The sequence below is a fragment of the Triticum aestivum genome, chromosome 7D, assembly GCF_018294505.1.
Source record: "Triticum aestivum cultivar Chinese Spring chromosome 7D, IWGSC CS RefSeq v2.1, whole genome shotgun sequence".
NCBI classification, from domain to species: domain Eukaryota; kingdom Viridiplantae; phylum Streptophyta; class Magnoliopsida; order Poales; family Poaceae; genus Triticum; species Triticum aestivum.
The window spans coordinates 186,866,278-186,938,366 of NC_057814.1; the positions used below are offsets into that span (position 1 = coordinate 186,866,278).

At 47.1% G+C, this 72,089-nt stretch overlaps 2 protein-coding genes and 1 long non-coding RNA gene across 3 annotated transcripts; all 3 read right to left on the reverse strand.

Moving 5' to 3' along the window:
* Positions 1-16,780: 16,780 nt before the first annotated feature.
* On the reverse strand, positions 16,781-17,973 carry LOC123170270 (uncharacterized). Its single transcript, XR_006485119.1, has 3 exons — positions 17,766-17,973; positions 17,074-17,675; positions 16,781-16,921 (listed from the first exon to the last, which is right to left on the reverse strand). It is a non-coding gene; the product is annotated as an uncharacterized lncRNA (long non-coding RNA).
* A 1,830-nt stretch (positions 17,974-19,803) lies between these two features.
* LOC123164991 (protein-tyrosine-phosphatase IBR5) lies at positions 19,804-25,662 on the reverse strand. The gene is made up of 5 exons (XM_044582613.1): positions 25,216-25,662; positions 21,407-21,506; positions 21,100-21,157; positions 20,899-21,005; positions 19,804-20,382 (listed from the first exon to the last, which is right to left on the reverse strand). Exons 1-5 carry the CDS (start codon positions 25,462-25,464, stop codon positions 20,099-20,101), a joined length of 798 nt encoding a protein of 265 aa, XP_044438548.1. The 5' UTR covers positions 25,465-25,662; the 3' UTR covers positions 19,804-20,098.
* A 2,592-nt stretch (positions 25,663-28,254) lies between these two features.
* LOC123164756 (65-kDa microtubule-associated protein 1) lies at positions 28,255-32,584 on the reverse strand. Its single transcript, XM_044582310.1, has 10 exons — positions 32,309-32,584; positions 31,482-31,537; positions 31,171-31,374; positions 30,635-30,892; positions 30,284-30,499; positions 30,036-30,191; positions 29,636-29,947; positions 29,464-29,551; positions 29,212-29,360; positions 28,255-28,875 (listed from the first exon to the last, which is right to left on the reverse strand). The coding sequence occupies exons 2-10, from the start codon at positions 31,524-31,526 to the stop codon at positions 28,555-28,557; spliced, it is 1,749 nt and encodes a 582-aa protein (XP_044438245.1). The 5' UTR covers positions 31,527-31,537; positions 32,309-32,584; the 3' UTR covers positions 28,255-28,554.
* Between the last annotated feature and the right edge of the window lie 39,505 nt (positions 32,585-72,089).

A 72,089-nucleotide genomic window follows, 5' to 3' on the forward strand; every position in this document is an offset into this window, starting at 1 on the left:
TATTTTCTACCTGGTTGTCGCAACCAGATGCTGGAGCCCAGGAGCCAGACGCCACCGTCGACGACGACTCCTACTACACCGGAGGTGCCTACTACTACGTGCAGCCCGCTGACGACGACCAGGAGTAGTTAGGAGGATCCCAGGCAGGAGGCCTGCGCCTCTTTCGATATGTACCCCCTTTTGTGCTAGCCTTCTTAAGGCAAACTTGTTTAACTTATGTCTGTACTCAGATATTGTTGCTTCCGTTGACTCGTCTATGATCGAGCACTTGTATTTGAGCCCTCGAGGCCCCTGGCTTGTATTATGATGCTTGTATGACTTTATTTATGTTTTAGAGTTGTGTTGTGAAATCTTCCCGTGAGTCCCTGATCTTGATCATACACGTTTGCATGCATGATTAGTGTACGATTGAATCGGGGGCGTCACAAGTTGGTATCAGAGCCGACTGCCTGTAGGAATCCCCCTTTCCAACTCCTTGGCCGAAGTCAAGTCTAGTCATTGAAAAACTTTTACTAACATGGTTGTGTGGCTTACGGGCCCACGTCGCCATTGGGTGGTATTAGGATCTTTTACTCCTCGACCCTTACTCTGGGACTCTGATCTCTCTTCTATTCGGGTTAAATGATTTTACTAAATCTGACTCTAGGTTCTCGTAACTACTTCTCCCGGAGAGCCCCTTATCACAGATGATCGCCTACTGCACCAGAAGATTTCGAAGTTACTCCCCGATACTCTTTCGAGACTTTGTGCTCATTGCTTTTGCAATTCCCTACCACTGATCTATCCCTATGGATAAATACTTACACCCGTCGTTCTTAATTCTATTCCAAGTTGATCTTGTTAACACAAGATGCCCCGAACCGCTCTCCGTTGTTCCAAGAATCCTTTGAGCTTACTGCTATACAGTTCTTGCCTCATGAATACCCTTACGGATAATTCCTCGCGCTTATCGAGTATCCGCTCTTTCCCAGTTGTTCATGTGTTTCACAAAAGTTTTCGAAATACCATTCGATCTTCAAAAAATCCTGAGCATCCTCTTGCTCTTGAAATTCTTGCTTGCTTGCATTATGGTTAATCCCTTAAGTCTGGTAATCTTATTGGCATCCTTTGTCAAATATCATTTTGAGTCCATTGATTCAATATGTTGCGAATGCTCGCAATCCTCAATCATATCCTAGAATTCATCCTTCCGGCTCAGACGTCATTTTTAACATGAGCTGGTTCTCGACTAATGAAATTACTGTCGATTGTATCCCTAAGACTAAGCTTATCCATCCCTAATCAGAACATTGCTTCTGATCCCTTGATTTGAAAATCATAATTCCTTTGCATTTGAGCTCTGGATTAGTCAGTTGTTTCTATAATCCAATGCCTTTGCATTGTTACTTCCTCTGGTTGTGTGCCGATGCTCACATCAGCTCTGTTATGGATCGACAGATCCTTTAATGGATTTTATCCGAAAGCGTCCTTCATATTTAATAACCTTGTGAGCCTTCCCTCGGATACATAATGCCTTTGGTAAATTGTATCCTCTACTTTCTCAACCTTGCTCTGCTTTCGAGCTGGTGATATTTACTCTTGAAGCTTGTGGTATATGTTTCTAAGATGCCCCGATGGGTTGAACCTATACCTTCTCTAAAACCGTGTGAACCCGGAAGTTTTCACGAGTCATACTCTTCTGGTGCTTCGCCAGATAACTTTTCAACACTACAACTTCGATAACGAGAAGTGGATAAAAGGTTATGCATTGGAGAAGTGGGAGTCGACCTTGAACTTTGTGTTCATGCCCATGGACATGATGTAGATCTTATCATTAAAGCTTCTCTTAAGTTAATTATTCCCTCAGTATAAGTTCATCTTATATCTGGGATCCGGCCTTTTGCAATCGTGGTTCCGACCATGTTCTCCTTTAAATACCATTTCTCGTACAAGTTTAAGCACTTGTCTTCTATAGAGCAATACCCCAGTCCAACCTCTACTTTGGTTTGTCGTCGAGTATTACCCCCCTGGTATCTCGAGATTATCACGGAACTGCATAACTTCTTATGAGTTCTCCATCAAGTATTACATTCTCATTGATTCCAATTTTTCAAGGGCTCCGAGTTATTAAACACTCAAGGACATCGATAACTGAATCGAGTCCGCATCACGATTAAACAACTCTTAGTAATCTCCTTTGCTTACGAGTTCGTACTCGATCACGTCATCCCTAGCCTGCTCGGCTATGTCATTATCGTGCCGATTTTAACTGTGCTACCTGGTCCTTCCCAGCGCACAAATTTCGACAGTGAGCTAATCTTGCGTCGATCTTCCTCGTCATATCACTTCTCCTTGAACAGCAAACTTGATTTCGAGTTTGTGTCCTACCCGTGGTTCCAATAACCTTTTGCTTTCATCATTCCTTTGACTTGATGTCATCGTCGATCAATTAAATCTTCTTGAAAACCTCTCGACAAATTTGTCATGATCATTGTCAATAGTTTGACTTCTTCCAAGTTGTGTGTCGAAATTCAGGATGAGTAATACCATCCTTGCCCCTCGATGAATTGTGTTATCATTGACAACATTCTTGCCTCCCCCCAACACAAACTTGTTCATGTTCTGTGTTATACCTTGAGATCCTTGCTATCCAGCATTTGTTCTTCTTTACTTTGGAGTATTACCATCTTTTATATCAAGAATGTCGTGAGAATTTCACCACCTCTTAAGAATTCTTGATATAGTAATACATCTTGCCGTCTACATTCAGTTCTTGGTCCCCATGTTGATTTTAACCGAAGTACCCACAAATGAACTGTCATGTGTAAAATAAAAAATTTCCAGCAACCCTATTGCTTGTAAGTTAATGAACGATAGTTTCATTCCTTGTGTATAGGTTATCGAATCACCATTCTAACATTGATCATGCTACCTAAGCCCATATTCGGGTGCACCTTTCAACCAATGTTTAATTGTGTATGTTTTCCTCGAGCATACATCATTAAGTCATTCGATCTAGCTAATGTTATCTCCTTGTTCACATAGTTGTGGAAATCCATCTTTTGGAAATCTCAATGGATTGTCGCTGAGTCAATCAGTCACCTCCTCACCTCTCCTTGATTTAATGATGAACCCTTGTTCGGAACTCGCTTCCATAGTTCATCTCCCGAGAATCTTCGATGTCGTTTCGACAATTTGTGTTGCACCTTTCTTCTCAGGCATCCTGAGTCTGAGTTATCCTGACACCAATCAGATCTGAATCTCGGTCAGATATGATGGTTGGAACATATTTCCAAGAGTTATAACATTGGTCTATTTATGACCCGGTAAGGTGATGTCATGCCTAACACACCTGGCCGGAGGACCTATTGTTATAGTTTCCTTTTTGGCAAGGTTAGTCATTCTTCCGTGAGGAAATTGTAAGACTTATTCTATAAGTTGTTCCTGATGGATCCTTTTTGTTTCCAAAGTCTGATTTTCACCTGTTGACCATGTCAATGCTATCTCGAAGCATGTCTATGGTACTCCGATTTTTAACAAGAACATTTGAAGCCCAATGCTAAATGTTTGCTGCTCAATTATCCAAACACCGTTGTATGGGTAATGTCATGAAATTTCTCTTCCCTTACCTAAAGAGTTTTCTACATTATATCCTGTTATGGATATCATGCTCTGCTTGTCCTTGGGAAGGATATACCCTTGAAATATGTGTTTTAAACACATTTTCCTTTCCATTGTTCTGTTTAATCTGATAATCATATTTTCCTTTCCATTGTTTGGTTTAACCTTTCTTGTGATATGTATGATCTAAGCAGTAATATTCTCCTGCCTATGTAAACACCTCGGTGTACAATTCTGTCAGCAAGACCCTGTTACTATTGTTGATGACACTCCGGTAGCCACCGATGGACGAGAACTTTGCCTATTGGTCCGCCTCGTTCAACGAGCAGGAAAATGGTTCTCTTCGTCCCTCGCCCTTGGTACCGATGTTGTTGCCGACATAACTGATAGGCTATCCTCTGACATGCCTTGCTTACATGATCGTGCAAGACGTCATCACCCTTCCTACTTTTAACCCACATAGTGGGCCCATAACCCACAGTTCCACATGATCGAAACCTGACTCTCCTGTACACCTTGTTGCCAAAGTTATTCCTCGCGCTTGATTTCGTATGTAATTCATGGGTCATCTTCCTAGTGATCCATTCTGGTTTCAGACGCAATACTTATTCTCGTTGCTCTAGACTCCTATCACACTTTGGTTCAGGCATCGAACGATTGTCTATCCGTTTGAAACTTCTTATTGTACCTTCTTACTTTGCTCTCGATATGTTTCATTTAACCAACTCGAGAGATACCCATGTGTTCATTCATGGGATAACCCCCAATGATTACCCCTTATAGCCTTCTATCGTTGCCGAGCTGCCCCTTTCCTATTCGTAAGTACGATGGAGTTCCCGAAGAAAGGATGCCGACTTCATCACGATGACCTGAGGAAGAGAAATGAAGACATCAACGTAATGGATTGACCTCTTCGAGAAGAGCAACCAAGACCGAGGACACTCATTAGAATTTCGTAACCAGAACTCCCCCCTTACTTCCCCTCTTAAATCTCGGGATGAGATTTCTTGTAGTGGAGGAGAATTGTGATGCCCGGATAATTAAGCTACAGTAACACTCTACTAATGATGCCATGTCACCTCGATTACTGTTGCTAATCTCGCGTTAGTTCAAAACCGATTCAAATTCAAATTCAAGATCAAGCAAACAATAAAAGTTTTTAAATATTAAAACTAAAATGTTCGGAGGGAGCCAAATAAATCCTAAGTAATAATGGTGGAGAAACCAACATTTTTAAAAGTGTTTGAATGCGCTAAAATAAATAAAACAATGACTGAAACAATAACTTAAATACTTTTTAATTAATAAAGAATACAAGGTACTTTACTTTTGTCCCAAACTTTTTGTGAGAACAGTTGATTTTTACAAATCTAATTTAGGAGATAAAATAAAACAGAAGCCCCCTGCCCCAGTGGGCCTTAGCCCAGCAGGCCCAGCCACCCGGGCAGCGCCTCGGGGTCGTTCCCCCTTTCACTGCTGTAGTGACCGAGCGCCCGAGCGCGCTCCCGCCAGACCACCTCACCGGCGGCGCTGAAGAGGATAAGGGCAAAGCCACGGGCTCCCCTCGTCTCCCCACCCCACATGCCCCCTCGCCCTCCCCCGAAACCCTAGCGCGCCCACAATCCCCCTCTCGTCCCCTTCCTCGCCTCTGTTCGAGATGCCCGAGCGCCCCCGTCGCCGTCGATCGCCGTAGCCATGGCCACCGTCGTCCGTTCGTCGCCCCGGCAAGTCCTACAGCTCCGCCCTGGTCCTCTGCTTCCACTACACCGCTGGATCGAGCCCCGGAGCCCCTCGCGTCGCTGCACTCTTCTTCTTCTCTGGCTCGGCCACCGCATCGTCCTCGTCCTTGATCTACGCCACCGGTCTTCTCCGAGCCCTCTGCCCAGACGCCACACTCCCCCGGTGAGCCTCTACGCCGGATGCGCCCTCCCCTGCCTCCTCTGATCGTCTGTAGCGCCCGTTCCACGCTCACCCGAACGCGCTGCCACCTAGCCTCGTCGTCGGCGTGGCCACGGTGACCATTTGGTCCCGTGCGTGCCAACGTTCCGCTTCTCGCGTCGAGTAGGCACCGTAGGCACCTCACGTAGCTCGCCTTGCGCCCCGTAACCCCGTTCCCGTACCTCGCCCGAAGAACCTCGCCGCCGATGAGCTCAATGCGCTCAACTCCGGCCACCGCAGCCTCCGCCATCGTCACAGATCGCTCCGCCGTCGTCTTGCCGTTCGAACGAGCCCGGCCGCGTCCAAAATAGTGCGGTGTGGACGAATCCCGCCCGGCTCCGGCGTAGTTCCACCACGGAAGAGGCTCGCCGGAGCTCTCTCCGGCGCCACACCGACGTGGCCACCTGGGGCCACCACCTGGGTCGCTGACCCGTGGGCCCCAGGGGCCCGGCCTTCCTATTGACCCGGTCCACCATGCTGACTGGACCGGCCCATGCAACTGACAGATGGGGCCCACACCCCCTTATTAACGAAGTTAATTAAGCTAATTTAATTAAGCTAATTAGACAGTGACAGGTGGGCCCCTTCTAATTAATTAACTTAGTTAGTTTAAGTTAACCTTTGTTAGCCCTACTGTCTATGACAGATGGGACCCACTGGTCAGTTTCACCAGTCAGCGGGTGTGTTGACCTGCTGATGTCATGCTGACACTCTCCTGACGTCATATTTTCCTTTTCTGTTATTTTAAATAATTTCAGAATATGCTTTAATCTTTGAAAATTCATAGAAAATAAACCGTACCTCGGATGAAAATGTTTTCTATATGAAAGTTGCTCAGAAAAATCCAACGAATCTGAATACGCGGTCCGTTCATCTGTCACATGCCCCTAGCATGCTAAACATGGAACATTCCCGCTCCGGTCATCTGTCTGACACAGGTCCGGAACCGGGAACACCTTCCCGGTTGAATTCCCCCTTCACCTATATCATGTAGCCATACGTTAGGTCACACCCGGCACAGCATATTGCCACGTTATGCTTTGTGATGCTATGTTTGCTTTATATTTACTGTTCCTTCCCCCTCTTCTCTCCGGTAGACCCCGAGACCGATGCTCCCCCTGTGATCGACTACGTCGACGACGACCCCTCCTTGCCAGAGCAACCAGGCAAGCCCCCCCCCCTTGATCACCAGATATCGCCTATTCTTCTCTATACTGCTTGCATTAGAGTAGTGTAGCATGTTATTGCTTTCCGTTAATCCTATCCTAATGCATAGCCTGTCATTGTTGCTACAGTTGTTACCCTTACCTGCTATCCTACTGCTTAGTATAGGATGCTAGTGTTCCATCAGTGGCCCTACACTCTTGTCCGTGCCATGCTATACTACTGGGCCGTGATCACTTCGGGAGGTGATCACGGGTATATACTATATACTTTATATACATGACACATGTGGTGACTAAAGTCGGGTCGGCTCATTGAGTACCCGCAAGTGATTCTGATGAGGGGGCTGAAAGGACAGGTGGCTTCATCCCGGTAGAGGTGGGCCTGGGTTCCTGACGGCCCCCGACTGTTACTTTGTGGCGGAGCGACAGGGCAGGTTGAGACCACCTAGGAGAGAGGTGGGCCTGGCCCTGGTCGGGGTTCGCGGATACTTAACACGCTTAACGCGATCTTGGTATTTGATCTGAGTCTAGCCATTTGGTCTATACGCACTAACCAACTACGCGGGAACAGTTATGGGTACTCGGCGTCGTGGTATCAGCCGAAGCTCTTTTTGACGTCAGCGACTGAGTGGCGCGCGCCGCATTGGACCGTAAGCTCGCGCTTGTATTAAGGGGGCTAGGTCTGCTTCCGGCCGCGTACGCAACGTGCAGCTGTGCAATGGGCGATGGGCCCAGACCCCTGCGCGCATAGGATTTAGACCGGCGTGCTGACCTCTCTGTTGAGCCTAGGTAGGGCTGCGACGTGTTGATCTTCCGAGGCCGGGCATGACCCAGGAAAGTGTGTCCGGCCAAATGGGATCGAGCGTGTTGGGTTATGTGGTGCACCCCTGCAGGGAAGTTTATCTATTCGAATAGCCGTGTCCCTCGGTAAAAGGACGACCCGGAGTTGTATCTTAACCTTATGACAACTAGAATCGGATACTTAATAAAACACACCCTTTGAAGTGCCAGATACAACCCGGTGATCGCTCTCTAACAGGGCGACGAGGAGGGGATCGCCGGGTAGGATTATGCTATGCGATGCTATTTGGAGGACTTCAATCTACTCTCTTCTACATGCTGCAAGATGGAGGCTGCCAGAAGCGTAGTCTTCGACAGGACTAGCTATCCCCCCTTATTCTGGCATTCTGCAGTTCAGTCCACTGATATGGCCCTTTATACATATACCCATGCATATGTAGTGTAGCTCCTTGCTTGCGAGTACTTTGGATGAGTACTCACGGTTGCTTTTCTCCCTCTTTTCCCCCTTTATTTTCTACCTGGTTGTCGTAACCAGATGCTGGAGCCCAGGAGCCAGACGCCACCGTCGACGACGACTCCTACTACACCGGAGGTGCCTACTACTACGTGCAGCCCGCTGACGACGGCCAGGAGTAGTTAGGAGGATCCCAGGCAGGAGGCCTGCGCCTCTTTCGATCTGTACCCCCTTTTGTGCTAGCCTTCTTAAGGCAAACTTGTTTAACTTATGTCTGTACTGAGATATTGTTGCTTCCGCTGACTCGTCTATGATCGAGCACTTGTATTCGAGCCCTCGAGGCCCCTGGCTTGTATTATGATGCTTGTATGAATTTATTTATGTTTTAGAGTTGTGTTGTGATATCTTCCCGTGAGTCCCTGATCTTGATCGTACACGTTTGCGTGCATGATTAGTGTACGATTGAATCGGGGGCGTCACAATGCGGCACACGAGGAAGATTCCACAATACTTGGTGATCAAGACAAGGACTCCTCTCCACCAACGTATTTGACTAGGACTCTTGTTATCCTAGGTCTCTGGTACATTATATAAGCCAGGGCCAGGCTAGTCGATAGAGGATTATGACATTATTCATCATACCCTTAGGTTTTAGACCACAACATATGATCTCGAGGTAGATCAACTCTATAATCATACACATCAAATATAATCAAGCAGGAGTAGGGTTTTACCTTTTAGAGAGGACCTGAACCTGGGTAAACACCGTGTCCCTCATTTCCTGTTACCCATCGATCCTAAGACACACCGCTCGGGACCCCCTACCCGAGATCTATCGGTTTTGACACCGACACCCGTCGGCCGCGGATGGTGGAGGCCGACGGTTAGGGCGGGGTAGGTTGGGGGCGTCGCGACGAGGAAGAAGGAAGGGGGTGGGACAAGATGAACAGTGCGAGATCTGTTTTGGGCGGTTGCATGAAGATCTGACGGTCTATATAAAAAAGTGACTAATGCAATCGGTTTTTTGCAGGTACATGACAAATTGAGGCTCCCCATAAAGAATCTCAAGAGACTAATTTGGCATGTCGGATCCCCTCCCATGGGGTTCGGTGGGGAGGTGGTTTTAGGTGCTCAGGGTGAAAGCTTTCTCCGATGGGGCCAGTGACGATTGACCTCATGGGCCATTTTTTCCTTGGAGATGTTGAAGAGCCTCTCCTCACCGCCCTGATTCTCTTGGACTCTCGAGCTTTAGTTTGGGTTTGGTGGTGGTGCTTTGTTTGGATAGAGTTTGCTCTTGTTTCTAATTGGGTTTTTTGCATGACGTATCAATCATGTCGTTGTGTGATTTTAAGCCTGGTATTCCATATAAGTCGGGTCAAAAAAATTCTATTCCCAATCAATGAAATCGGTAAAGCTCGTGCCTTCTCATCAATCTTTTTTATAAAAGAACTAAAGATGATTGGATCATACGTGTACTAATATCAAACAATATAGACAATTGCTTCCGAGTTGTAAAGGATACACAAATATTTTATATGTAATTAACGTGGTTACATAAAAATTGGATGTTGCCTACCAATTGAATCAACACGTCCTTAGAAAATCTAATGCTTTTTTGAATTATCAAGGAAGACATCGTTCCATTTGGTAATAAGACATGTGCGGTTTTCAACGAAAACCAATGGGAAAAAACCAGAGGAGTAAGGGGGGGAATCAAAAATGGAGGGGGGGTAGGAAGTGAAGCGAAACACGAGTGGGTTAAATAGGAAATCAAAATCTTTTTTAGATAGTAGAGATAGATACTCTAACCATCCCTTCCATTTTTTTTCTTGTGTTTTTGTAAGGACCTATCTATTATAAAGGTTCATGATAAGCATACAACATCCTAAATATAATAAAAATTACATTGCGGTTATGGACCAACGAACTACCACTGTCAGTACAAAAAACGAATCGTCAACGCTAGTTATCACCCTCCCATACAAGAGCCGGTCTGAACTTATCGATGACAGCCGGGAAGTCTTTGTGAGCGTGCCCCTAAGGAACAGCACCCTTGAGCAACAGTCGTTGTCGTTGAATCGATACGAAGAACCCGACACCAAATCTCGTCATCGCCTACGCACGACGAGAAACCCTAACATCGCCGCCCCAAGGAGCTAGAAGGAATCTATGTTAAGCTCCATCTAATCCACCCCGACAGACAAACTTAAGAAGGATCGAAGCTCGAAAGACCAACTCGGAGAAGAAGCTTCGCCACCTGTCCAAACGTCTCTCTCTCTGCAAAAAACGTCTTACCTTTTGAAACAAAGTGAGTACTTTTTTTTCTTCTGTTTTCTCATCTAAAAAAACAGAGCTCGCCTACAGGAGCAATGAACGGTGGGAAAGGTCAGCGATTGTTTTTTCACAGGCAGGGTAAAATGAGGCGAGATGGGGATAGGGTTAGAGTATCTCCAACAGCCGGTCTAAATAAGCACCGCGCCGCAAATTTGTCCTTTTTAACGCGCGCGCAATCAATATAGGGGCTCCAGCGGACGCGCAATAAGCGCACGCGCGGCATATAGAGTTGGGCGCACTGTCCGAATCGCCATCGCGCGCTGTGTATTTGGTGCGCCCGCTTCCGCGCACCGCACACTCGAGCGCTCACGGCGCACTCTCTCCGCCGTGCCACCTTCGCCCCGCCCGCGCCGCCGCCGGCGAATTGACCCGATGGACGCCCGTGCCGGCACCCCCATCACCCCTTCCTACACCCGCGACCCCTCCGCCGACACCGCCGACACCGCCGCCACAAACCCTAGCGCGGGAAGGTTTGGCTTCGCCTCCGCCGGAGCTCCTCCAAGCACCGGCATCACGCGTGGCCTTTTCATGTCTCCACGGATGACCTCGGCGGTGGGTGGCGTCGCGCCGGCGCCCACCGTGAAGCCACGTGCCCCCCTCTCGAAGCTCCCAAATGCGGCACGTCCGAAGAAGGGCAAGGTATCCGCAAAGAAGAACAAGGCGGCGGACGGCTCCGGCTCCTCGAAGCCGTCGAGGAAGAAGCTTGCAGGGCGTGCGACGGGCTCGGCGGCTACCGAAGCACCGGCGAGCTCACTTGTTGAGCCGGCGGCCGACGCGCACCAGGTGTTCGAGGAAATGCCCCAAAGGTATAAAATTTTGCCAACTTTTTTGTTGTTGTTATTTTTTAAATGCATACATATAAATAGCTTATTTGCTTCGTTGTATATACTTTGTAGTTTCAACGATGAGGCATATATGTCAACTATGGGTGTTGGCTCCAACAATTCGCATTGGTCTCAAACCAATGACATGCATTTCGATGACCATGAGTTCGAGGTGGACGGGGATGGTGAGGGCATTGTCGACGCACTAAAAGGAAGAGGAGGCAACTACACCAATGAAGAAGACGTCTTGCTATGCAGTACTTGGTTGCAAGTGTCGAGGGATCCATCCATTGGAGGTGATCAAATTAGAGATGCTTATTGGAACCGGATGATGGAACACTTTGATCTACACAACAAGAGTGGAATTGACCGCTCCAACCGATCTCTTCGCTCCCGGTGGTCGACAATCAACCGAGATTGTCAAAAGTGGGCGGCCGCACAAAAGGCGGTTGACAAGTTGAACCCAAGTGGCACTAATGATGAAGATAGGGTAAGTGCCATTTCATCCATGTTCATCATGCTTGTTGTTGGTGTTTGTAGTGCTAACTTGTTTTGTTTTTATGTAGTTCAATATTGCACAAAACTTTTTCAAAGGAGAGGAGAAGAAGAGCAAGAAAGGGAAGATCAAGAAAGGAAGACCATTTACCTTGCCTCATTGCTATGAAGCATTGAAGGATGATGAGAAATGGAAGAAGCGTGATGATATGGATGATTTGGATATGAGCAACAAACGCAAGCGAACAATTGATTTGGACGATGATGAGGAGGAGGCATCAAGTGATGACGGCAAGAGAAGCCCCACACCAAACTCGGTTTCATACTCGAAGCCAAAATGACCGGATGGGTGCAAGAAAGACGCAAAAGAAAAGAAGAAGAGGAAAGGAGATGATGAGCTCAAAAATGCTATGAAAACTATTGTGAAGGCAAGAAAAGAAACGAACGAGGTGAGGAGAGTGAATAACATAAAACTACCACTTTTCGCGTTAGGGTTTCAAAAAACTACCACAAATTTGTTTCTCTCTGACAACTACTGGAATCGGCGTCGGCTGTCTCAAAAAACCCAAATGACCGGGTGGTTAAGTTTTAAACTGTTTTATGACAACCAGGGCCCACAAGTCAGGGCTGACGTGGCATACAAATTAACACTGTTAAATTTTACCGTTATGACAGGTGGGGCCATTTACATTATACGTATTACAGAAAAAGGAAAGAGAGAGAAAGAACAATCCTCTTTGCCGCACGAACTGCAGCTCCGCCGCATGAACTGCAGCGCCTCCGCCGAAACTCGCGCGACCATCCCGCCTCAGTTACCGCCAATCCACCAGATCCGCACCCTGCTCCTCTTCGCGCCCCTCACGCCTCCTCCGCGTCGTCGCACTTCGCCGGCAGCCGCTTCGCATCGCCGCGTTGACCCCTGCTCCACATCGAGCCGCCTACCGCCGGCGCCCTCATCCACACGCCTGGGAGGAGCACCGCTCCCGCCCTCGTCCACACGCCTGGGAGGAGCACCGCTCCCGCCCTCGTCCACGTACCTGGGAGGAGCTTGGGCACCAGGAGATGGCGGCGGAGCTCCCTCGCCAGCCCCTCCGCCGGCTCACAAAGGAGGGCTTCGCCCGATGCCAGAGCGCCTCCACCCTCCACCTAGCCCACTCCTCCAGTTTGCGACGGGGCAGAATGGAGGGGAGAGGCCAGCGGCCGCCGACCTGTTTCCGGCCAGCTCCGATGCAGGGGCGCAGCGGTTGATGCCGCTCTATCCCGCCGGGTCGAGGCAGGCGACCGACGGCGCTGGGATCCCGGCGAGGCGAGGGACGGAAGGGAGGCGCAGGGCGAAGGGGTCGGAGCAGATCCGGTGACTTCCAGGCGCGACGGCGCGCCGCAAGCTCGCGACGGTCGAGTGCATTGGGATTCTCTCTATGCCCCGATCGGATCGAAGGAAGAAGACATGAACGAGCAGAGAAGATTTGTTCATTGGGGATTATTGTGAGGCTGACATATGGGTCCCATTTGTCATAACGTGCAATTTAACAGTCCACTCTAACTGTGTTGACTTTTATGCTATGCGGACCTGACTTGTGGGCCCTGGTTGTCATAAAACGGTTTAAAACCTAACCACCCGGTCATTTTTGAGACAGCCGACACCGATTTCGGTAGTTATCAAAGAGAAACAAATTTGTGGTAGTTTTTTGGAACCCTAACACGAAAAGTGGTAGTTTTATGCTATTCACTCAGGTGAGGAAGATGGCAAGGAACCAAGATGCCGCGGCCGAGGAGAGGAGGTTGGTGGCCGAGGAGAGGAGGGTGGCGGCCGAGGAGAGGAAGGTGGCATTGGAGGAGCGATCTAGGTTGTTGGATTGGGAGAAGTATTTGTTCTTCATGGACACATCTATCCTCAATGAGGCGCAAAAGGAGTATGCTAATCTTGCCCGTGAAGAAGTCTTGATCCAAAAAAGAGCCATGATTCGCGGCATGGGTGGCGGTGGCCTTGGCGGCATGGGTGGCGGCGGCCTTTGCGGCATGGGAGGCATCGGTGGCTTCGGAGCTACCATGGGCGGCATGGGTGCCATGGGTGGCTTTGGAGCTACCATGGAGACCATGGGAGGCATGGGTGGCTTCGGAGCACCTCCGGGCGGCATGGGCGGCATGGGAGGCATGAGTTTTGCGTCTCTCATGGGAGGCATGGGAGCACCTCCGGGGGGCATGGGCGGAATGTCTTCCAGTGTGCCTCACACACCTTCGCATGAAGATGCCGTTAAAGATCTTGCCAACACCTTCCGAGCTTCACATGATGATGCGGCGCGTAACAATGAAGAGGAGGAGGAAAAATCGTCTTCGGAGGAGGAGGATGAACCGGAGGAAGATGAGGATGAAGACGAGGACGAGGCTTGATTGTTGATGTGCCTCACGTTGGTGTGAACTTTTGTGTCATGAACTTGGTTCGGATTTTGAACTTGGTTGGATGATGTTGTGGGCATGAATTTAAACTTGTGGGCATGAACTTTTATGTCATCATGAACTTGTTTGTGTGATTTAAATTATGCGATGCCTTTGTTTTGATGTTTGAATTTGTGTCCAAAATGCAACATATGGCAAGCGCCGGCTACTCGCGCGCGCTGCATTTTAGCGCGCCTGGTGGAGCTACGCGCGCGCTAAAGTTTACCGTGGCCGCTGGAGCCAGCGCTCCCCGTCGCGCCAAAGCAGGCGATCAGCACGCGGCAAATGCATTTTTAGCGCCGCGCGTTGGGCGGCTGTTGGAGCCTGTTACTCAAAAGCCCAAAATAGAGATGCAGGCAAACAGGAACATGGTTGAAGTTGCTCTTACAGATTTTCATACTTCTTTTACCAAACTCAAGATGCATGTGTTAGTTTTTTTTTTTGAGGTTCTGTATATGTGTTAGTTAATAGTACGAAGTACTATGTCTTACATGCATGATTTTAGTTAGATACATGCGACTTTGATGATTTTTATAAAAAATCTTGAACTTATATATACATATGACCTTTCACTGAGTCACTATGTCATACTAGTACAATGCCCGTGCGTTGCCACGGGCTCTTGAAATAGTTTGCAAGAGTTATATAAAGATAATGCATGTTAAATTTCACATACGGACAATATAACACAGACATAATTATTTAATAATTAAAGTACATTTTTGCAATGTAAATTGCCAAAAAGAAAAATTAACGGCATGTCCATGTAACAAACTTAATGGAGTTCCAACTAAACATCTATTATAAAATTATTAATATCTAGGTTATACGCTTAAGAAATTCTTTCACAATATACGGAAAGTTGTCTTTAGCTTCATTCCCACGATGTTTTAGCAAGTATAATAAAAACTGCTTTCTCAACTCATATCCATCCTGCACAAACAATATATGTAGTTAGTATGAAAATAAGTAACGGACAATACTCACCGCGCAAACCGGCTTGACCCGTTCCACCAGAGCATAAAATGAATCATCGCTAATCATAATTCCCATTAACATCAACCAGTATTCTTAGTGTTTATTACTGTTAGTCAACTGGCATTTTAAGTTTCATTACTGCCTGAAATGAAGGTTATCACTCTAAAATAGCATGGTCATATTAGTGACCGTGCAAACTTCAAGATTTAAAACCGATAAGCAGCCCTTCAAATTGGAAAGGGTGCACGTGCAGCGCACGTAAGTTTAGGAATTTCTTCATCATTTTGATTATCTAAATCAATTTTTTTCATAATAGTTGTCACAATAACATGTTATGTTTAACAAGAATTGGTCTAAACTGAAATTTTATAACAATCTAAAGTCCAATTTCGGCAAACAGCCTCCTCGCTAGCAAGATGTGTCAGCACCATCCAATCGCCATCTCGCAACTGTCATCCTGGTGGTTTGGATTTCTGAATATGTTTGTCTCTTTCCTGCCGCACGCAACACTTTATCTCCATGTCACGCCGAATCTTCTTTTTGGGCTATCATCAGGGGATTTTGTCTACCTAAATATAATTACACACCATGAAGACAAGCTCGAATTGCTGGTGGCTTGGATCGTCTCAACAACACCCAACCAAGAACCAACCGACCAGGCTCGATCCTCTGCAAGGAGGGCATACCAAATCATCTCCTTTTTATCAACACAGATAGAATGTTCAAAACAATGCCATCGTAATCAACATGGGCAAAACATAGCAAAAAATAAGGACATGCTATTGTTCTACGCGAGACAATAAGCAACTTCAGCATCCAGTGTCCCATCATCTACCATGAAGATTGGGAACTCCGTCGTTCCAAGATATGCTTCAATATTTCAATATTTCAAGATTGGGAACTCATTGCATATAACCTTTTTCTTGCTTGTTAGCATAAACCCAGACATTGTCACCCCACAACAGAAAACATTAAGGTTTCAAAACAAAAGAAAACATTTGAACAAAAGAAAGTTAACGTATAGCAGATCTCAACCCATCTTACATCGCAAACTGTTAACCCCAATATTTCATGATCTGAATGGGGGAATTAAGGTTGGATTTTGTCTCTGACGAATCAGATTTCTGGACATTGTCAACATCAAGATTCCATCGCATGGTTTCATAACAATCAACCTGTACATGGATCTCTGATTAAATTCTAGCCACTACCATGAAGCTCCCGGTCAGCAAGAGTTGTATTTTTTCTGTTTAAGCGGGCACCTAGTTTTTCTAATACATGGATGTAATTCTCCCCATGTGGCTCAAAAGAAGCATGATGCCCCTGGGTTCCAGAACCTTGACCCAACGCCACCCATTTATTTGTGACAATTTATGCCCAAATTTATCTCAAACAAAAGGTATGCCCAGATCTGTAACACAAGCAGCTGAACAATTAAAAAATATAAATATCCTAGCCTTCTTTTCCATACGACTCATGAGATTCTACAGCAACAAAAATGATTTTACATTGTTTTTCACACACGCATGAACCAGAGCTGCTAGGCAGCAATATTCCACCATTTGACAATAACTATAACGATAAAGAATGACTAGCAGACCATATCCTTTACTACATAATGGAATACTAATGTGCAAACAAATGCCACCATTGCTCCCGAAGTATTCATATCATCGAGTAAGAATGGTTGCATGTTTATCACCTTTTCCAATCCAATGAAACTGATGTTATAACGCATTACACATGCTATGAAAGAAATTGATGAGAACAATATTACATTTGCTCTTACTGCAAATCAACACCAACAAATCTATAATAGGTTCATGCATAAAGCAAGTGAATTTGAAAAAGAAACCAGAACCTTATTAAGTGATCCTAATTCCATGCGAAGTTGCCTAGGAAAAATAGAAGTGGATGATCAAGGTGGATTCCAAATAATAGTAATATAATACTCCTTCAAGGTAAAAAAATGAAATCTAGTGGGTACAAGCATTTTGAATAATAAACAAAATTAAGATCTAACTATATACGTGCATCATCTACTAACCCTTCAAAATGATGATTTTCATTTGGACCAAGTACATCTCAAGCTGCAAGCACAATAAAATCACCATGGGCTTGGAGCCCACCATCTCTCCACGTTCCTGCATGTGAAGAATTAACCAGTGCCCCAAGTCAGAACTACTGCTAACCTTATTCATGTAGACCTTACTAAAAATTCAGAAAATATGCAGAGTATCCATTTTTGTTAACCTAGCTATCTGCAGTCCAAGACAGAGCGTGACCATAATCCACACTACAACACATGAATATAGCTACCTTATGGGGCATATATGCCTAATCCTCATATCTTCTTGTTTGGAAAAGAGTTGACCATTTGCACATAGTATAGAATGGCGAAGATTGAACATGCTCTCGTACAATTGGGGAATGGTGTGGAGCTCCATAAGCGACGGCGGCGATGCCGGCTACAGTTGTTCTGACAGGAACTAATTTGCTTACTCTTCGTTTTCAGTTAACCACATAGTACTACACTGCCATATACAAAATCAGGAGAGGAAGGTACCTTCTGTACGCCCACTGCACGGGAGAGTTTTGTGGCGGACTGTATACCTGGACACGATAATCTTGTTTCGAAGGAGCGCCCAACTGCGGCATGGAGGTCAGAGAGGGGTGAGAGCCGGACCGGCGTGATTCACACAGTGCAAACCTGATAAACAAAACGCAAAAGTCCAGCACCTGGTTTACTGCAAGGAGCTCGCTGGTGTCCAGATTCAACCCGAGGTAGACTTGCCCATTATCTCGCCCTTCCGCCATCGGATCGGCGGGATGTCCCCTGCTCAGCCGCTCCCGTCGACAGGTACGGCCGTCCGCGACTGCAGGCGTTGTGGCGGCGAGGGACTCTTGGAGATGCGATCGAGCAGCCTACCCCTTGACTTGCAGAGGCAGGAGCTGATATGGACGCCGATCCCACTGAGGGGCCCGGTGGAGTGCTGGTGCGGACTTGATGATTCAACACATGAAGTCGAATAGATCATGGAACCCGGCACCGCCGCCGGCATCAGCGGGGTCCCGTCGCATGGGTCGTGGTCTAGGCTCGGGGGTCGTGTCGGCGGCGGCATGGAGGTAAGAGAGGTGAGAGCCTGCTGGCCGTGCCCTTCCTCCCCTCCCTTCCTTCTGTTCTCCCTGGAACCGCAGCAGGCCATGGAGGAGCTCAGCCGCCGCCGTCGTCCCTCCGACTCTCGCCGGAGCCGTCCGTCGTCGACCCGATCCTGCTGCCATCCGCCAGATCCACAGCAGCCCCGCCGGAGCCCACAACTTGGCCATCACCGTTCCCTCGAGATGTCGCCGCCTCCCCGTGTTGTCCGCGTCGCTCACCTGCATTCAGGGATCTTTCGATATCGGATTGTGTTTTCCTTTCCTTGGATTAGGAAACGATGTACCGGGGTCGACGCGGGGCGCGCGGAACGTTTGGTACGGCAGAGTTTTCGTCCGCCCAGGTAAATTGCTAAGCGCGTTTTTGGCTCTGGATTAGATTAAATTAAGTGATTCTGATCGTGTGGTTATAATTGAGCTATGTTGTTATGTGTACGTTAGGCTGGGTACACTTAGCGATGTACATGTTTTCTTGTTTAATAAGTAGTAGAGATGGTTTACCTATGAATTTCTTTAAATCCATTATTTGTTTCCTCAAAATCTATTATTTATTTCCTAAAGCAAATTGCATTAATGAGAGAAATTCACTGATTTGGTTAAGGTAGGAAAGAATCTATTATTTGTTTCCTAAAGCAAATTGCATTAATGGAAGAGATCCGTTGATTTGGCTAAGGTAGGAAAGAATCTATCATTTGTTTCCTAAAGCAAATTGCATTTATGAAAGAGATTCGTTGATTTGGCTAAGCTAGGAAAATTAGATCCGTGATCTTTTGTCATTACGAAAGTGTTGAAAATAAACCGTATTAAATTCATTATTTGTTTCCTGAAAATCTATTATTTATTTCCTAAAGCAAATTGCATTAATGAGAGAAATTCACTGATTTGGTTAAGGTAGGAAAGAATCTATTATTTGTTTCCTAAAGCAAATTGCATTAATGGAAGAGATCCGTTGATTTGGCTAAGGTAGGAAAGAATCTATTATTTGTTTCCTAAAGCAAATTGCATTTATGAAAGAGATTCGTTGATTTGGCTAAGCTAGGAAAGTTAGATCCGTGATTTTTTGTCATTAGGAAAGTGTTGAAAATAAACCGTACCGGACTACCAACTCCTTCATTAGGTTTTTTTTCGCTGGTTAATCTTGGTAGGTCTTTTTTCGTTGGTTAACCTTCGTAGGTCTATTTTTTTGGTACGTGGATGGGTGCGGGTTGGGGCCTCAGGAGGAAGTTTTTTCGGTTTCTGGTGGATAAGTCAGAGGTGGGAGGAGGTACCAAAAAAAACCATGAAAGGTGGGACTAAAAAAACCTCGAAGCGAGACTACCAACTGCTCCATTAGGAGTAGAGATTATGATCATATGATCACAAAATTCCGTAGGATGCATTGCATTATGTTTATCTTGCTGGCAAGCTACATGTAGGATCTCAAAATACTGACACCCAATCCTCTGTACGGCGTCTGCAGATGCTCTGGCTAGCCGCTAGCATGGAACCGATTCATCCAATCTCCGCAACACACTCACGCTGTTCCATATGTGCAAAATCCATTTTTCTTCTAGATAACGGCGTGCACGAAATACATACATGCATTCTCCGTGCGATCGAAAAATAAGTTTAGCGCAACATGTATAGATTTTGAGCTGTACTTTCTTGACACACGAATCTGTACAATTTAACAGGCACATATGAAATCAAACTTTCTACTAGCGTAATTTCAGTTCACCTGAATTACACTACAAAGTTGAATAAAAGCACGCCCGTGCATGTTAAACTGCAGAACATCACAACGGTCAAAATGCTTGCACATATTGTAAGAAGCCTCGTACAAAGAATGCAACCTTCCTTCCCAGAAATCCAAAATGTTCCAAGAAATCTGACTAAATGGGCAGCTGATCCGTTTATAGCATTGCAATAGTAGTAACCTAGGAGCTGTCCATCATGCTATCAGTCCCAGACAAGTTGACCACACCGAAGTTACTGCCATCCGGGAGCTTAGCTTCGGTAGCCCCAAATGTGAAATTACTCGGGATGTTATTCGGGCTGACCCGCTCAAAGATGGACCCTGGAGCCTGCTGATTAAAGATAGGCACCTGGACATCATCAGACGGCTTCGGAAAACCGAATCCAAGAGAAGGGAATGAATCCGTTGGAGCAACATTGCAACTGAAAAGCTTCTGCTCATACTCAATCAACTGCTGCTGTGCCGCTGTAGAAAGAAAAAAACCGTAAATAACTTTCTTTAGCCCACCATGAATTTCATACAACTACTACATAATCCAAATACACTAGAGTGTGATTTCATTTTCAAAATGCAAGCTTTTGTAGTAGCTCAACTAACAACTATAAAGTTCTTTATACATGATAGCTTAATTGTTTACTTCTTGCCTTTTCATGGTTTCAATGAGTAGCAAACTGATCAGAAGAAATCGGTGCTCACTGTGTCTTGGCCATATCAAACCTTTGAAATATGCACACATCAGGTAAACATAATTCCAGCCTCCCTCATAATTTTCACGCTATTTGCTACCGTGCTTTTTTTAATTTGATGTTACCAACTAGGGTGTAGTACAGCAATGAAGATTTAAGTTCTCCAATTCAGATATTGGAATCAGAGAAGAACAATTACAGCATACAATTCAACCTTATTTTCTTCTAGTTTCTCATAATAATTCATCTTGAATGTCAGCAGAAGTTTTGTACAAGTGTAAACTATAGAAGTTACCATCAGCCAGTTGCACTTGTGGCCTCCGTTCTTTCACCCACTGAAAACATTGTGCAAGTCGCCAGCCTCTGGACTTCATCAAGAAGGCTACTACAAATGCAGCTGACCTGATCAATGTGTTTTTGAATGCATTAATCAAAGATGTCCTAGCAATGTCAAAAACAATGACTGCTAAAGAGAACTAATGTTATACGTACACACCTACTTTTCCCTGACATGCAATGGACTAGCACTCGTGCTTTATCCCTCTCGCACTGTTCTGAAGTTGAAAACAACAAAATGAGTACGTATAGGATGTACTTATTGACTGAGCACCAGATAAACCTATGTTAAATATGGGATGCTAGGCAGACTGGGAGATTGAGAGTGAAGAATGTCTTATGCTAAAAGAAAGTGAATGTCTGCCACAAAAAATTAATGTCAATCTTGCAGGATAGAACAACGGAAACGGTAAGCATCATTTGTGCCTATTTGTTGTAGGCTGGTGACTAGAAGAACAGCACCATACCTAGGAATTGGATTGCATCATCAAACTGCAAAGTCTTGTCGTCTTGAAGGCAGTGATAAGTGAAAGAGTTCCGGTAAAGGTTTTGGCATAAGGGTACAGTCTGTCAGGTAGAGAGCATTGTAAAATATCATTTCAGTTTCAAACAGAGCAAGAATATTTGAGAAGTTTCAGAATGACATGTGACACATGTTTAAACAAAAGAGGATCAGGCAAAGTCAGTTAGTAAGGGTTTTACCACTGCACAGTCCGCCAGTGACACAGCCAGGCAAAGAGCTGGTAAGATATCATTCCTTCTTCAAACAGAACAAGAATATTTGCAATGTTTCAGATGACACATCTAAGCGATGGAGGACCAGTCCAGGTAAGATATCAGCTAGCTGGTCCGCATTTGCCTAGTTATCAACTTATCATTTGACCTATTGAAAAATCTCAGTAAGACACCAATGTACAACTAAACAACCAAGGCCTCCAATAATTCAATCCAACTGTAGTGTCTATCACAATCACAAGTTACCATTCCAGTACTTATTAACCTGGCATGTTCACAAACCACACATATATATAACGCGAGCAAAGAAATCATGGCTAAAGACGCTATCTAAAAACAGAATCGCAGGATCTACAATGCCCCTCCACCTCCCTCTCTGTCCTCACCCATTCTCTTCCTCTTGTATCCTCCACCTCCTCTGATTCAAAATCTCCACAACTACATCACCCCCTGCGACTTCAGTCGCCCTTCCGCACGGCCAATGTATGTGCCACATGGCGAAGGCGATCACACAGGGTAAGGAGAGTTGTTCTTGTATAAAATGTAGGTATCTTGGACACCTCTATTATTTGAAATTACGGTATGCATACCCACCCAAATACACCTTCACATGGGTCATAAAAAAGGAGTATTGTTTGAAATTATGGTCTGCATACTCACCCAAATACACCTTCATGTGGGTCCTAAAAAGAGGAGTTACAAATAAAATATCTCCCGCTCAACATTATATTGTCACTTTCTCTCTCATCTGCCTGTTTCATTTCATCTTACCTCACCTTCGCAATCCGACAAACCCCTCAGCGTCTCTAGTCGTTCGTGTACAGGGCAGCAGCTGTTGCCTTCATGAACTATGGGCTCTAGAGCGCCAAGTTTAAACTACAGGAAGTCTCACAGAAACATTGGAAATATGCACCCCCGAAATTCACAGATCCAACTAAACTCCTTGCAGCACACCTGTGATGTACTATGTAGACTGTATAAGCAGAGGAAGCAACACATGAACATTTCTGAACATTTGCCTCCCATCACCTTCAACAATACAAGTTGGAGAAACTAAGGGCAACAGCAACGCGCTTACGCATTCTGTCCACGTGTGTCCGTTTGGGTCGAAACGGACACAAACTGTGGCCCAACGCGCCGACGCAAACGGACAAGTGTCCGCTTTTTGTTCGCGCGCGACCCATTTCAGGCTCAAATTTGGGCCGGGTTTGCGTCGGCGCAGACAAGGCGCGGACGCGCGCGAGGCCCATCCTTATCCTCCCCCTGGCCCGCCAATCGGTGGCACATTGGCCATTCTCCCCCTCTCCCATCCATAGCCAAGACACCCGCCCACCCCGCCCTCGCCGCCGCCACCCAGTTCCGATCGGTTGGACGCTGCCCAGGCCGCCGCCCACACCCACAAACCTCCCCCGGCAGCACGCCGCACCCGACGGCCGCTCTTGCCGGCATTGGTGGCCTGTTTTCACCGCCGTCGTAGCACCCCCTCGACCACGCCACCCCCCTCGCCTCCGCCGCCGCCGGCAACGTTCCAAGCCCGGTGTTCTCGCTCGACGTTCGCCGCCACGCTGACAGGCCTACTGCCTGGTCTCGGAGAGGCGCGGGGCTCTTCACCGGCCGGCTTCTTGAACCACGCCCACAAGGTGTTCGATGTTTCGCCCGCAAGGTACAAATGGATAGTAACGATGAATACTTTTTCAACAACTTCATTTGCGATTTGGACGATTCGCTGTCGGACGATGAGGAGTTTGTGGTTGCTACTTTGGTCGTCCATGACCACATTGCTAGGCAGCGGCTGATGTTTAGGGGCTCGATCCCGGGCCATGCCCCGGCATTGAATCGCAACAGAGAGAGCGGCCATTGCCTACTCTGGGAAGACTACTTCAAGTCCTCTTCCCCACTCTTCAAACACAGGCTATTCCGGCGCCGCTTCCGAATGGCTAGACATGTGTTCGATCGTATTCGGGAGGGGGTGGTGGCGTACGATGATTATTTCGTATGCAAGGAGGATGCCCTCGGAAACGTTGGCTTCTCCTCTTATCAAAATTGCACTGCAGCTATTCAGATGCTTGCATACGGAATACCCGGTGATCTTATTGATGAGTATGTCCGCATGAGTGAGCCCACATGCCTAGAATCCATGTACATGTTCTGCAAGGCTGTGGTAGCAGTGTTTGGCCCGGAGTACTTGAAAGAGCCAGCTGCGGCAGATACAACCTGGTTGTTGGCGATCAATGCAGATAGAGGCTTTTCAGGGATGCTTGGTAGCATAGATTGTATGCACTGGAAGTGGAAGAACTGTCCATCTGCTTGACAGGGCAGTATAGGGGCCATGTGAAAGCTTGCACTGTCATACTTGAGGTCATGGCTTCATAAGATCTTTGGATTTGGCACTCTTTTTTCGGCATGGCCAGCTCTCACAATAACATCAACGTGTTTCAGCGTTCTCTGGTGTTAGGAAGCCTTGCAGAAGGCAACTGCCCAGAGGTCAATGTTGAGATCAATGGCCACCACTACAACAAAGGATACTACCTAGCTGATGGTATCTATCCTCAGTGGACTACTCTTGTGAAGACAATCCCCAACCCGATAGGAGAGAAGAGGCAGAGATTTTGCGCAAGCACAAGAGATTGCTAGGAAGGATGTGGAGTGTGCTTTTGGTGTTCTTCAATCTCAATGGGGCATCGTTCGGTATCCTGCTAGAAGTTGTGGGAGGTGATGACTGCTTGTGTGATCATTCAACATAATCATAGAGGACGAGCGGGAGGATGAAATCGACCAGGGGTTTCAATTTCAGGGTGAAAATGTTGTGCCTGAGCAGAGGAGCGGCAACGTTTGCACAGCTCACCCAAATTCATCATGAAATGTGTAATTGGGCAACTCACATTCAACTACAAGATGATTTGGTTGAGCATATGTGGGCTCGCCTTGGCAACCAATAGATGTATCGGCTCTTTTCTTTCAAATGTATTTGTGACAATTTAAATTTCATTTGGTTTGTAAACTATGAGATTTTTATTTGGTTGTAAAACTATGGTAATTTTATTTGGTTATGAATTATGTGAACTTTGGGCAAAGTTTTAGATATGTATGCGAAAAAGGTAAAAAATATGGGCCGCGCGAAAGAAAATGTGCCGGCCCATTTGGCGCACTGACCACCCAAACACGGACGGGGCGGGCACCGCCCAAAACGACGACCCAAACGGACAAAAAATGGACAAAATCCGCATCTGGGGGCCTTGGGGTTGTCCTAAATAGCTGGAACACTAAACGTTGCCCCCATATTGTCACGCCATCACTGTCAGTTTACTGTGGAAAAGCTTTGACAAAACGAACATTCAATCAATTCCTCACGCTATAATCCTATACGTGTTGCGAAAGTCTACATCGTGAATCAAGTCCGGAGCAACCAAACCCGATCGAAAAGAAGCAGAAATCTACCATTCCCAAACCCAACCGCACGGTCCAGCGCAGGAAATGGAAAGCCATGCATCCATCCATCCATCCATGTAAGCTTAATAAGCAGAAGCAGAAGATCGCATACGTTGAGGATGTGGGAGATGCCGATGGTCTTGAGGAGCTCGGAGCGGGAGGCGTTGTCGTAGCTGCCGAGGAAGAGGAAGTCCTTGAGTATCTCCGAGGGGAAGGCCGACTCCTGCCGCGGCGCCGCCGCCGCCCCCGCGGCCCCCAGCGCCGGCGGGCGGTGGCCGCACACCCCGCACGGCTCCCCCTCCTCGTACTTGTGGTAGTGCCCGCAGATCCCGCACGGGTTCTCCCGCTCCCGCTTCCTCATCCCCTCCCGTCCTCTCCTCTCCTCGCCGCCGATCGAATCGGGGGGATTCTGCTCGGGGAGTGATCGAATCGGGGTGGCTTGGAGGAGGAGGAGCTGGAAGAGAGAGAGGGGCGCTTCCGTTTCCTATTTTTAATTTCTGGAAGATCTTTTGTGGATTTTGTTTACTAGTGGTAGATCGGATCGGTTGGGCGGGCGGGCGCCCATAGAAACAGACGGGTCAAAGGCTCAAAGCGAGGTGGCGTGGCGAGGCGACGGAGGAACCTGGATCATTCCTGAGGATCAACGGCGGAGATCGCGTCGGAGTTGTTCGAGGTTTCGGTAAGGCGCTGCGCCGACGGTGACCGGGGATCTCTGTCACGTACAGTATTTTTCGCAGGGATCCTACTGTGTAGGGGTGCAAATTGGTGACACTAGGGCAACTCCAACGGTGATCATCAAACGACTGCACCAAATATCCAAAGACATCTCCGAACATGTCCAAGGACAAAGCGGGCGGGATGTCGACCATCGAATCATATGCTTTGTTTAGTTGGCTAATTAGGTCCGTGTGGTGCAAAATGCTCATTTGGTAGTCTGCATTTACTGTTTGATCAGCATAGCACGGCCTTAAAACACCCCAGTCAGACCAGCTAGGAACGGTCGAATATGTTTTCTCTCAGCCAGGCTCACATGATGCAGTGGAGGAGTACGCGGCGCCGAGCTTATGCGACCATAAAGATGGCGCGAGGAATTAGGGTCATCTTCCGTTGAATCGGTCGTCCTATATAGCCACCCACACCTCACCGCCCAAACTCCCGCCACTATTTTTCCCCCTTTCGAGTTTTCCCTCCCACGCGGATCGATACCGACGACCAGGTAAGCGACGCTTCTTCTCCAGCCGGTGGTACACGGCGGCGGCGATTCGTGTCCTCCTCTTCTTCGACGTGTTCTGCGCGCTCCTGGTTGTGAGTTCGATCACTCCTCCTCTCTACTGGTTCTAGCTAGATATGTGGGCATGTGATATGAGTGGATCTGTGAGCATGTCATAGCATTGTACACTGTTGATATGTGAGAATGTGATATTGTGGTGGCTAGTGGTGATGGATTCTTTGCTTTGTAGGATTTGATGAGCTTCATGTTGTTTTCATGTCGGCAAGGATGATACTATCGTAGATATGGTAGTGTGTTGAACTCCATGGTATGCTATGAGATCGAAGAACGGTCAAAGGGTGGTGTGTTGAACTCAATGATCCGGGGTGTACAATGTTACTGTCTATGATTAGTGCTCGTTCGTACTGTTCATGTTTAGTGCTTGTTCATATCGTCCATATGCAGTGTGTTCCACTCGTGCTGGTACTAACGCTTGTAGGACATGAGCATGTAAGATTTTAGTCAGCCCATTGCCAAGCAGGTGTTTGAGTTCAGTGGCCAAGAGGTCACCTTGACCCAGGTCTACAACCACCTCAAAAGTGGAGAGCGAGATGGATCAAAGTGTCCAAGCTCGGAGACATTAGCGGCATATCATGGGATCAGGACACTTGCACGACACTTTTGGAGTTAGAGCACTACCAAGGCCACACGCCGGTTAGCTCACATACCACTTGTTCAAGCATGTCTAACATGCCAATCACCCTAACTACGATGTGTTTATTTCTTAAGACCACCCCAAGGACACTGAGTTTCTCAACACACTCATCCAAAACTACCCGCAGATGCAGATCTTCTCCTTTGGGATGGAAACCGACAAGCATGTCATGGGTCCAGTGAGCCGTGAGCCGCTGGGTTCGCGTATGCGTGACTATCCTGACACCCATGAGTCAGACACCATCGATCTTTATGTTCCTGGTAAGGGTGGTGATCACATTCCTGTGCTTGATAGAAAGAGAAAGAGGGGCGACTTGATGGAGAACGAGCTGAGCATCTTCAGCAGCATGACTGATGCCGTCAAGGAGGTAGCAACCGCCATTAGGGAGAGCAAGTCGATCGATGCCCACCCTAACCTGTGCAGCTTCGTCATGGACCAAGGTGGCTTCAGTCCAGAGGCTCTAATGGCTGCTCTAAGCCACCTGCTGGACAACAAGGCGTGCATGATCCTCGACTATGATGGTGATAATGATGATGATGTACATTTTTTGGTAGTCAGGGCTTGAAAACTGTTGTTGGCCTGTATATTTTGATGAGGTGGTATATACTAACCCCTCACGCTGATGATGTAGTTGCGGTGGTAGAATTACAGCCTCTTTTTGATGTGGTGGTAGGATGACACCATATTAGTTACGATGAACTTGCTCTACCTTATGATCATGCATGTCTAAGTTTTTTATGTTCCATGTGTAGTGTGCTCCTTTGCTTGCTGCTTGAATTGTTGCTCTTCTATCATGCTAGGAGAAGTGGTTAGTATACAGAGGGGGGGGAGGGTAGTTGAACAAGTGAGCGGCTACACAGACAACTCTTTGAAAAGGTGCAAGACTAGGTAAGTAGCAGAGGATGCTTACTCCAAGGTCATGCTTGGTCATGCTCAAGCAGACGAGCATTGTTAAAATAGGCAAGGCTCCTCGTCAATTTGGGATGAAGAACTTCATCTTCATCATCATCGCATAGTTCGTCATGATTGTAGTGTTGTTTTACTGGTGTGATCAGCCACATGTAGAGACTCTCTACTAGGTCAGGCATCAGCTGCAAATCAAAGCATCACAAGCAAACGTGGGAAAACAAAGGAAACAAAAACCATGCTGATAGGATTACGAGGCAATGGCCAGGCAGGAAACAAAAACCATGCTAATAGGATTAGGAGGCAATGACCATCAGGGCTCACAAAAAGGTTATTTCAACGACTAATAACACAGACCAGCAAAGTCTATACTACAGCGTCTGATCACAGGTAGTAGAAAATAGTACGCCTCGGTGAAACTAATCAAGAGTGGAACACCACTTTACACCAGGAGCAAACAAACCCTGGCCAGGTAGCCGAACTACGGAGGGGTCCATGGACGTCACATATACTCCCTCTCCTCGCTACAAACACAGCACATTATATTAGCACAAAACAATGGAAAAAACATCAGCAAATGTCCTCTTCTTATCTTCTAATACACCATATTAGGTCAAAGATCACGGCGTGGTCGGAGCCAGGTCGGTGCCGGAGATGTGGGAGGATGCGTCTTCCTTGGCAGCTGCGGCGGAGGCTCCATTCCCCGGGGATGACGCCGCCTTCGTCGCGCTGTCTCTCTTGCTGTCCTTCCCCCCAGACCTTCCATTCTGCTGACCACTGATTGACAGTCTTCTGCTCGGAGGAGTGCCGTTCATGGAGGTGCCATTGGATTTTGGGCCGGGTATCTTCTTCGCTGTAGCCGGCCTGTTAGGGCTGACCCGCGATCCAAACGGCCCTTCATGATCAGTGTTCAGTTTCTGCTCGACGTAGCGCTTTTGTTCCTGGGGAGTGCACCACACAAAATGGAGAATTCATGTTACTGAAATTGGGGTCAAGAGCATATGCCACATAAGGAAACATCAGCCCTAGGCACTAGTGATGAATCAAGTAGTGTTTGTGTTCCCAGTTCCATTTTTCCTACCTATGATGACATGTAACAGCATCCTAAAAACTGAACTCAAAAGTGTACAAACCAGACAATCAATGCCTATCTATAAACACAGTGAGCATATTTAAAACACGGACCGCGTACAAGAGACGCTTAAAATAATTGAACTGACAATTCAAGGGCATTCTAAACTGGGGAATGATTGGTTTCCAATTTTAAGAGAACATACCTTCATTCTTTTCTTGTCTTCTTCTCTTTCCTCCCTCAGCATAACATACTCGTCCAACATAGCTAGAAGCGGTACGCCGTCATACATAAAGGACAGACCACGGCTCTCTTCCCATGCCCTAGTCTTGGCCACCAGAGTTTCGACAAGCGCTAGAATGAAAGCATTGATTGCATTAGCAACAAACAGAATTGACCAGAAGAAAATCCAATAAACATAAATTGGTCTCCATCATGTTTGTATTTTAGAAAGTACCTGGAATCTTGCTGACAAGAATACGAGCTTTTTCTGCACGTTTGAGATTCAGATGGGCACCTCGGCTGGAGTTATATCTGTTGTCATCCTGCAGAAGAATTTTGAATTTGTGCATCAGAAGCAAGTTTCAAAACCAGCAGAACTGATTTGCGAAAGTAAATTATTAGCATACCCTGTTATAATCTTCAAGCCAGCTTTCTTCTTCACATGCAGACATCCATTTTTCAACTTTATCTAATATATCTTTTCTGCTCAATGCTTCTTCCTTTGCTTTTGATATCTGACCTTCCATATCTGCAATTAGTTCTGTTGGTTCTATGTTCCCTGCCTCAATCAGTGCCAACAATTTCATATGGGCAGCTGCAGTGTCTATTACTGTGTGAGCGCCAGCATAGATGTCTTCCAACTCAGTTTGCTTCTTGAAAGCGATTTCTTTCATCTTGCTGTATTTTAGCTGGTCTAGCCTTTGAACCTCTGTCTCAGCCTGAATTGGAAGAAAAGGCCAAATAGAGCTGAACAAACCATTCATACCAGGTAATAATTCTACCAGATAATTTCAGATGTAATCTAACCTGTTCAATTAAATCAAGTGCAAGTGCTCCAGGAGCAGTGACTTCGTCTACAGATGCTGATCTGTTGCAGGTAACATGATCGAACATGCTCCTTTCTTGTGTGGGAGCATCCATGAGATCCCAAAGATCATACAGTTGACCAACAAGCTCTTGAAGCTGAGAATACAAAATAAGCCATTAATGAGATTGTGCATGTAATAAAATAGGGCATGCGCTTCAGATTTTAAGAAATTTGATTTTATTTTTACCTTGCTTAGCCTCAACTTTTTATCTTCATGAAGTGTGGCTACTGTCTTGTCAAGTTTTGATAATGTCTCGTCGCTGATGCTCTTGCAGTTATCAGCAATGGAGTCATCTAGACTGGGATGAACTTCAGTCACGGTGCTGAGAAAATCCATGCCCAAGACGGTACATAGATCATGTACCATGCTTACATACTCAAGAACCTTCTCCAACCTATTGCTCTGCAAACCAATTTTCAAGCAGAAAGAAACTCTTGTTAGCCATTGGGAACCAGAGGCAAAGAAATAGTAAAAACATCATGATATAACATTATCATGTAAAAATCAAAAACAAATTTGGGAAGGAGTGGGTATTACCTTCTCTTTCTCAAGCTCCTGGAGTTGGGACCGAAAATCTTCAAGCCTCTCAAGTGTCAAATCATCCTCGTTGACCTGTGGTGTAGCCACCTGCTCACCGACCTCTGTGGTGCCAGCAATCTCACCACATATTTGATCAATTTGTGACTGTACACTAACAAATTCCCTCTTTCTCTCATTCTTCTTCTTATTCAACTGCTCAAGTGTTGGAGCGATAGCAGCTAACTGTTGCTTGATTGTCCCTGATGTCTTCTCAGGCTGCATGCATTCATAATTCTCAACTTACTTCCAATAATTAAAAAACTGGCTTCACGCATTCATAGTGAGTTATCATTTCACTTCTGAGCTATGACAATCAATATCATGCACAGCGAGAGGAAAAGAATGACGTGGGAACTGCTAATACAGAAAAGCTTCATAGGCCGGTTCCTAGTTCCACTGAATATGCACTAGAATGTATCATGCATGTACCCCACAGAATTGTCTAGGATGAAAATCAACCAGGAATTCTAAGCGTTGCGACAATATTAACTTACAGTTCTCGCAACAGCTTTTTCCCCAAGGGCAGAAAGAAGTCTGGCAAGCTCGATCTTTGAGTCATCCAGCGCCTGGATAAGGAGATCCCTAGAGTTGGTGGCCTGGTCAACTTTCCTCTTGTAAACATCCAGGCACTCCTGGTCCAGCTGGTACAGGACCTTGTCACGGTCCTCGTCGCTCTCACCAACTTCATCCCATACAAGCTATAGCAGGAAGATTTCAGGTAAGAAGCATGTCACTATCAATTGCACAATCCAAGTTGACAAACAAAGCAAAAAAGACTTGTTGCAGTTCGCAAAATGCTGCATACCTGTAATTTCTGCAGCAAGGACCCACAGGTAATGCCGCCGGCCATTTCAGCACAACCTGCAAGGAAGGAGCATCGCTTGAGAATAAACCTTGCTTACCAAACTAGAACTCTCAGACAAGAAATGCACTTCTGAACCTGACGACATCAACGCTTGGTCGAACCAAACCCACCCAAACAATCACGTCGGCCCATGGTAGGCACTAAATCTCACATGCACTGCAAGTGTCGCATTCGTGAGCCCTATCACTAACTAATGATAAAATTATCCCCAAATTAGCAGCACCGTAATAATTAAAAAATAAAGCCTAGATGGCCCTACTGAAGGAGCACCCCATGATGGCCACCGATAATGACATCTAAACGACCAAACGCTAGGGGATCCCACTTTACCAAATCTAACATATCTGGCCTTAAACCCAGCAATAAGGCAATAGCATCCAGGAACCCTAGAATCCGACTCCAAAACATGGAAACCCGCGCGCAGTTGACCGGACCCATCTGGCCAAGCAGCAAAGGAGCTCCAGAAGATCGCGATCTGGGCAGCCAGCCCTCACAAATCGAGCACCCAAGAGAACGATTTGATTTTATTATGACTTCAGTCTCAACACCCAAACCAGATTGTCACACCTTGGCACAGATGGAGCATGAAGTGGAGATCCCCGCTAAATCCACCGCCCAAAACCCACACCTCCCAGCTAAACCCCCGGCACGCAGCGCCGCCATTACGGTTCGCACCCCCAGATCTCCGCCCCCCGCAGCTCCCCTACAACCCCACCGTGAACGAGGAGGAGGAGAAGAGATAGCAGAGCAAAACAAAAGGCACTCACCAGATCACGCGGCCGGCGGGAGCGGGCGGCTGCACCGAAGCGCGCAGGATTCAGACGGACGGGGCTTAGCCGTAGACTCCTGGAGCCTCGTCGCCGGAGGAGCCCGCCGCCGCTGGCGAGGAAAGTAGGAGAGCAGTGGCGAGAGTGAGCTGAGACTCGACCTCGCTGCTGCTGCTGAAGTGGTGATGCTGCCGCGGGACGGGGCAGCCAGCCCAATTAATGGGGGTAGGTGGGTGGCGGTCCCGCCGCCGGATGCGAGCGGTCGGGGCATCGGACGGCCCGGGTGGCCCGGGGCGGTGTTTTTTTACCGCGGGTGTCGGTGAATAAACGGTACGGCGAGAATAATGCGGCCGGTGGGCCCGCGCGGCGCGGGGAGGAAGGACGGACGAGCGGCTTGGGAGCTGTAAATTCCGTGCGTGAAATTTTGGTGTCTGGTGCCCTCGGGCGGCGTTATTAACGCCTCTTTGTTTAGTTAATCTAGGGCCTTGACCGGTCAGACTTGTCCCGTTGCGATCTGGGCTTCCACATTTCCAGCGGTGTTTCAGCGCGGTCTGGGGTTTAGGTATCGTACCTCTCTGGTTTCTCCTGCTTGTACCCACGTGATTAGCCACGATGCTCCTTCCTGCTCGGGGAAGGGGATAGGAGTGCGGACGTGCGGTTTTAGTTAGGAGCATCAGGTCTCGCTAAAAAAGATTCAGTCTCAGTCGATTGGAAACGAAACTTCCACGCATCATACGAACTCGTCTATCTCGTCCGACCTGGTTTGTGTCGTCTCCAATGCCCGTCTTTAATCCATGGACAACGATACCCGAGCCGGCCATCCAAAGCTCGTCGTAGACGCCCACCCACAATGCGGACACGTTTGGATGTACTTCATACAAACATGACGGACGTAAGTTTGATGTTTTTTACATAAATAATATCTCGTCTGTTCAATTAATAAAATATATAGAAAAACTAAACGAACATGTAGCGGACGCCGAACGGTGATCTTGTACGCGTGCCTGAGCTGGCTGGCGGCACCTCATCGTTGTATGTGTCGTCGTCGTCGGGGTGGTCCTTCCCGCGGCGGAAGAGCGCGGGAGGCATGACAGCCCTGCCCAGCAGCCGTCTGGCGCTCGTGGAGGAGCCGCTCTGCTTCCTCCCGCGCCGTGCGGAAGGCCGCCACGGCCAACACCGACCGTGGCCTGGGAGTCTTGCCCTTGCCGGCGGCGGTGGTGGTCTCGTTGAGAGGCCACTCCTCACCAACCTTAGCGAGGTCCCAGTCGAGGCGGTGTGGTCGCCGCGCGATCGTCTCCGCGGTGTCATCGACTGGTCACGAGCCCGGGCCTCCACAAGGTCCGTGTCCGAGAAGATCGAGACCAGCGCCTCATCGAACTTTACAAACGCGGCATGGCCGCCATGACCGCCCTTTTTCTGGACTGGCACAATGCTTCGCGGCTACAAGGAGCCGCGGCCGCCACGGGAGGAGTGGTTGAGGAGGCGCCCACGTGCCTTCGCGATCGCCAGCGGCACCACGTCCTTCACCGCGACGATGTTGGCTGGTCGATGCGGCCGTACCGACTGTGCGGTGGTGACGCCGGCTCCGCCTTCACACGCTAGAGAGGCGGTGGCGCCAACTCCTCCTTGACGCGGGCTTGCGGCAACGAGGGCGGCGCCGTACCACGGCCCCGTGGCAAGCGCTCAATCATGAGCTCCATTTGTCGTTGGCACTCATCGTCTGAAAGATCGTGGATGTCGCCTAGAGGGGGTGAATAGGCGCTTTAAAATAATTACGGTTGGCTTGAACAAATGCGGAATAAACCTAGCGGTTAATTTGACAAGCACAAAACCTACAATAACTAGGCTCACCTATGTGCACCAACAACTTATGCTAAGCAAGATAAACAACTAAGTGATAGCAAGATATATGACAAGAAACAATATGGCTATCACAAAGTAAAGTGCAAGTAAAGGGTTCGGGTAAGAGATAACCGAGACACGCGGAGACGACGATGTATCCCGAAGTTCACACCCTTGCGGATGCTAATCTCCGTTTGGAGCGGTGTGGAGGCACAATGCTCCCCAAGAAGCCACTAGGGCCACCGTAATCTCCTCACGCCCTCGCACAATGCAAGATGCCGTGATTCCACTAAGGGACCCTTGAGGGCGGTCACCGAACCCGTACAAATGGCAACCCTTGGGGGCGGTCACCGAACCCGTACACTTTGGCAACCCTTGGGGCGGTCACCGGAACCCGTCAAATTGCTCGGGGCGATCTCCACAACCTAATTGGAGACCCCGACGCTTGCCCGGAGCTTTACACCACAATGATTGAGCTCCGAACACCACCAACCGTCTAGGGCGCCCAAGCACCCAAGAGGAACAAGCTCAAGGGCACCAAGCACCCAAGAGTAATAAGCTTCTCAACTTGTAACTTCCACGTATCACCGTGGAGAACTCAAACCGATGCACCAAATGCAATGGCAAGGGCACACGGAGTGCCCAAGTCCTTCTCTCTCAAATCCCACCGAAGCAACTAATGCTAGGGAGGAAAATGAGAGGAAGAACAAGAAGGAGAACACCAAGAACTCCAAGATCTAGATCCAATGGGTTCCCCTCACATAAAGGAGAAAGTGATTGGTGGAAATGTGGATCTAGATCTCCTCTCTCTTTTCCCTCAAAAACTAGCAAGAATCCATGGAGGGATTGAGAGTTAGCAAGCTCGAAGAAGGTCAACAATGGGGGAAGAACACGAGCTCAAGAGATAAGGTTCATTGGGGAAGAAGACCTCCTTATATAGTGGGGGGAACAATCCAACCGTTACCCCCACTTCAGCCCCGCAGAGAGCGGTACTACCGCTTGGCCAGCGGTACTGCCGCTCCCCCTCGCGGTACTGCCGCTGGGCCTAGAGCGGTACTACCGCGGTGGCAGGGCGGTACTACCGCAAACGAGCGGTACTACGGCCCCCACTGCCGCGGCTAGTACCGTAAAACCCGACACGAAAACAGACCCCTCGAATCGAGGCGGTACTAGCACGAGACCGCAGCGGTACTACGGCTGGGGGCTACCAGCGGTACTACCGCTCTGGAGCGGTACTACCGCTCTAGAGCGGTACTACCGCTTGTAGCACTCAAGCGGTACTACCGCTCCGGCCCGCGGTACTACCGCTAGGAAACCAAAACTGCCATAACTTCTGCATATGAGCTCCGAATTGAGCAAACTCAAGCTTGTTGGATAGAGGAAGACGAGTAGCATCAAAACAGCGACTGATTATAGTAAGAAGAGGCAGGGGAGGTATGCCAACAAATAGAGGAGTGAAACCTCCAACCGAGAAGAATCGGCATAACCTTCAGCATCGAAAACATCATAGAAGATGCGAGTGAACATCGTTTTCGATGAACTCGAGCTTGTCATCAAGATGACCATAAGCTCCAAAACTCACAAAGAGAAGAACCAAATAAGAACCAATAAAGATGATGCAAGGATGCAATGGTTTGAGCTCTCTATGAACGATACGATCAAGCTACTCATCGAGAGCCCCCCCTTGATAGTACGGCAATCGATCCTATAACCCGGTCTCCCAACTACCATCATGAGACCGGTAAAATAGAAAACCTATCAAGAGCAAACCTTTGCCTTGCACATGGTCCACTTGAGCTAGATGATGACGATCTTGACTCCCTCAAGTTGGACCACCTTTGTTGGTTGCGTTGGCTCGATGAAGACTAGTTGATTGCTCCCCCATGCTCCACTATGGGTGAGCCACTCTTCTGCACATCTTCACAAGTCCATTGTCACCACAATGGACGGCAAGCTTCAAGCATTTGATCTCTTCATGATGCTTCACTTGAACTTGCACACCGCAACATCTTCACAAGTCCATTGTCACCACAATGGACGGCAAGCTTCAAGCATTTGATCTCTTCATGATGCTTCACTTGAACTTGCACACCGCAACCTAACCCCACAAAGAACTCTCACGAAGATCATGGGTTAGTACACAAAGCGTAATTGACAATGCTTACCACACCATGGGATCGCTTGATCCCTCTCGGTACATCTTCTACGCTTTGTGAGTTGATCAAATTGATTCACTCTTGACTTAGTCTTGATCAACCATGAATCTTTTCAACTCTCTTCATTTGGATGATGTCTTGAAGATATACATGAATGATCACACAATCTTCTTCTCCAAGACATGCTTGCAATAAGCTCAACTCTCACATGACCAATCTTTGGATAATTCCTTAATAACACCTTGGTCACCACATAAACTCCTTGAAACCAACACATGAACTTCAAGAAATGCCTATGGACAAATTCTTCAAATATAACTCAAGGCAACCATTAGTCCATAGAGATTGTCATCGATTACCAAAACCAAACATGGGGGCACCGCATGTTCTTTCATCGTCCATGACCGCCGCCTCCGTGAGGAGGTGCAGCTGATGTGGCAGCAGCTCCTCCTTGTCGCCGAAGGAGATGATGATCTCCTCCTTGTCGAAGGAGCCGGCCTCCATGGAGGTCAAGGGCACCGGAGAATGGCGGCGGATGCACCAAGATCCATATCCGGAAGGAGATCTAGAGCGTGGCCTACTCGCATAGAGAACCATGACTTCGACATGGTGCGGTGTAGTGTGGATGAGGTAGACGGGTAGTGGTGCGGTGTGGTATGGACGACACCGAAGCCGTGCTTAAACAGGCGACATGAGAAGTTGACTTTAATGTGGCGCACCAGCCGGAGTAGGCTTACCGGTCGCTGACGGAGTGCTAGATTAGGGAGTGGTTGGCACGTCGGTCACTGGTCCTTTGGGGTGGGCCGAGGAACCTGCTAAACTTATCATCTGGTGGGCCTCTTTCATCTCGACCATGAATGACGGGAAGGAATGATTCGAAGATTATGCATGTACTCCAAGATCCAGAGGTGGCGCATTTGGCCCAAGGTTCAACCGACTTGTCTGTAAACCCTAGGTACCTCGATGTCTATATAAACCGAGGTGCGAGGGCCATAGAACGGACATTCATTCTCACACAATCTCACGGTAGATCACATGTATCCTGTACCTCATCCACAATCAATACAACAAAAACAAGACGTGGGGTTTTACCTCTTTGAGAGGGCCCGAACCTTGGTAAATACCAGTGTCCCCTGTGTCCTATTACCATCTAGCCAAGGGTACTAGCTCAGGAACCCTACCGGAGATCTGCCGGATTTGACTCCGTCAGCCATCATCTTGGCATTGAAGCGGTGCTACCCGCTCATTCGATCGCATCGCTCAAGTCGGTATTAATGTCGTGGAGTCATGTCCGCTATGGAGCGGCGCTCACTGGCATGGATGCGCGGCAACCACGTCGTGCCAAGAGGTTTTTGGGTGGGACTGGGGTGTCGGGTGCGTACGTGGTTGCGGTCTGGACGCCTGCAAAACCCATTAGTTTGCACCCGGTTTGCGAGAAAACAGACAACCGGACTGGTCCGCGGACATAAGAGGTACCCGCGTTGGATGGCAAAGTGCGTCCGGACACATCGGTTTGACGTTCACACGTGTTTTGGGGGTCCGTGTTGGAGATGTCCTTATTTCCTCTACCTTGGGTACCTCGTACCGGAGAGCATGAGGCATCGGGCATTGTGTGTGTGGGGTGGGGGGGGGTGTCACCTTCTGGACTCTCTTTCCTTCTACTCCCGGTGGAATACGACAACGATGGTTGTCTTCCTCGGACTCGATGGCTCCGATGACCATTGACGGCGATGTGTGCCATGCCCACCTTGAGCCCTAGCGGGTTGCGCCTCCTTGAGCGACAACAGCGAACGATAGGGACAGGGAGGCGATTTGGGAGGTGGTCGGCGAACGATGGTGGTAGGGGCTAGGGATTTAGGGTGAGGGAAATTTTCACTACATCATGTACTACACAGCGATTTCGAAAGAGAGAAAAAAACACATGCAAGTGGCCTATGCGCCCTCAATTTATTCCTGAATATGGTGACTAGTGACTTTGGAGGACAAGTCCAGTGACCGTGGATGAATTTCACTGTGCTGAAAGGACATACCTAGACGGTCAAGCAGTCCAATAGTACACCACATCGGCAAAATACGGATCCACGGTGTACGCGGTGATCGTCGATGTTCGCTTATGACTTTCCTGACCGTATTTCAGGTATTCCTAAATCCAAACCAAAATTTGGGGGCGAGTCTAGTTACCTTCGATGAATTATCTCCCAAACAACTCGTAACGTTTCATCTTCCTCGAACAATTTTCTCTCCCTGGCCCAGTTTCACGCAGCATACGAACTAATCTCTCTTTCCGGGATCGATTTATCTCCAGTGCCTCGCCTTCGCCGAGGTCCTATCTGAGCTCTTGTTAGGCCTTGTACAATGGGAGATGCTTAGGGGAGGTGTTTAAAGAAATAAACCGGGTGTTTCTTAAGCACCGGTGCTTATTTGTACAGGATAGACGCTTAACTAAGTGTCTCCCCTGTAGAAATAGGCACCGGTACTTCAGAAAAACCCGGTTTATTTTTCTAAGCCTCTCTCTAAGCACCTTCCATTGTACAAGGCCTTAGCGGCATTGCGGCAGGTCGTGGTGTCCCCATCTCGATATAGGCAACTACCTAGTTTGAACAGCAACAAAAACATGCCCGCATTGGTCAACCCTTGTCCTCGCCTCTACCCGTGACGTTGCGGTTAGTCGTGCCATCATGTCTCTGCCGAAGTCATGGCTCGGACTCGCTTGGGTATCGCGGCCGGCCGCATCATCCCGTCTTGGCCTTGGAGTGCTAACCCCCCTCCCCCCTTAAAATCGACTAGCCCAAATGTTTCTTTCAAGCAACTAATAAATTGCAAATGCATTTTTATTTCCATATAAATTAGAAAACTATGCGTGGATGGAAATCTTGCTGGACATATTAGCACTTTTTCGATTAATGTAATCCACGAGTAAACAGTAAATATGGCATTCACAGTACGCAGCTCATACCGAAAATTAAAGTGGGGATGAATAAGTCATACGCTCCGATTGGCCATGCTAAGGCCGCAACCAACGCAACAGCTTCGGCGTCGTCGGCCATGGAGTCAATGCAGGGGAAGTAGTCGGGGCAGAGAGGGACGGATCGGGAGCCGACACACCTATGTGTGAGCTCGGCTCGGCTCATTCCCGCGGCCCCATGCAACATGACGAGGCGGGCGGTGGAGAAGGAGGAGCGTGCATGAACAACTTCTCTTCTCAAGCTTTCAATGACATGTGGTAGAGCAACCCTTATAAAGGGACCCACTCTTCCTTTAGTAGGAGCATGATACTAAACTTCCCACCATTTTTCATACACCTAAATGAGACTAAGAGATTAATCAGGAATTATTGTATTATATGAGCCAAAAGTTCATTTATAATTCAATAAATCTCTCTTGTTGCTTCGATTCGCGGTGGGTATTTTGGCAAATCATATGCTGGAAGTGTTTAAGGGGTTTCTTATCCGATTAAGAAATAAGGGCTGAGAAATTTGGCACTTGCTGACACATGAGGAAAGTGAGGATGAATGCAGTACAGTTTTTGGTCCCCTGATGAGTACAGTTTATACCGATCTAAGCAAATGCATAAAATGCCTTCACATTCAACTCAAGACGACTTTACCCCAGAGGACAGATAGTACATCCACCACTATTTTCTTTTTCTTTTTTTGCGGGTAGCAATAAAGCCAAGAGAGCCTCGTTTTATTTGGAAGTCACTGTTACAACCAGAATTTTGTTCAACGCCGTTTCCTTAATGATTTTGCTCGGTCTTAATGCATAACACGACTTTCAGGTGCCATATCAACTATCAAGATGCTAGCTTTGGTGCGGACGAGTAGGTCGTCACTTGATTGTTCTTATGAAGTCAAACCACATCCATCAAGGCAAAAGTGAGAGGGTGTTGGTTAGGACACAAAATTGGTTAACTGTAATCGTAACGAGAACGCTGGCCGAAAACGTACCCAACACTCTTCTGTTTTGCTAGTGCTAAAAATGGCCATCCCAGTTATAGCAAACCCAATATTTCATTCAAGAAGGTATGGTACGTCATGTTGAGACCAGGAGTGAAAGCTTTTCACATGTTTCAATAGGGTTGTTGATCCACCCTTCCGTTCCTTTTCTCCACAATCGATTCACTACATTGTCCAGCCTAGTCCCCGTCTTAGTGATGCGTTTAGCATCGTCGGAGGGCGTGTGGATGTGTGTCTTCGATGGATCTCGCGGGATTCGGTCGGTGGTTGTCGTTGCTGGATCTGCTCGGATCTAGTATTTGTTCGTGTGTCTTCACGTTGGATCCTTCCGATCTACGCTTCTCTTCTTTGGTGGCGGTTGTTATTCTGCTGCATTGGTCCTATGGATCTTAGCACGACGACTTTCCGAGTGTCTACCACAACAAGTTGCGTCCAGCTCCGGCGTGGGAGGGGCGATGACGGCGGCGCGCCGTCGGCTCGCTTCAATGCTTGTAGTCGTTGCTAGATGGTCTACAGATCTGAATGTTATTTTAATTATTACCGGTGTTCGTCGTACTGCCATGATTGAAAATGACTAGATCGAAAGTTTCCCAAAAAATTTAATAAGGAAGAGGGTTTTAACCTTCTTTTCAAAGAAACTTGTTTTTAATGAGTTGATTTGAGTTGAGGTTTGAGCACGGTAAGTTAACAAGCTGAGCCGAGTCACATTATTAACTAAGGAGTACAGTATTTGCGAGTATAGGTAGATTGATACCCACCACTATGTTTTCGCATCGTACAACCACTCCTATTTGGGGATATCTGAAGGCAACCAACCCAATAATATTATCACATATTCGATATGTATTCGACGTATATATTATTTTATGTTCATGTTATATAATTTATACTTACATTTGACACAATTTTATATCATTTATTGGACTAACATACCAATCCAATGCCAAAAGCCACTTCGTGTTTTCTAGTATTTTTGGACTTTCCAATAAAAGGATATTTTCGGGGCGTGAAAAATAAATAAAATATGAAAACTATTTTTACACCGGAAGAGACTATGGGCCGAAAGGGGGGCAGAGGAAGGCCACAACAAAAACAAAAGGCAACAGAAATATTTTGTGTTGTGTTTCTTTGAACTCTTCTTGTTTTGAATTTGTTTTTAAGAAAAGATCAAAAGGATTTCTCTTTGTTTGTTCTTGTTATTTTTTATTTGGTTCCTTTTGGTTATTTTTTGGATCTTCTCTTTTGTGGCTTTTGTTGTTTCTCTTTTTGTTCTTTTCTTCTTTGTATTTGGGTTCTTTGTTTCCTTTGCAAAACCAAAAAATCCAAAAAGTTTCTCATTTGCGTCCTATTGAATCTTGTGTTTCAGAAAGAGAAAATCTTGAAAATATTTCTATTTGGGTCTTATTTGCTTTATCCTCTGAACTAATGGAATGGAAAGCTCCTTTTGCACAACAGTTTTTAGCTTCAGTCACGGTGACACTTGCACTATATTATTATTGGTTATCCATGATATTCAAGTTGTGCAAGTGAGAAAGCAATAATGGCGATTACTTGGTGAAGTTGTTGCGACAAACAAAGTTGCTATGATCATGTTTTGTTTTGCTTATGTACATATGTTCATCTTCATGATTGCTTTGTTCTGTTTTATGACACTCGTACTATAATATTTTGCATAACGAGAGTTCGATGATTCATGATTTCTCATGTTGAGTTTTAGTTAACTAGGAGCATATATAATGAACTATCATGAATATTAACATGCATTAAAATGTGACATAATGTGGTATGTTAGCATGCTATTCTCTTCTGAAGTAATCAAGGGGCTTGACTTGGCACACCTTCATACATGATTTATCAATTTCAATTCAACCTCGAAGGTGTTATGAATTTATAATATAGTATCATGTTCATATTACCGCTTAATGCTTTCTTATATAAGATGCATAATTATGATGGATATGCTCTCTAGTTGATCGATTGCCACTCTATTGCTAACCTTCGCATGTACTAAGCATGAATTATGCTTGTGCATCCAAAATATTGATCCAAGGTTTATGCCCTAAAGAGTCCACTATACCTACCTATCATGGCTTAGAAAAGCCATTCCAAGTAAATTGTCATCGTTGCACTGAAAAATATTTTGTTGTCTAAGTTTTCGAAGAGGAGAAAAGAGTAGTTTTCTATTCATCTTGTAATGGCAGTAATCATATAAATCAGCTCTATCTAAAAATTCCAAAGAGAAAGGGAAACAAACAATTAATTTCAAAGTGCAAGTTCCAAACAACTATTATAAGAAGAACGCAAACATGCCTTTCTACTTTTCAATTCTGAAAACGACCACCCAAATAAGTGAAGGAATTATGCCCTAGAGGCAATAATAAAGTTGTTATTTATATTTCCTTATATCATGATAAATGTTTATCATTCATGCTAGAATTGTATTAACCGAAAACTTAGTACATGTGTGAATACATAAACAAACAGAGTGTCACTAGTATGCCTCTACTTGACTAGCTCGTTGAATCAAAGATGGTTAAGTTTCCTAGCCATTGACATGAGTTGTCATTTGATTAACGGGATCACATCATTAGAGAATGATGTGATTGACTTAACCCATTCCGTTAGCTTAGCATTTGATCGTTTAGTATTATGCTATTTCTTTCTTCAATAACCAATAGCGGGACCTGGATGCCCATATTGGCTCCTACATATTCTACGAAGATCCTTATCAGTCAAACCGCATAACAACATACGTTGTTCCCTTTGTCATCGGTATGTTACTTGCCCGAGATTCGATCGTCGGTATCTCAATACCTAGTTCAATCTCGTTACCGGCAAGTCTCTTTACTCGTTCCGTAATGCATCGTCCCGCAACTAACTCATTAGTCACATTGCTAGCAAGGCTTATAGTGACGTGCATTACCGAGAGGGCCCAGAGATACCTCTCCTACAATCGGAGTGACAAATCCTAATCTTGATCTATGCCAACTCAACAAGTACCATCGGAGACACCTGTAGAGCACCTTTATAATCACCCAGTTACGTTGTGACGTTTGGTAGCACACAAAGTGTTCCTCCGGTATTCGGGAGTTGCATAATCTCATAGTCATAGGAACATGTATAAGTCATGAAGAAAGCAATAGCAACATAGTAAACGATCAAGTGCCAAGCTAACAGAATGGGTCAAGTCAATCACATCATTCTCTAATGATGTGATCCCGTTGATCAAATGAGAACTCATGTCTATGGCTAGGAAACTTAACCATCTTTGATTCAACGAGCTAGTCAAGTAGAGGCATACTAGTGACACTCAGTTTGTCTATGTATTCACACATGTACTAAGTTTCCGGTTAATACAATTCTAGCATGAATAATAAACATTTATCATGATAAAAGGAAATATAAATAACAACTTTATTATTGCCTCTAGGGCATATTTCCTTCAGTCTCCCACTTGCACTAGAGTCAATAATCTAGTTCACATCTCCATGTTATTTAACACCAATAGCTCACATCACCATGTGACTAACATCCATAGTTCACATCGCTATGTGATCAACACCCAAAGGGTTTACTAGAGTCAATAATCTAGTTCACATCGTTATGTGATTAACACCCAAAGAGTACTAAGGCGTGATCATGTTTTGCTTGTGAGAGAAGTTTAGTCTACGGGTCTGCAACATTCAGATTCGTATGTATTTTGCAAATTTTATGTCTACAATAGTCTGCACGGTGCTACTCTAGCCGATTGCTCCCATTTTCAATATGTATCCAGATTGAGACTTAGAGTCATCTGGATCAGTGTCAATACTTGCATTGGAGTAACCCTTTACGACGAACCTTTTGTCACTTCCATAATCGAGAAACATATCCTTATTCCACTAAGGATAATTTTGATCGCTGTTCAGTGATCTACTCCTAGATTACTATTGTGCTCCCTTGCCAAATTTAGTGTAGGGTATACAATAGATCTGGTACACAGCATGGCATACTTTATAGAACCTATGGCCGAGGCATAGGGAATGACTTTCATTCTCTTTCTATCTTCTGCCGTGGTCGGGCTTTGAGTCTTACTCAATTTCACACCTTGTAACACAGGCAAGAACTCTTTCTTTGACTGTTCCATTTTGAACTACTTCAAAATCTTGTCAAGGTATGTACTCATTGAAAAAACTTATCAAGCGTCTTGATCTATCTCTATAGATCTTGATGATCAATATGTAAGCAACTTCACCAAGGTTTTTCTTTGAAAAACTCCTTTCAAATAGTCCTTTATGCTTTCCAAAAAATTCTACATTATTTCCGATCAACAATATGTCATTCACATATATTTATCAGAAATGTTGTAGTGCTCCCACTCACTTTCTTGTAAATACAGGCTTCACCGCAAGTCTGTATAAAACTATATGCTTTGATCAACTCATCAAAGCGTATATTCCAACTCCGAGATGCTTGCACCAGTCCATAGATGGATCGCTGGAGCTTGCACATTTTGTTAGTACCTTTAGGATCGACAAAACCTTCTGGTTGCATCATATACAACTCTTCTTTAAGAAATTCATTAAGGAATGTAGTTTTGACATCCATTTGCCAGATTTCATAAAATGTGGCAATTTGCTAACATGATTCGGACAGACTTAAGCATCGCTACGAGTGAGAAAATCTCATCGTAGTCAACACCTTAAACTTTGTCAAAATCTTTTTCGACAAGTCTAGCTTTGTAGATAGTAACACTACTATCAGCGTCCGTCTTCCTCTTGAAGATCCATTTATTTTCTATGGCTTGCCGATCATCGGGCAAGTCAACCAAATTCCATACTTTGTTCTCATACATGGATCCCATCTCAGATTTCATGGCCTCAAGCCATTTCGCGGAATCTGGGCTCATCATCGCTTCCTCATAGTTCGTAGGTTCGTCATGGTCAAGTAACATGACCTCTAGAACAGGATTACCGTACCACTCTGGTGCGGATCTCACTCTGGTTGATCTACAAGGTTCGGTAGTAACTTGATCTGAAGTTACATGATCATCATCATTATCTTCCTCACTAATTGGTGTAGAAGTCACAGGAACAGATTTCTGTGATGAACTACTTTCCAATAAGGGAGCAGGTACAATTACCTCATCAAGTTCTACTTTCCTCCCACTCACTTCTTTCGAGAGAAACTCCTTCTCTAGAAAGGATCCATTCTTAGCAATGAATGTCTTGCCTTTGGATCTGTGATAGAAGGTGCACCCAACTGTCTCCTTTGGGTATCCTATGAAGACACATTTCTCCAATTTGGGTTTGAGCTTATCAGGATGAAACTTTTTCACATAAGCATCGCAACCCCAAACTTTAAGAAACGAGAATTTTTGGTTTCTTGCCAAACCACAGTTCATATGGTGTCGTCTCAACGGATTTAGATGGTGCCCTATTTAACGTGAATGCAGCTGTCTCTAATGCATAACCCCAAAACAATAGTGGTAAATCGGTAAGAGACATCATAGATTGCACCATATCTAATAAAGTATGGTTACGATGTTCGGACACACTATTACGCTGTGGTGTTCCAGGTGGCGTGAGTTGCGAAACTATTCCGCATTGTTTCAAATGAAGACCAAACTCGTAACTCAAATATTCTCCTCCACGATCAGATCGTAGAAACTTTATTTTCTTGTTACGATGATTTTCCACTTCACTCTGAAATTAGATGAACTTTTCAAATATTTCAGACTTATATTTCATCAAGTAGATATACCCATATCTGCTCAAATCATCTGTGAAGGTCAGAAAATAACGATACCCGCCGCGAGCCTCAACACTCATCGGATCGCATACCCGTATCGCAAGTATGTATTATTTCCAATAAGTCAGTTGCTCGCTCCATTGTTCCGGAGAACGGAGTCTTAGTCATCTTGCCCATAAGGCATGGTTCGCAAGCATCAAGTGATTCATAATCAAGTGATTCCAAAATCCCATCATCATGGAGTTTCTTCATGCGCTTTACACCAATATGACCTAAACGGCAGTGCCACAAATAAGGTGCACTATCATTATTAACTTTGCATCTTTTGGCTTCAATATTATGAATATGCACATCACTACGATCGAGATCCAACAAACCATTTTCATTGGGTGTATGACCATACAAGGTTTTATTCATGTAAACAGAACAACAATTATTCTCTAACTTAAATGAATAACCGTATTGCAATAAACATGATCAAATCATATTCATGCTCAACGCAAACACAAAATAACACTTATTTAGTTTCAACACTAATCCCGAAAGTACAGGGAGTGTGCGATGATGATCATATCAATGTTGGAACTACTTCCAACACACATCGTCACTTCGCCCATAACTAGTCGTTCATTCTGCAACTCTTGTTTTTTAGTTACTACTCTTAGCAACTAAACCAGTATCAAATACTGAGGGGTTGCTATAAACACTAGTAAGTACACATCAGGTGACACCCCAAAATTTTGACCTTGTTTTATTAATTAAAATTTTGCCAGGAAATTAAACTTTTCCATTTGTCTAGATTTTCCTTTCGATATTGTGGGTTTTTACCTCAAGTGGAAACTTTCCAAAAGTATTATTGAACTTGTATACTCTCTCTATGAAACTATTCTTTATCAGTGGATTTAATTGCAAGATTGCTTTTCCCTGAGCTTTATTCTTTTAAAATGATTTTTCATGAATTTGGAGTCTCTGTTGCACTACAACCATTTGATTAATGCATTTAAAAATTTCACCAAAATTTGGGGATGTCATGTGATGTTTCCACATCACTTTTATGCAAAAATACCTTTTGGTTATTGGAGATTTTGAGCTCTACATCAACTTTTCAAATCTGGTCCAGTAGGTATTTTTGCACTACAACCTATTTAAATATTCCTTTAAAAATTCTTCCAAGTGTTTGGAGATGTTAGTAGATGCATATAATTCAGCTTTATGCTAGAACCCAGTGATGTTCTTTGAAAAATTTGAGTGAATCAACCTCTTTTTCATTCTGGTCCAGTATGGTGATTTGTACTGCAACCCTATTTTATTTTGCTCTAGTGCCCATGAGCTTTTTCCTGCTTATAGCCCTCCCTACAAAACCCTTAAGTTCAGGAGAGTGGACCCATTGGAGGATTTTAAGTGCATGCAATGAGACCTTTTTCTTTCTGTCCAAAATTGAAGTTTTGCAAAACTTGCACTGGCAAGTTTCTGGTTTTGCCCAAATGATCTTGCCATCATCACCTACATCCAGGGAGACCCTGATCTGGAGTTTTTGGCCACTCCAAGAGTTGCCTAGAGGCACTTAGCATTCTGTCGAACACTTGGTGTGCACAGTCAGTTTTGACATGAGTTTTAGTTTGCACTGTGTACTTGATCCACTGACCCAGCAACCTTGTCCACTAAGATCCTAACTACTCCTAACCTAGGTCTGCTAACTGCCAGCCTCACCCAAGCCCTGTGGCGCGCTTTGGCATTTGGCCGAACAGTTGGCGTGCGCGCTCTGGGCGCGCCCAGAGCGCACGTTTGCACGCGCGCGCACCGAGCCGCCGCGTAGCACTGCCGCCCTCGCCGTGTCCCGCCCCTGGCCCTTGCTCGCCTGCAGAGCCACGCCCTGCCCTCGCCCACTCGCCAGACCTCCAAGCCTTCCCTGGCGCCCTACAGCGCCGCCGTCAGGGCTCCCTTGGCGGCACGCCGGCGTCGGCAGTGAGCTCCTGCCACGGACGGCGCCACCCAAGCCACCCGCGCGCGCCAGCTGCCCCTTGGAGCAGCTCGAGCTTATCTTGGAGCCCGTCGGCACGCGCTCGTCGCCGCCACGTCGCCCTACGGCTATAGAACGACGGTCGCCGGCGTTCTTATCCACGGCCGCCGCAGGACCAACCTCGAACGCCTATATAAGGGGACCCCAAGCTCGTCCAAGCCCTCAGGCGACCCCAGGCCATCCCCCTAGTGCTCCCCTAGCCGCGGATTGACCGGAAGAGGCCATCTCCCCCACCTCCGGCAGGTTCGGCCGCCCCCTCCCTCCGGTCCCGCTAGTCGCCAGCAAAGCCTCCCCAGCTCATCTAGCACCACCATCCCACTCCCCTCGACCTCGCGGTGCCGCCCAGCCTCTCAAACGCGACCAAGAACCGCCGGAGCCCAAACCCCCATTCACTCCCGAAGCCTCCTCCGCCGCGGAGCTCACCGCCGGCGACTCCCTCCGTCCCCACCTGCCTAGCGCCCACCGGGAGGACCGCCCTGGGCTGGCGGATCCATCCTCGCCCTCAAGACCCCGTGGAGAGGCACCGTTCGTCGACGGCGATCGCCGGAGTCCCGCCTCCGTTCGGGCAGAGGAAGAGGAGGGAGAAAGGACTGGTCAAACCTGACCAGTGGGCCCCCTGGACCCACTGTCAGTGACCCAGCCCCGCCACCGCGTGTTTAAGTGGTCGCGTGAACCCCCGAAGTATGTCTCCTCTGCTTCGAAAGCGTATTCACCCCCGAAACGTTTTCTTTTTCTGGTTTTATTAAAAACAGAACTTTGACCAAACTTTGACTGGCTATATCTTTTAAAATAAAACTCCAAATGAGTTGATTATTTTTCCTACCTCTCTCAAATTTCATCTAGTTTATTTTAAGATTTATTTCAAAAATATTTGGGACAACTTTTTGTACTATTTTTGAAACATATGTTATTTGAATATTTTTCAAAATAGGAAATGGAGAGAGAAGAAAACTTTCAAAAAGTGCACCCCCTTGCATACTCTTGAAGGCAAGCATTCTGAACTCTGGCATAATATTTTTGTGTGGTGTTTTGATACGGTTACAACACCACCTTGACTTGGAGCATACGTTATTTTTATGTGACGATAAAGTCATACGCATAAGTGCACAATGGAGATTCTTTGTTGTTAGAAATGGATATGCTGGTGATGGTAATCATCCTCGTAAGCTTCTCATGCATACCGGGAGGAAGCCGGGAAAGTCGCGGTCTTGGGTAGACACGAGCTTGTCCCTAGTTCCTTGTTGAGACGAGTATGTCCGGTATGGCATGGTGAGGCTTGATGAGTGGTGAGTTTATCTGTTATTGGAAATATTTTTGTCATGCTAATCCTTCGGAGAATACTTTGACCTCCTGAGTCGGCCATAGATCGAGTCTTGTTCCAGTAAACCCCCATACTTGTTTCGTACTACCACCTGTCCCTGCCCAGGTAGGGTACGGTTCAGTAAGTTGTCAACCCCTTACCAAAGCACACACCGTACAGAGAGGCCATGGTGGAAGATACCGGATGCATCCGGTAGGCATGCCACCTGGTCCGGGGGCATGGGTGTTTCCGGTTGGGACCGAGAGGGGGGCACCCCTTAGAGCGCGCGATATAAATTTGATCCCATGCTACGTCGAGGTTGTAGCCTCCCCACTTAGAGTTTTGCTTGACACGTGTCGTGGGTGATTCCAGACACCGGTAAGTTAAGGTGGTGTGTGTAGGTCAGGCGTGTTTTCAATTAAAAGGCCGTAGGCGGAATTAGTCCCGATGGACTAAATAAATCCGTTACTCGTGGGTAAAAAGTACACCCTCTGCAGAGGATATATCTATTCGGATAGCCATGTCCATGGGTAAGGACTACAGTCTGAGATGGGTCTAGTGACGGTTTTCGGATGGAAAAACGGCTAAACTGGATCATAGTAACGGTATTCGGATGGAGAAACGGCTATACTAGAACATTGATTATGACCTATGACATATGAGGATTATGTTTATTATTATTATGGACTAACCATTTACATTATTTGAATTATTAAGTATCCCTGGGACGGTTCTACCTCCTGGATACTCACTGCGATTATTATTTATAAGCCCTTTATGTGGCGTCGCTCAGACGCCCGACTGCGGCATGCTTGTTATTTATTCATCCTTTATAAGCCCTTTATGTGGCGTCGCTCAGACGCCCGACTGCGGCATGTTTGTCATTTCTTTTATTTATAAGCCCTTTATGTGGCGTCGCTCAGACGCCCGACTGCGGCATGTTTGTCATTTATTTATTATTCATAAGTCCTTTATGTGGTGTCGCTCAGACGCCTGACTGTGGCATGCTTGTTATTTTCTTTTATTCATAAGCCCTTTATGTGGTATCGCTCAGACGCCCGACTGAGGCATGATTTATCTTATTATCCTTTCGAGGCGTCGCTTGAGACACTCGATCGGTGCATTCTATAACCCTACTCCCATAATTGCACATCCATAGTTTACCCGCATGCGTGCATCATGGATTTCGTATATTTCATGACAGACGTTATGATCATAAAATATTTCGGAGCATGATTACCCCTTGTTATATTATACCCGTGTTCTTGATGTTTGCGAGTACATTCAAACGTACTCACTGGCTTGTCCCTGGCTATTGTCTTGGCCAGATTTCTTGCGTGGAGAAGAGCGTTACGACGACAGCCCCGGAACCCATGTAAAGGTGATAGCAGCCTCGCGAAGGTAGGAGTTATCCTGGTCAGCTGTTCTTGTGGGAAATGGAGTCCCATAGACGCAGATGAACCATAAACCGCTTCCGCCATCGATCACTAGAAACCTAGTGTTGTACTCATAGGCCACAATGGTCTTGTACTACATATTTTGTACTTTGCTTGGAATTTCTGTATCAAGTTGGTGCCTCATCAGCTAACAGTAATCCTGGGGCTGGTGAGCACGAGGGCCATTTTCTGGGAAATTAATATCCCGAAAACCGGTCCCGACAGACTTGGTATCAGAGCCAGGCTGACCATTGGCTAATCCTATCTTAGCCAGGTCAATAAACCTAGGTTAACCAACCCACCAGACCTTAACCTAACCCCGGCTAAGCTTCTCACGTAAGATAGCCACATAGTGACCCGACGCTTTTGGCAGTCGGTGCCCAACCTATCAGCCTAGCCTGTCGATCACGCGCCAGTGACCGACACCTAACATGTCTCATTCGCAAGCGTGCGAAGGAAGACTCCGTCCCCTTTTCCTATAAAAAGGGCATGCTAGCCTCAACCCAGCACAGCACAGCCTCTTTCCCAAACCAAGCCACGATGCCTGGCACCATTGTTCACAATGAGACCACAGCAACCAACCTTGGAGGTTTTGTGACTGTGCTCGCAAACCTCACCCGCCGTGCCTATGCATTAGAAGAGCCCCCAGAATATGTTGTGTACCAAGGACTCATGAGCGGTGAGAGCCGTCAGTTCTGGGCCACTGTGCACATCTATGGTAGGGGCCTATCGCCAGAACGCCTCTACAGGTTCACTGGAAGGACAACTTCCTTTGAGCCACAAGCCATCCAACTGGCAGCTCGAGAAGCTATAGTTCAACTCCGGCACTTGTCGCCCAGAGTTAACTGTCGCTCGTTCTACTACTACCCCAGTCGTGACGGGTATGGTAGGCCGCCCCAGGTTGCCAACGGAGATCACGAGACAGATCCTGCACTATTGCATCTGGTGCGCTATGTAAGCGCACTAGAGCAACTGTTCGATCAAATCACTCTTGGTCTGATCGCAGCTCGTGGAGAACTGGTTCGCCGAGCCCCGGCGAGAGGAGAAGTGGAGCCCGACGCCGACAACCCAGTCGTGCTGTTCGGACACCCGATCGAGCCCTTGCGGTCTGCCCCAGCCATCGACCAAAATGCTTTGGTGTCCCCAGAAGCGCTTCGTCGCCTTTTGGGAACACGTCCCAACGGGATTGTGGCCAGCAACCCCCGCGATGGTCATCACCACTACCCCGACCCTGCAGCCCCTCAACCTCAACCAGCTAATCCCGACGGTGAAACCCGTGGAGAAGCCTCGACGTCCGCAAGGCCAGCCCACTTAGACATCAACGAAGTAGACTAAGTCGCTCGAGTAGTATCGAGCCTTAGTATTCCTACACTTTGTAATTGTGTGATCCTGTATCACCATTATTAATTGTTGTTTGCTTGTGCGCCCCTATTTTTGGAGTAGTAGCCATGCATAAGTACGTCAGCGTACAAATGCATCTTTTAAATTCCGGGCGCAGCTACCAAAACCACACCCGACGACACCCACAACAATGCGTCACATTTATGAGGTATGGGTATCTGTGGCATTGACCCCGACCCCATAGAGCAGAACCGACAGCTAGTTACCCTTCACCACGGTAGATAACCCAGCCCCAATGCTATATAAGAGGCCACCTCGTGACCTTGCCAAGTGCCCCTCACCTTGTGTGCAACACTCTCAGCCATTTCTTTGCCATGCCGACCCCCAGTATTTATCTAAGAACTCTAGACGCAACCCCGGGTAGTTTTGTTAAATTATTGTGGGACTTTACATGCAGTACCATGAGTGCCATCCATCCACCCCAGTACGAGTTGCTCAAATCGAGGATCACCCCATCCACCTCGAAATATTGGGCAGTGGTGCACATCCCTCCCACAAACCCAAACCAAGACCCAACGGAAGTTTCCTTCGTGGGGAAATCCATGCCGACTCCGCATATGGTCATAGAAGCTGCTGCGTACGAAGCGCTCGCTCGTCTTCGATTCGCGGTACCCTATGCCAGCGAACGAGGATATTATTATTTTCCGAGTCGTGCAGCACCCGGAGAAGTAGCATCTTTTCCCGGTGGACGAATTGAGAGAGATCCAGTACTGGCCAACCTTGCCCAGTACGTTATCGCTCAGGAGCGTTTGACTCAGCGGGTAATGGGTTATCTCCAGAGCCTCGCTGATTTAAATCCTCGGATCGCTATTGGCAGACCACTGAGGCCTGACCAGGAGAGACGCATTCATCGACTGGTCAACCCGCTTCCTCCGATAGAAGAGGAGTGTGCCCCAGTACCAGAGACGTTTTCTCAGGACCCTGTCCGTTTACCCTTTTTATTGTAGACGTCACCGCTGTGTTTATTATCTCGGTATTTATTTATGTGTTGTAACTTGTACGTGGTATCCAAAAATTTGTGCGGCGTACCAAATTTTTGGTTTCAATTATGTGAGCAGTTTTACTGCTGTTAATTTTGTTTTAACTAATTTTCACCCACGATAAAATTCAAGTGAGTTTTCTTTCCCTGAGTTGCTGCAGCATATGCCTCCTCACGACGTAGATTTTTATTCATGCAGCGGCAGGCTCACAACCACAACCACTCGACCTCGTGCGCTAATTACAAACCCTCGTACACATTTTGCACCTGACTGATCACACCCGAGGACACCACAGTCTCAGTAAGAGAGATTTGTGAGTAATCATTCGGGCGCGAGTTGCCCCAGCACACTGACAGCAGTTAGCACTCGATGCCGCACCTAATCCTTGTGATCGCCGCCACCGTGAAGAACTAACACTCGAGCGGCAGCATCACGACGATCATCCAGGATCATCGCGCACAGGAGCACGGAGAACCCCAGCAACGTCGCCAAACCTCCACACACCAAGACCATGTACCAGTCCGGCATCGCCTCCGCCATTAGAGCCTCGTCTCGAGCTCCTGCAAACAGCAATGGAGGAGAAGGAAGAAGAAGTAGAAGCGAGGCCAGGTGTGAGGAAGAAGAGAGGAGCACCGCGATCATTTTATAGCTCGAGATCGGTGTACGGTGGGCGAGGTCCACCAGCGCCACTCGTCGCTCGATCGCCGGTGTTCGGAGGCGAGTCCGCGAGCAGTGCCGACAGTGCACTGGCCCGCGAGGTGAGTGCACGCTGCACCAGCAGCTAGCATGCCGCGCACTACCGCAGTACGGCCTAGATGCCCTACGCGCTAGGCGTCACCGGTGGAGGAAGCGCGGGAGAGCACGCGAGAGAGAAGAGAGAGCCAGAGGTAGAAGAAGAGGCCGACAGTGGGCCCCGGGTCCACCTGTCAGCCAGAGAGAGCACTGTGCTCTCGGGTACGACCAGCGTGTTTTAGTAATTTAGAATTTATTCTAAATTACTGTATCCAACGTAGAAATATCTCGTTTTCCCCGACCATGGATTTTTCCACGCAACGCCAGTATACCACACTGTGGTTTTACACCACTTATTGCCCTCTCACTGTAGATACGTTGTTATTGCACAGTAGAATGATTTCTTTTGGTAAGAGCGATGTTTGTTCAAAACAGCTTTTAACAAATCTCGAGGACGAGATTTTTCTTAAGGGGGGTAGTGTTGTGACACCCCAAAATTTTGACCTTGTTTTATTAATTAAAATTTTGCCAGGAAATTAAACTTTTCCATTTGTCTAGATTTACCTTTTGATATTGTGGGTTTTTACCTCAAGTGGAAACTTTCCAAAAGTATTATTGGACTTGTATACTCTCTCTATGAAACAATTCTTTATCAGTGGATTTAATTGCAAGATTTGCTTTTCCCTGAGCTTTATTCTTTTAAAATGATTTTTCATGAATTTGGAGTCTCTGTTGCACTACAACCATTTGATTAATGCATTTAAAAATTTCACCAAAATTTGGGGCATGTCATGTGATGTTTCCACATCACTTTTATGCAAAAATACCTTTTGGTTATTGGAGATTTTGAGCTCTACATCAACTTTTCAAATCTGGTCCAGTAGGTATTTTTGCACTACAACCTATTTAAATATTCCTTTAAAAATTCTTCCAAGTGTTTGGAGATGTCAGTAGATGCATATAATTCAACTTTATGCTAGAACCCAGTGATGTTCTTTGAAAAATTTGAGTGAATCAACCTCTTTTTCATTCTGGTCCAGTTTGGTGATTTGTACTGCAACCCTATTTTATTTTGCTCTAGTGCCCATGAGCTTTTTCCTGCTTATAGCCCTCCCTACAAAACCCTTAAGTCCAGGAGAGTGGACCCATTGGAGGATTTTAAGTGCATGCAATGATACCTTTTTCTTTCTGTCCAAAACTGAAGTTTTGCAAAACTTGCACTGGCAAGTTTCTGGTTTTGCCCAAATGATCTTGCCATCATCACCTACATCCAGGGAGACCCTGATCTGGAGTTTTTGGCCACTCCAAGAGTTGCCTAGAGGCACTTAGCATTCTGTCGAACACTTGGTGTGCACAGTCAGTTTTGACATGAGTTTTAGTTTGCACTGTGTACTTGATCCACTAACCCAGCAACCTTGTCCACTAAGATCCTAACTACTCCTAACCTAGGTCTGCTAACTGCCAGCCTCACCCAAGCCCTGTGGCGCGCTTTGGCATTTGGCCGAACAGTTGGCGTGCGCGCTCTGGGTGCGCCCAGAGCGCACGTTTTGCACGCGCGCGCACCGAGCCGCCGCGTCGCACTGCCGCCCTCGCCGCGTCCCGCCCCTGGCCCTTGCTCGCCTGCAGAGCCACGCCCTGCCCTCGCCCACTCGCCAGAACCCTCCAAGCCTTCCCTGGCGCCCTACAGCGCCGCCGTCAGGGCTCCCTTGGCGGCACGCCGGCGTCGGCAGTGAGCTCCTGCCACGGACGGCGCCGCCCAAGCCACCCGCGCGCGCCAGCTGCCCCTTGGAGCAGCTCGAGCTTATCCTGGAGCCCGTCGGCACGCGCTCGTCGCCGCCACGTCGCCCTACGGCTACAAAACGACGGTCGCCGGCGTTCTTCTCCACGGCCGCCGCGGGACCAACCTCGAACGCCTATATAAGGGGACCCCAAGCTCGTCCAAGCCCTCAGGCGACCCCAGGCCATCCCCCTAGTGCTCCCCTAGCCGCGGATTGACCGGAAGAGGCCATCTCCCCCACCTCCGGCAGGTTCGGCCGCCGCCTCCCTCCAGTCCCGCTAGTCGCTAGCAAAGCCTCCCCAGCTCATCTAGCACCACCATCCCACTCCCCTCGACCTCGCGGTGCCGCCCAGCCTCTCAAACGCGACCAAGAACCACCGGAGCCCAAACCCCCATTCACTCCCGAAGCCTCCTCCGCCGCGGCGCTCACCGCCGGCGACTCCCTCCGTCCCCACCTGCCTAGCGCCCACCGGGAGGACCGCCCTGGGCTGGCGGATCCATCCCCGCCCTCAGGACCCCGCGGAGAGGCGCCGTTCGTCGATGGCGATCGCCGGAGTCCCACCTCCGTTCGGGCAGAGGAAGAGGAGGGAGAAAGGACTGGTCAAACCTGACCAGTGGGCCCCCTGGACCCACTGTCAGTGACCCAGCCCCGCCACCACGTGTTTAAGTGGTCGCGTGAACCCCCGAAGTACGTCTCCTCTGCTTCGAAATCGTATTCACCCCCGAAACGTTTTCTTTTTCTGGTTTTATTAAAAACAGAACTTTGACTGGCTATATCTTTTAAAATAAAACTCCAAATGAGTTGATTCTTTTTCCTACCTCTCTCAAATTTCATCTAGTTTATTTTAAGGTTTATTTCAAAAATATTTGGGACAACTTTTTGTACTGTTTTTGAAACATATGTTATTTGAATATTTTTCAAAATAGGAAATGGAGAGAGAAGAAAACTTTCAAAAAGTGCACCCCCTTGCATACTCTTGAAGGCAAGCATTCTGAACTCTGGCATAATATTTTTGTGTGGTGTTTTGATACGGTTAGAACACCACCTTGACTTGGAGCATACGTTATTTTTATGTGACGATAAAGTCATATGCATAAGTGCACAATGGAGATTCTTTTTTGTTAGAAATGGATATGCTGGTGACGGTAATCATCCTCGTAAGCTTCTCATGCATACCGGGAGGAAGCCGGGAAAGTCGCGGTCTTGGGTAGACACGAGCTTGTCCCTAGTTCCTTGTTGAGACGAGTATGTCCGGTATGGCATGGTGAGGCTTGATGAGTGGTGAGTTTATCTGTTATTGGAAATATTTTTGTCATGCTAATCCTTCAGAGAATACTTTGACCTCCTGAGTCGGCCATAGATCGAGTCTTGTTCCAGTAAACCCCCATACTTGTTTCGTACTACCACCTGTCCCTGCCCAGGTAGGGTACGGTTCAGTAAGTTGTCAACCCCTTACCAAAGCACACACCGTACAGAGAGGCCATGGTGGAAGATACCGGATGCATCCGGTAGGCATGCCACCTGGTCCGGGGGCATGGGTGTTTCCGGTTGGGACCGAGAGGGGGGCACCCCTTAGAGCGCGTGATATAAATTTGATCCCATGCTACGTCGAGGTTGTAGCCTCCCCACTTAGAGTTTTGCTTGATAGGTGTCGTGGGTGATTCCAGACACCGGTAAGTTAAGCTGGTGTGTGCAGGTCAGGCGTGTTTTCAATTAAAAGGCCGTAGGCGGAATTAGTCCTGATGGACTAAATAAATCCGTTACTCGTGGGTAAAAAGTACACCCTCTGCAGAGGGTATATCTATTCGGATAGCCATGTCCATGGGTAAGGACTACAGTCTGAGATGGGTCTAGTGACGGTTTTCGGATGGAAAAACGGCTAAACTGGATCATAGTAACGGTATTCGGATGGAGAAACGGCTATACTAGAACATTGATTATGACCTATGACATATGAGGATTATGTTTGTTATATTATGGACTAACCATTTACATTATTTGAATTATTAAGTATACCTGGGACGGTTCTACCCCCTGGATACTCACTGCGATTATTATTTATAAGCCCTTTATGTGGCGTCGCTCAGACGCCCGACTGCGGCATGCTTGTTATTTATTCATCCTTTATAAGCCCTTTATGTGGCGTCGCTCAGACGCCCGACTGCTGCATGTTTGTCATTTCTTTTATTTATAAGCCCTTTATGTGGCGTCGCTCAGACGCCCGACTGCGGCATGTTTGTCATTTATTTATTATTCATAAGCCCTTTATGTGGTGTCGCTCAGACGCCCGACTGTGGCATGCTTGTTATTTTCTTTTAATCTAAGCCCTTTATGTGGTGTCGCTCAGACGCCCGACTGAGGCATGATTTATCTTATTATCCTTTCGAGGCGTCGCTTCAGACACTCGATCGGTGCATTCTATAACCCTACTCCCGTAATTGCACATCCATAGTTTACCCGCATGCGTGCATCATGGATTTCGTATATTTCATGACAGACGTTATGATCATAAAATATTTCGGAGCATGATTACCCCTTGTTATATTATACCCGTGTTCTTGATGTTTGCGAGTACATTCAAACGTACTCACTCGCTTGTCCCTGGCTATTGTCTTGGCCAGATTTCTTGCGTGGAGAAGAGCGTTACGACGACAGCCCCGGAACCCATGTAAAGGTGATAGCAGCCTCGCGAAGATAGGAGTTATCCTGGTCAGCTGTTCTTGTGGGAAATGGAGTCCCATAGACGCAGATGAACCACAAACCGCTTCCGCCATCAACCACTAGAAACCCAAGTGTTGTACTCATAGGCCACAATGGTCTTGTACTACATATTTTTGTACTTTGCTTGGAATTCTTGTATCAAGTTGGTGCCTCATCAGCTAACAGTAATCCTGGGGCTGGTGAGCACAAGGCCAGTTTTCTGGGAAATTAATATCCGAAAATCGGGGTCCGACACATCAATAACATTGTATAATCAAATATACTTTTGTTCAATTTTGCCATCCTTCTATCCGCCAAGTATCTAGGCAGTTCCACTTCATGTGACCATTCCTTTGCAGTAGAAGCACTCAGTTCCAGGCTTGGTCTAGCTTGGGCTTCTTCATGGAGCAGCAACTTGCTTGCTATTCTTCTTTGAAGTTCCCTTTCTATTCCTTTGCCCTTTCCTTGAAACTAGTGGTCTTGTTAACCATCAACACTTGATGCTCTTTCTTGATTTATACCTTCGCCGATTTCAGCACCACGAAGAGCTCGGGAATTACTTTCGTCATCCCTTGCATATCATAGTTCATCACGAAGTTCTAGTAACTTGGTGATAGTGACTAGAGAACTTTGTCAATTACTATCTTATCTGGAAGATTAACTCCCACTTAATTCAAGCAATTGTAGTACCCAGACAATCTGAGCACATGCTCACTAGTTGAGCTATTCTCCTCCATCTTGTAGGCAAAGTACTTGTCAAAGGTCTCATACCTTTCGGCATGGGCATGAGTCTGAAATACTAATTTCAACTCTTGGAACATCTCATATGCTCCGTGGCGTTTCAAAAACGTCTTTGAAGCCCCGATTCTAAGCCGTTAAGCATGGTGCACTAAACTATCAAGTAGTCACCATATCGAGCTTGTCAAACGTTCATAACGTCTGCATTTGCTCCTGCAACCGGTCTGTCACCTAGCGGTGCATCAAGGACATAATTTTTCTGTGCAGCAATGAGGATAATCCTCAGATCACGGATCCAATCCGCATCATTGCTACTAAAATCTTTCAACTTAGTTTTCTCTAGGAACATATCAAAAATAAAACAGGGGAGCTAAACGCGAGCTATTGATCTACAACATATATATGCTAATACTATCAGGACTAAGTTCATGATAAATTAAATTTCAATTAATCAAATAACTTAAGAACTCCCACTTAGACAGACATCCCTCTAATCATCTAAGTGATCATGTGATCCATATCAACTAAACCATGTCCGATCATCACGTGAGATGGAGTAGTTTTTAATGGTGAACATCACTATGTTGATCATATCAACTATATGATTCACGCTCGACCTTACGGTCTCAGTGTTCCGAGGCCATATCTGCATATGCTAGGCTCGTCAAGTTTAACCCGAGTATTTCTGCGTGTGCAAAACTGGCTTGCACCCGTTGTATATGAACGTAGAGCTTATCACACCCGATCATCACGTGGTGTCTTGGCACGACGAACTTTGGCAACGGTGCATACTCAGGGAGAACACTTGTACCATGAAATTTAGTGAGAGATCATCTTATAATGCTACCGTCAATCAAAGCAGAATAAGATGCATAAAAGATAAACATCACATGCAATCAATATAAGTGATATGATATGGCCATCATCATCTTGTGCCTTTGATCTCCATCTCCAAAGCACCGTCATGATCGCCATCGTCACCGGTGCGACACCTTGATCTCCATCGTAGCATCGTTGTCGTCTCGCCAACTATTGCTTCTACGACTATCGCTACCGCTTAGTGATAAAGTAAAGCAATTACATGGCGATTGCATTTCATACAATAAAGCGACAACCATATGGCTCCTGCCAGTTGCCGATAACTTTGTTACAAAACATGATCATCTCATACAATAAAATTTAGCATCATGTCTTGACCATATCACATCACAACATGCCCTGCAAAAACAAGTTAGACGTCTTCTACTTTGTTATTGCAAGTTTTACTTGGCTGCTACGGGCTGAGCAAGAACCGTTCTTACCTACGCATCAAAACCACAACGATATTTCGTCAAGTATGTGCTATTTTAACCTTCACAAGGACCGGGCGTAGCCACTCGATTGAACTAAAGTTGGAGAAACTGACACCCACCAGCCACCGGTGTGCGAAGCACGTCGGTAGAACCAGTCTCGCGTAAGCGTACGCGTAATGTCGGTCCGGGCCGCTTCATCCAACAATACCGCCGAATCAAAGTATGACATGCTGGTAAGCAGTATGACTAGTATCGCCCACAACTCACTTGTGTTCTACTCGTGCATATAACATCTACGCATAAAACTGGCTCGGATGCCACTGTTGGGGAACGTAGTAATTTCAAAAAAAATTCCTACGCACACGCAAGATCATGGTGATGCATAGCAACGAGAGGGGAGAGTGTTGTCTGTTGGGGAACGTAGTAATTTCAAAAAATTTCCTACGCACACGCAAGATCATGGTGATGCATAGCAACGAGATGGGAGAGTGTCGTCCACGTACCCTCGTAGACCGTAAGCGGAAGCGTTATGACAACGCGGTTGATGTAGTCGTACGTCTTCACGATCGACCGATCCAAGTACGGAACACACGGCACCTCCGAGTTCTGCACACGTTCAGCTCGATGACGTCCTCGCCTTCTCAATCCAGCAAGAGGGGCGAAGTAGTAGATGAGTTCCGGCAGTACGACAGCGTGGTGACGGTGTTGGTGAAGAACAATCTCCGTAGGGCTTCGCCTAAGCACTACGAAAACTATGACAGAGGATAAACTAGAGGGGACGGGGTTGCCGGCACACGGCTTGGTGTTTCTTGATGTGTCTTGGGTGCTAGCCCTACCCCTCTATTTATATGTTGAGCCTTGGGGTCGAAACTTGGAGTAAAAGCCTCCACAAAGTCGGTTTCACCCAAAAGGCAAGAGTCCTTCTCGGACTCCAGGGCCAGACGCCAGGGTTCCCGGCGTCTGGACCCAGACGCCAGGGACCCTGGCGTCTGGCCCCTGGACTCCGCAAAACTTCCTTTTGTGCTTTCCAAAAACCTCGTGGGCTTTCCCCTTTGGCCCAGATAAAGTGTTCTCGTGCCCAAACATTTCGGGAAACATCCAGAACCCCTTCCGATGGATTCCGGAACCTTTCCGGAGATCAAACACTACTATCCACATATCAATCTTTACTTCCGGACCATTCCGGAGTTCCTCTTCATATCCGTGATCTCATCCAAAACTCCGAACAACATTCGGTCACCAACATACATAACTCATAGTACTATATCGTCAACGAACGTTAAGCGTGCGGACCCTACGGGTTCGAGAACTATGTAGACATGACCGAGACACCTCTCTGGTCAATAACCAATAGTGGGACCTGGATGCAAATATTGGCTCCTGCATATTCTACGAAGATCTTTATTGGTCAGACCCCATAACAACATACGTCGTTCCCTTTGTCATCGGTATGTTACTGTTGGGGATCGTAGCAGAATTTTAAAATTTTCGACGCATCACCAAGATCCATCTATGGAGTCTACTAGCAACGAGAGGAAAGGAGTGCATATACATACCCTTGTAGATCGCGAGCGGAAGCATTCAAGTGAACGGGGTTGATGGTGTCGTACTCGTCGTGATCCAAATCACCGATGACCGAGCGCCGAACGGACGGCACCTCCGCGTTCAACACACGTACGGAGCAGCGACGTCTCCTCCTTCTTTATCCAGCAAGGGGGAAGGAGAGGTTGATGGAGATCCAGCAGCACGACGGTGTGGTGGTGGAAGTAGCGGGGATCCCGGCAGGGCTTCGCCAAGCGCAAGCGGGAGAGAGAGGTGTCACGGGAGGGGGAGGGAGGCGCCAGGGGATAGGGTACAGCAGCCCTCCCTCCCCCCTTTATATAGGCCCCCTGGGGGCGCGCCGGCCCTGGGATCCCATCTATGGGGGGGGGGCGGCCAAGGGGGGGGACTCCCCCCCCCAAGTCAGGTGGGGCGCCCCCACCCCCAGGGTTTCCAACCCTAGGCGCAGGGGGAGGCCCATGGGGGGCGCACCAGCCCACTAGGGGCTAGTTTCCCTCCCACTTCAGCCCATGGGGCCCTCCGGGATAGGTGGCCCCACCCGGTGGACCCCCGGGACCCTTCCGGTGGTCCCGGTACAATACCGGTGACCCCCGAAACTTTCCCGGTGGCCGAAACTGGACTTCCTATATACAATTCTTCACCTCCGGACCATTCCGGAACTCCTCGTGACGTCCGGGATCTCATCCGGGACTCTGAACGACTTTCGTATTTCCGCATAGTAATATCTCTACAACCCTAGCGTCACCGAACCTTAAGTGTGTAGACCCTACGGGTTCGGGAGACATGCAGACATGACCGAGACGACTCTCCGGTCAATAACCAACAGCGGGATCTGGATACCCATGTTGGCTCCCACATGTTCCACGATGATCTCATCGGATGAACCACGATGTTGCGGATTCAATCAATCCCGTATACAATTCCCTTTGTCAATTGGTACGTTACTTGCCCGAGATTCGATCGTCGGTATCCCAATACCTTGTTCAATCTCGTTACCGGCAAGTCACTTTACTCGTACTGTAATGCATGATCCCGTGACCAGACACTTGGTCACATTGAGCTCATTATGATGATGCATTACCGAGTGGGCCCAGAGATACCTCTTCGTCATACGGAGTGACAAATCCCAATCTCGATCCGTGCCAACTCAACAGACACTTTCGGAGATACCCGTAGTGCACCTTTATAGTCACCCAGTTACATTGTGACATTTGGTACACCCAAAGCACTCCTACGGTATCCGGGAGTTGCACGATCTCATGGTCTAAGGAAATGATACTTGACATTGGAAAAGCTCTAGCAAACGAACTACACGATCTTTTGTGCTATGCTTAGGATTGGGTCTTGTCCATCACATCATTCTCCTAATGATGTGATCCCGTTATCAATGACATCCAATGTCTATAGTCAGGAAACCATGACTATCTGTTGATCAACGAGCTAGTCAACTAGAGGCTTACTAGGGACAAGTTGTGGTCTATGTATTCACACATCCATTACGATTTCCGGATAACACAATTATAGCATGAACAATAGACAATTATCATGAACAAGGAAATATAATAATAACCATTTATTATTGCCTCTAGGGCATATTTCCAACAGTCTCCCACTTGCACTAGAGTCAATAATCTAGTTACATTGTGATGAATCGAACACCCATAGAGTTCTGGTGTTGATCATGTTTTGCTCTAGGGAGAGGTTTAGTCAATGGATCTGCTACATTCAGGTCCGTATGTACTTTACAAATATCTATGTCTCCATTTTGAACACTTTCACGAATGGAGTTGAAGCGACGCTTGATATGCCTGGTCTTCCTGTGAAACCTGGGCTCCTTGGCAAGGGCAATAGCTCCAGTGTTGTCACAGAAGAGAGTCATCGGGCCCGACGCATTGGGAATCACCCCTAGGTCGGTGATGAACTCCTTCATCCAGATTGGTTCTTGTGCTGCCTTTGAGGCTGCCATATACTCCGCTTCACATGTAGATCCCGCCACGACGCTTTGCTTGCAACTGCACCAGCTTACTGCCCCTCCATTCAAAATATACACGTATCCGGTTTGTGACTTCGAGTCATCCAGATCTGTGTCGAAGCTAGCGTCGACGTAACCCTTTACGACGAGCTCTTCGTCACCTCCATAAACGAGAAACATATCCTTAGTCCTCTTCAGGTACTTTAGGATATTCTTGACCGCTGTCCAGTGTTCCATGCCGGGATTACTTTGGTACCTTCCTACCAAACTTACGGCAAGGTTTACATCAGGTCTGGTACACGGCATGGCATACATAATAGACCCTATGGCCGAGGCATAGGGGATGACACTCATCTTTTCTCTATCTTCTGCCGTGGCCGGGCATTGAGCCGTGCTCAATTGCACACCTTGCAATACAGGCAAGAACCCCTTCTTGGACTGATCCATATTGAACTTCTTCAATATCTTGTCAAGGTACGTACTCTGTGAAAGACCAATGAGGCGTCTTGATCTATCTCTATAGATCTTGATGCCTAATATATAAGCAGCTTCTCCAAGGTCCTTCATTGAAAAACACTTATTCTAATAGGCCTTTATACTTTCCAAGAATTCTATATCCTTTCCCATCAATAGTATGTCATCCACATATAATAAGAGAAATGCTACAGAGCTCCCACTCACTTTCTTGTAAACACAGGCTTCTCCATAAGCCTGTGTAAACCCAAACGCTTTGATCGTCTCATCAAATCGAATGTTCCAACTCCGAGATGCTTGCACCAGCCCATAGATGGAGCGCTGGAGCTTGCATACCTTGTTAGCATTCTTAGGATTGACAAAACCTTCCGGCTGCATCATATATAATTCTTCCTTAAGAAAGTCGTTAAGGAATGCCATTTTGACGTCCATTTGCCATATCTCATAATCATAGAATGCGGCAATTGCTAACATGATTCGGACGGACTTCAGCTTCGCTACGGGTGAGAAAGTCTCATCGTAGTCAACCCCTTGAACTTGTCGATAACCCTTAGCGACAAGTCGAGCCTTATAGATGGCCACGTTACCATCCGCGTCTGTCTTCTTCTTAAAGATCCATTTATTTTCTATGGCTCGCCGATCATCGGGCAAGTCAGTCAAAGTCCATACTTCGTTTTCATACATGGATCCTATCTCGGATTTCATGGCTTCTAGCCATTTGTCGGAATGCGGGCCCGCCATCGCTTCTTCATAGTTCGAAGGTTCACCGTTGTCTAACAACATGATTTCCAGGACAGGGTTGTCGTACCACTCTGGTGCGGAACGTGTCCTTGTGGACCTACGAAGTTCAGCAGTAACTTGATCCGAAGCTTCATGATCATCATCATTAACTTCCTCCCCAGTCGGTGTAGGCACCACAGGAACATCTTCCCGTGCTGCGCTACTTTCCGGTTTGGAAGGGGTGACTATCACCTCATCAAGTTCCACTTTCCTCCCACTTAATTCTTCGAGAGAAACTCTTTCTCCAGAAAGGACCCGTTCTTGGCAACAAAGATCTTGCCTTCGGATTTGAGGTAGAAGGTATACCCAATGGTTTCCTTAGGGTATCCTATGAAGACGCATTTTTCCGACTTGGGTTCGAGCTTTTCAGGTTGAAGTTTCTTGACATAACCATCGCATCCCCAAACTTTTAGAAACGACAGCTTAGGTTTCTTCCCAAACCATAATTCATACGGTGTCATCTCAATGGATTTCGACGGAGCCCTATTTAAAGTGAATGCGACAGTCTCTAAAGCATACCCCCAAAATGAGAGCGGTAGATCGGTAAGAGACATCATAGATCGCACCATATCCAATAGAGTGCGATTACGACGTTCGGACACACCATTTCGCTGAGGTGTTCCAGGCGGCGTGAGTTGTGAAACTATTCCACATTTCCTTAAGTGTGTGCGAAATTCATGACTTAAATATTCCCCTCCACGATCTGATCGTAGGAACTTTATTTTCCTGTCACGTTGATTCTCAACCTCACTCTGAAATTCTTTGAACCTTTCAAAGGTCTCAGACTTGTGTTTCATTAGGTAGACATACCCATATCTACTTAAGTCATCAGTGAGAGTGAGAACATAACGATAGCCTCCGCGAGCCTCAACACTCATTGGACCGCACACATCAGTATGTATGATTTCCAATAAGTTGGTTGCTTGCTCCATTGTTCCGGAGAACGGAGTCTTGGTCATCTTACCCATGAGGCATGGTTCGCACGTGTCAAATGATTCGTAATCAAGAGACTCCAAAAGTCCATCTGCATGGAGCTTCTTCATGCGTTTGACACCAATGTGACCAAGGCGGCAGTGCCACAAGTATGTGGGACTATCGTTATCAACTTTACATCTTTTGGTATTCACACTATGAATATGTGTAACATCACGTTCGAGATTCATTAAGAATAAACCATTGACCAGCGGGGCATGACCATTAAACATATCTCTCATATAAATAGAACAACCATTATTCTCGGATTTAAATGAGTAGCCATCTCGAATTAAACGAGATCAAGATACAATGTTCATGCTCAAAGCTGGCACTAAATAACAATTATTGAGGTTTAAAACTAATCCCGTAGGTAAATGCAGAGGTAGCGTGCCGACGGCGATCACATCGACCTTGGAACCATTCCCGACGCGCATCGTCACCTCGTCCTTCGCCAGTCTCTTATTCCGCAGCTCCTGTTTTGAGTTACAAATATGAGCAACCGCACCGGTATCAAATACCCAGGAGCTACTACGAGTACTGGTAAGGTACACATCAATTACATGTATATCACATATACCTTTGGTGTTGCCGGCCTTCTTGTCCGCTAAGTATTTGGGGCAGTTCCGCTTCCAGTGACCACTTCCCTTGCAATAAAAGCACTCAGTCTCAGGCTTGGGTCCATTCTTTGACTTCTTCCTGGCAATTGGCTTACCGGGCGCGGCAACTCCCTTGCCGTCCTTCTTGAAGTTCTTCTTACCCTTGCCTTTCTTGAACTTAGTGGTTTTATTCACCATCAACACTTGATGTTCCTTTTTGATCTCCACCTCCGCTGATTTCAGCATTGAATATACCTCAGGAATGGTCTTTTCCATCCCCTGCATATTGAAGTTCATCACAAAGCTCTTGTAGCTTGGTGGAAGCGACTGAAGGATTCTGTCAATGACCGCGTCATCCGGGAGATTAACTCCCAGCTGAGACAAGCCGTTGTGTAACCCAGACATTCTGAGTATGTGCTCACTGACAGGACTATTTTCCTCCATTTTACAACTGAAGAACTTGTCGGAGACTTCATATCTCTCGACCCGGGCATGAGCTTGGTAAACCATTTTCAGCTCTTCGAACATCTCATATGCTCCATGTTTCTCAAAACGCTTTTGGAGCCCCGGTTCTAAGCTGTAAAGCATGCCGCACTGAATGAGGGAGTAATCATCAGCACGTGATTGCCAAGCGTTCATAACGTCTTGGTTCTCTAGGATGGGTGCTTCACCTAGCAGTGCTTCTAGGACATAATATTTCTTGGCAGCTATGAGGATGATCCTCAGGTTCCGGACCCAGTCCGTATAGTTGCTGCCATCATCTTTCAGCTTGGTTTTCTCTAGGAACGCGTTGAAGTTGAGGACAACATGGGCCATTTGATCTACAAGACATATTGTAAAGATTTTAGACTAAGTTCATGATAATTAAGTTCATCTAATCAAATTACTCAAGGAACTCCCACTCAGATAGACATCCCTCTAGTCATCTAAGTGAAACATGATCCGAGTTAACTAGGCCGTGTCCGATCATCACGTGAGACGGACTAGTCAAGATCGGTGAATATCTCCATGTTGATCGTATCTTCTATACGACTCATGCTCGACCTTTCGGTCTTCCGTGTTCCGAGGCCATGTCTGTACATGCTAGGCTCGTCAAGTCAACCTAAGTGTTTTGCGTGTGTTCCGAGGCCATGTCTGTACATGCTAGGCTCGTCAACACCCGTTGTATGCGAACGTTAGAATCTATCACACCCGATCATCACGTGGTGCTTCGAAACAACGAACCTTCGCAACGGTGCACAGTTAGGGGGAACACTTTCTTGAAATTATTATAAGGGATCATCTTACTTACTACCGTCGTTCTAAGCAAATAAGATGCAAAACATGATAAACATCACATGTAATCAAATAGTGACATGATATGGCCAATATCATTTTGCTCCTTTGATCTCCATCTTCGGGGCGCCATGATCATCTTCGTCACCGGCATGACACCATGATCTCCATCATCGTGTCTTCATGAAGTTGTCACGCCAACAATTACTTCTACTTCTATGGCTAACGCGTTTAGTAATAAAGTAAAGTAATTTACATGGCGTTATTCAATGACACGCAAGTCATACAAAAAATAAAGACAACTCCTATGGCTCCTGCCGGTTGTCATACTCATCGACATGCAAGTCGTGATTCCTATTACAAGAATATGATCAATCTCATACACCACATATATCTCATTCATCACATCCTTTTGGCCATATCACATCACAAGGCACATGCTGCAAAAACAAGTTAGACGTCCTCTAATTGTTGTTGCAAGTTTTTACGTGGCTTCTATAGGTTTCTAGCAAGAACTTTTCTTACCTACGTAAAACTACAACGTGATATGCCAATTTCTATTTACCCTTCATAAGGACCCTTCTTATCGAATCCGTTCCGACTAAAGTGGGAGAGACAGACACCCGCTAGCCACCTTATGCAACTAGTGCATGTCAGTCGGTGGAACCTGTCTCACGTAAGCGTACGTGTAAGGTCGGTCCGGGCCGCTTCATCCCACAATACCGCCGAAACAAGATAAGACTAGTAGTGGCAAGAAAAATTGACAACATCTACGCCCACAACTGCTTTGTGTTCTACTCGTGCATAGTAACTACGCATAGGCCTGGCTCATGATGCCACTGTTGGGGATCGTAGCAGAATTTTAAAATTTTCTATGCATCAACAAGATCCATCTATGGAGTCTACTAGCAACGAGAGGAAAGGAGTGCATCTACATATCCTTGTAGATCGTGAGCGGAAGCGCTCAAGTGAACGGGGTTGATGGAGTCGTACTCATCGTGATCCAAATCACCGATGACCGAGCGCCGAACGGACGGCACCTCCGCGTTCAACACACGTACGGAGCAGCGACGTCTCCTCCTTCTTGATCCAGCAAGGGGGAAGGAGAGGTTGATGGAGATCCAGCAGCACGATGGCGTGGTGGTGGAAGTAGCGGGGATCCCGGCAGGGCTTCGCCAAGCGCAAGCGGGAGAGAGAGGTGTCACGGGAGGGGGAGGGAGGCGCCAGGGGCTAGGGTACAGCAGCCCTCCCTCCCCCCTTTATATAGGCCCCCTGGGGGGGGGGGCGCCGGCCTTGGGATCCCATCTATGGGGGGGGGGGCGGCGGCCAAGGGGGAAACTTCCCCCCCAAGTCAGGTGGGGCGCCCCCACCCCCAGGGTTTCCAACCCTAGGCGCAGGGGGAGGCCCATGGGGGGCGCACCAGCCCACTAGGGGCTGGTTTCCCTCCCACTTCAGCCCATGGGGTCCTCCGGGATAGGTGGCCCCACCCGGTGGACCCCCGGGACCCTTCCGGTGGTCCCGGTACAATACCGATAACCCCCGAAACTTTCCCGGTGGCCGAAACTGGACTTCCTATATATGATTCTTCACCTCCGGACCATTCCGGAACTCCTCGTGACGTCCGGGATCTCATCCGGGACGCCGAATAACTTCCGGGTTTTGTCGTGGAATTGTCACGGCAGATGTCCTCGTGCTAGGACTTAGTCGTGGAGCCATCGCAGCTAGGAAGCTTAAAGGGGTTTAAACGGGACAAGGAACACGAGGGTTATACTGGTTCGGCCCCTTACGGTGAAGGTAAAAGCCTATGTCCAGTTGAGGTGGTATTGATTAGGGTTTCGATGAGCAGGAGCTAAACCGTCCTGCCTGGTTATCGATTTTGTCTTACTTGTCCCCAAACCGCCGCCGGGTCGTCCCTTTATATAGAGAGGTTGACGCCCAGCGGCTCTCAGAGTCCCGGCCGGCTCATAATAGTGTCCGGCCCGGACTCTTAACTATTCTTGCCTTACACTACAAGTTTCACCCTAACGACGGTTAACACTACGGGCCTTAAGCCATCTCCGGGTCGTAAGCCCATTATTGACCCACCGTCTTCAAGTTTGGTGCTGGGCTTCGCGTGATGACCATTATGACGTAACCCGGCCCCTCCTGGGCGGGTGACTCTAATGGTTATATCCTCAACATTAGGCCCCAGATTGATTTGAACCGGTTCATGTCAATCTTCAATCCCCTTGAGAGAAAATCTTCCGGCTTATATTTGTGCGAAGGTTATAACCCGCCGTGACGTCATCTTCTGGATTCCTGATAACCCGCCATGACGTCATCTTCCATTAAGTTCATTTTTTATTCTGTCATATCCCAACGGATCTTATCTTTAATGGCCATCCCAAAAATCGAGGCGCTTCTGTGGCGAGATAATCACGCCTTGGCCTCCTCGTTTCTCGCGCCCACTTATTAGCCGCACCTTATAAATAAGCCCGGCCCATAAGCCTTCATTCACTTGTCGCCTCCATCGTCTTCCTCCTCTGACACCCGAGAGCTCGAGCTCTGCCGCCGCCGCCGCTCTCCTGGTCTTCGTCAACCTTGGCCGCTGCATCACCCTGACCCGTCCAGAGAAACGGCGGCGACCTCCGCGACTCATCAGCACCCGTAAGTCCTTGCCACTCCATAGAGTAGATCCGCATTAGGGTTCTTGCTGTTCTTCCCTGTTCTTCGCAGTTCGTCGCCATTTCTACACAGTTTCTTCTACACGGCCCCCTTAGATCCAGAAAACATATAGAACTCGTGCGGTTGTGGTTTCGCACGCATTTTCAATAGTAGCACGCCCCCTTTACTTGCAAAGAGATCCCCTTAGAGCTCATGAACTTCTCTGTATCAGCTTTCTAGGTCTAGAAATTTTTCCTTTTTAGCCGATCGTTTGATCCAAAATAATTACTGCGATCTGTGAAACTTGTTTGCGCCACACTTAGTCAAAAATTGCATCTGTTTAGCTATGGCGGCTCATATCTCCGGCTTAAAAGAGGCCACGCGCTGTAAAATTTCCGGCTCATTTATGATAAAGTTTTAGACAACTTGAATTACTCACGATGCCCTCAGCGGCTTAGATAACCCGACGCAATTAGCCATATGTCATTAGGCCCCTTCATAAGCCGCCATCTTGAATATTGAACTGTAAACTTCCTCCGGCTTATAGTTGAACCGGACATTTCCTTTTGTCATAGGCTTTCGTCTTTCACAATGCCACCCAAGGCTCCCAAGGCACCCATCACGTGCAACTGGATGAGATCCAATGTTACTGATGACACTTTAGCTGATTTCGTGAAGACGGGTTACCTGCCCAAGAAGGAGGTCATGTCTTATCGTGCCCCTGACCCGTCGGAGGAAAGACCTCAACCTAGAGATGGCGAGGTGGTGATATTTGCTGATCACATGAGCCGGGGCTTCGCACCTCCCGGCTCAAAATTCTTTAGAGATGTTCTGAACTTCTTCGATCTGCGGCCGCAAGACATAGGACCCAATTCCGTGTCGAATATTTGCAACTTTCAAGTATTCTGCGAAGTATATCTTGGAGAAGAGCCCAGCCTACTGCTTTTTAGGGAGTTGTTTTATCTGAACCGCCAGAATGAGTGCGCCAACGGGCCTAGCTTGGAGCTTGGCGGAATCTCCATTCAACGACGGAGAGATTGCCTTTTTCCTTATGCTGAGCCGCCAAGCCACCCAAAGGACTGGAACCAGACATGGTTCTACTGCCAAGATACTTCTCCGGCTGATGAGAGCCCTCTGCCCGGCTTTCGTGCCCTGCGTCTGGAGCCAACTCACCCCCTGCCAGACAAAATATCTCAATCTGAACGTCAACCACTGATCCCTACCATCAACAAGATTAAGGATCTTCTGGGAAATGGCCTTAACGGCGTTGATCTGGTCCGGGTCTGGATTTCTTGGCGGGTGATTCCCCTGAGCCGCCGCCCCGGCTTAATGTGTGATTACACGGGCCAGAAGGATGACCCTCTGCGGCACAGCTCCAACGATCTTCCTGAGGACGTCGTGGACGACATGACCAAGTCTCTCTTGAATGAGAGCTTAGCCGACTG

Coding starts and splice junctions, on each gene's coding strand:
- LOC123164991 (XM_044582613.1), bottom strand. CDS start 25,464: ATGAGGAAGCGGGAGCGGGAGAACCCGTGCGGGATCTGCGGGCACTAC. Junction 21,006..21,099: donor TGCATGTCAGGGAAAAGTAG/GTGTGTACGTAT, acceptor CACATTGATCAG/GTCAGCTGCATTTGTAGTAG. Junction 20,383..20,898: donor ACAAGTGCAACTGGCTGATG/GTAACTTCTATA, acceptor TTCTTTCTACAG/CGGCACAGCAGCAGTTGATT.
- LOC123164756 (XM_044582310.1), bottom strand. CDS start 31,526: ATGGCCGGCGGCATTACCTGTGGGTCCTTGCTGCAGAAATTACAG. Junction 29,361..29,463: donor TCTTGTCAGCAAGATTCCAG/GTACTTTCTAAA, acceptor CTTTCATTCTAG/CGCTTGTCGAAACTCTGGTG. Junction 28,876..29,211: donor AAGACAAGAAAAGAATGAAG/GTATGTTCTCTT, acceptor TGCACTCCCCAG/GAACAAAAGCGCTACGTCGA.